This window comes from Tachysurus vachellii, chromosome 8 (assembly GCF_030014155.1).
Source record: "Tachysurus vachellii isolate PV-2020 chromosome 8, HZAU_Pvac_v1, whole genome shotgun sequence".
NCBI classification, from domain to species: domain Eukaryota; kingdom Metazoa; phylum Chordata; class Actinopteri; order Siluriformes; family Bagridae; genus Tachysurus; species Tachysurus vachellii.
In genome coordinates this window covers 10,052,117-10,124,205 of record NC_083467.1, presented here as the reverse complement: position 1 = coordinate 10,124,205, position 72,089 = coordinate 10,052,117, and the positions used below count along the sequence as shown (strand labels likewise).

The window sequence follows — 72,089 nt, the reverse complement described above, 5'->3', positions numbered from 1 at the left end:
GTTGAAAGCGAGTAAAAATGAAGCAACTGTCGAGTTTAATATTATTGGAACTCTGGTGAGTAAATCATGTTTCTGCTAAGTATTGTTAGCTTGATGTGCTAGCGTGGTATGTGGAACAGCACAGATCAGGATGGGGCTGATTTTGTGATGTTTGGCATGCTGTATAACAGTGTACAACGTGATCGTTTATCAGGGTGGAACATTGCAAATGTATCGATTTTGTGTTTAAACAGTACATTTTGCATAAATTAGTAATGATGTTTGAATTTATTTCTATATAAAACTGATTTCTTGAAAGGGTGAATTAGCATGTACTGTATATTACAGAATGTAAGAAGTCATTTACAGATTGCTGCTAAAATCCTTGATGCAAAAAAATCTCATGTTAGCACTATAGTGTCGGTGGTTGCTGATGTTAATAATGTAGCTAATGTATTTTGAGTGTATCCTTACATTTTCTTACAATTTCTTACATGCACTATGAATTAAAGAAAAAAGAAGTTATTGAGGTATCATGTAGAAAAGACAAAGAAAAGAATACTTATTCCTGTACCATTTTGTGCAGATTGTTTTTTCTGAAGTACTAGATCAAGTCTGGATGAACCAAAAATTAGCCTAGCCCAAGGAGACTGGTAGGCAGTTTTTGAGATGGAGTGGCCAGCGATGCTCTGTCACCAGGGGGACATTGATTTGCATCGAAAGCACCAGACTGCACACAATAGGTATAGTAATGGTACACCGAGTGCACACGAGGACAAGGAACTGAACTCTTGAAACACACATCCACAGAATTCAGTTCTTTGGACCAACATACTACTCACATAAAGGGCGATTTCTCTTTACTTTTCTTGGTTATTTTAAAGAGCTCTTTCTACTTATTTTGTTTTAAATATACATTGAAGTGCCTCTTATCTTGTACTGTTGTTAAAGGGCAATAAAACTGTTAAACATAACTGAAATTGAAATACCTCTCTCCAAACCTAGGTAGACGTTGGCATCTTTTCTCTGCTGCCACTGGTTCTACATTACAGTCACTAAAAATATAATGCTATTTTTCTTAACTCAGTAGGACATTTTTATTTGCTTTTGTTGTTGTAGTTTCTGATGTACACTACAGTTCAATATCTTTGGATCACTTGGAACATTCCTTGTTATCTAGTTGTGCACCGGGGCCTCCCGCTCCTTCTGCTGTTGGTTAGACTCAGTTTTCACTGTTCTATGAAGAAAGTAGTTCACAGCATTGTAAGATAAGTTCTTACCATAAAATGAAAGAAAGTTCTATCTCTCTATCTGGACATTTTGAGTCTTTAAACTAACCCACAACTCCTGATGTTCCAGCTACTAAACTAACCTAAAGAAGGCCAATTTTATTAATCTCTTAATCAGTACAACTGTTTTCAGCTGTGCTAGCACAAGTGTATTAGCCTTATAAAATGATTAACTTGGCTTAGCAAACATAACATGAGATTGAAACAGAGGACTGAGGGTTGCTGATAATGGGCCTCTGTGCAACAATGTCGATCTTTCTTTGTAAATCATTTGATTCATTTTATGTTTATTAAATGGATAATAATGTTTTTTTCTTAGTCTGGACAGCTCACAAAAGCTAACAAAACCTCTTCATGCTAGAGATGTTCAAACACTGATTCAGTGCTGTAAAATAATACAACAGGAATTGGCCTTCACTGGACCATCTAACAGTCCTGTCTGAATAAGACAAGATCATACATCTCTTCACATATACTACAGGGACAAGTTTGTGTTGAAATGATATATGGGGTGTTTTATCATGGTCCATACCAGCCCTATAGGAGGTAGCTTCATCTCCTGTGCAGAGGAGCACAGATTTATGGACATGAAATTGTACACTGTATACATTTTCTTAGCCAGGCATCTCAAATCTATCAAACTCAACATTTATTTTTATTTTTTTTATGAAAATAACAATGTTTTAAATATTGTTATTTATTTATTCAGTTATTCACTCTGTTTTCATTCTAATAGGATGCTGTCCAAAGTGCAGGTGTTCTTTAGTTCATATTGTATTTTACAATGACACTATTATGTATCTTGTAAAAAATATTGTAGGACCAATAACACTCAAGAGCTAACAGGATATGTAAGCTTTCAGAGGAAGCCTACTGGATCTCTGGGAATGTAACTGGCAGTATGGGATGGAAAAGTGGACAAAAGTACAAGATCATTAAAAATGACATTGATCTTCCAAGCACATCTCCCCCTGCACTGCATCTGCTTTGGAGTATATCCTTCCTCTCGCTCTTAGTTCCCTGTCTCTTTTCCCTCGCTCCCTCCTGTTGTTTGGTCGTAAACTAATGTAATATCTTTAGCATACCCCGGGGCCAGGTACTGCAGTTCCTCAAGGCTGCTGGTTGTTAACATGTTAGTGTAGAGAGGCCATATCCAGCAGCATCTGTAACCAGAAGCCTGGCTCTGAGTTTGTCTGCACCTAGTGTAAATACACAGCATACACTAAGTCCACGTAAACACACACAGGCACACACATATACATATCACTGAATGTAGTATATAATTCCACATGACATGAGAGCAATCAGAACGTTTTTCCAACTAGAGACAACCCTCTCCTGCTCTTTCTCACATTCTCCACCCCTTTTGCCACTCTTCACTCCCACATGAAGCATACTGTAGCAAATCCTTCACCATCCTGTAACGCTCCAATTGTCAAATCATTCTTGCACCAACACACAAAATGGATAGTGGCATTCAGTTTTGAAAATGAAATCCATGGATAACAGGGTCCATCTGTGCTTTCTGCATATTTGTGTGTGTGTGTGTGTGTGTGTGTGTGTGTGTGTGTGTGTGTGTGTGTGTGTCTGTGTGTGTGTGTGTGTGTGTGTGTGTGTGTGAAGGAGTGGGAGACGTACATGAGTCTTTATTTTTCAGCATTTAGAACATCTATTCAAGACTTTGTGTACTCATGAGCTAGTGTATATTCAGCATTTTGACCTGTTAACAACTCTGTGGGTGTACAGTGGTCTCCCTCCATCTATCACAGCCACATGAGAGTAAGATAAACAGGGAGCAGCTCCCAGAGCCTGGCAGAGATATACTACAGTCTGGCTGCAAGGCAGACCCTTTCTTTCTCTTATATATGGGCCAGGGAACTCAGAGCTTGCCTGATGCCATATCCAGGAGAAATGAACCCTAGCTGTGAGCAGGAATGTAGAGGCAGTAAAAATAGATGGGTAAACCCTAAACTAAAGTGGTCTCCCAGTTGTGTGGCTGCAGAAAGATGGGCACAAAAATATGTAAACCAGAGCAGATCTTTTTATCCTTTTAATAACATGACATCTATATTATATTACAGCACACTGCAGTTAGTTCCCTGTATATCATTCCTAGTACTGCAATTGTGATGTAATAAGAATTTATTCATACCTGAAACTAAATATAAAAGTTCAAATGCTTATATAGCTCTACATAAACCTGTATTTTTCAGCTGTATAACGTGATTGTTAGCTTTTCCCATTTATTTTGTCTTTGTACCAAAAAAAACACAGTAAAAGTTGTTTGGACTTTGGAGGTTATGATTTTGCTTTGTGTTTCATGTATCCATTGAATACTAAATCATTGTTAATTGGCTGGTTTATTTGGCATTTACTGTATTCTTTCACAAAAGCATCCTGGGAGATTCTTTGGGTGATCATGATTTTATCACACTGAAAAAGTTTAGAAATAAGCTTTGAAAAGTCTACAAATACCCAAAAAGAACTAGACGCCACTGGAGGAGATCTTTCTTTCAGAGGCTGTATAATTGATTGATACCTTTTTATATTTTGACCAGTGTTGAGCGCAATTGTTTAATCATAACCATACTGGAAGAGTCTTAACATACATTCATCTCAGTTGTGATGATGTTTGGTGCTGCCACAAAACTATTACTGCCAACTGTAGTTCTTCCTGTAGTTTATCACTCTGGAAGGTTCCACTACATGCAGAACAACTGGATACATTAACAGCTCTGTGGTTTGTTGCAACTCCAGGACTGCTGCCTGTTCTCTCTCTACCTGCTAGTTTAAGTGTCCTGTCTGGAAAATCCCTGAGCCTATCTGATTGTTTCCTCAACCGTCCCTTGTTAGGAAAAGGAAGTAAGAGCATACAGAGATCTCCATGGAAAACCTCACTTTTTATCTTTGATGAAGAGAATTGATGAGCTGGTGAATTTAATTAATTTAGACTCTCTTTTTCTTTTTCTGGTGCCAAATGAATGATCAAAGAAAGGATGAAAGACATACCTGTATTGATTATTGACATACTGTATGATGACATTGCATGGTGAACAAATGTCATGACTCCTGTGAGTTTTATTGAAAGAGCCAGGATTGGAGTGACCTGGATTTCTGGCTTCAAATTGCTAGTTACATGGGTTAATATACAGTAGATAATGCCTGGATAACCACTAAGGATTAAATATAGCCTATAGCTAACTCCTCCTTTATTACATACACATGCATGCTGATGTTTTCCACTCACTCTCACTCACTCATCTTCTACCGCTTATCCGAACTACCTCGGGTCACGGGGAGCCTGTACCTATCTCAGGCGTCATCGGGCATCAAGGCAGGATACACCCTGGACGGAGTGCCAACCCATCGCAGGGCACACACACTCATTCACTCACGCAATCACACACTAGGGACAATTTTCCAGAGATGCCAATCAACCTACCATGCATGTCTTTGGACCGGGGGAGGAAACCGGAGTACCCGGAGGAAACCCCCGAGGCACGGGGAGAACATGCAAACTCCACACACACAAGGTGGAGGCGGGAATCGAACCCCGACCCTGGAGGTGTGAGGCGAACGTGCTAACCACTAAGCCACCGTGTGATGTTTTCCAATAGGCATATAATGACTTAATTTAATATGTTCAATACCGCCAATCAGACAGCTATCTTAATAAACTTTATCACCAAGCTGATGCAGCTTCCACATCAAAAGGAAGTTCATTGTTCACAGAACCACAGTTAAATATGAAATGCATTCTGTTTCAAACATCCGACAACATGTCGATAATTACATGAGGAAAATGGCTTGCCTAAGGACTGCCCTGAAAGGTCAGCAGAGATGGCAATTTTAAGTTAGTAGAGTCAGTGCAAGTTTAAGTTAGTAGAGACAGTGCAAGATGATGCCTAGGTAGTAGGCTCACACGTTTAAACAAGGCTTGCAAAGAGACACTCCTCAGAGTGGTGTACCTCACCAATCAATGAATGTGTAGTCTGTCTAAACGCCAGGGTGATTATATGTCCCACCCAGTGGTCTGCCCTCTGTTTAGACAAGAATGAAAGTTGCAGAAGTTGCTGTGATAATTGAATGGTTGCTGCCTAAAAACACCATAGGGCATGTAACGAGCACAGCGAGAAATGATCAGCAGGCTCATGATTATTAAAGGCTGCTATGCCACCAAACTTTGTCAATTTACATTTACAAATCCTGGATTCAGTGATCAGGTTACACCAGAGTCAAAATGACAACTAATACATCACAAACTGATCGCTAGAGCGTGATCTCTAACTAGAAGACATTTTCAAAGGCATCTATTTCATTCCATAATCCTTTAGTGTAAACAGAGTCTTGACACTATTTTGGGGGCCCCACATGCCATTCAGGATCCTTGTAATTGGTCAGTGATCCAGGTTTATCGAATAAGGCGGACACCATTTACAGAATAAATTTAACTTAAAAGCATACAAGGCCAAAGTGCTATGTGTTCAAAAATAGTAGTAATCATCATAGTAATTTAGTTGGTGATTTGTCCTAAGGGGTCATACTGAGGGTGTCACATCTGCTCAGAGAGTTGCAATGGTTTTTCAACAACTACCTGAAAGCAACAAGGGTCTTGCTTACTGTCCTGTACAGCATAGAAAGAATTAGCAGTAAAGGAATGAAAGGTGTCAATATCTAGCATGGTCTCATGGTACATATGCCATACCATTGTACAGCCCTAAAGTTGAGTTGCTCTGAATGAGACCAGTCATGGATTGGCGCACATGAGATATTTGGCACATTTAAAGCAGTTAACAGTGGTGTAAATGTAACACAGGAAAATGCGTATTGCATTAAATTCCATCGCTTTTATAGTCACTATTTATAATAGATAAGTGTAACGAAGTAAAACACCTCACTATAATTGAGCATACAGTATTATTTCCTGTTACAGAACAGAAATAAAACAGAAATAAAACAGAAACACACGGCCAAACACCTTAGTAAATGGGGCCTTCTGTGTTTGCGCCATACTAGTCTCTTTGTCTTTCTTTTAAATACGTGTGTTAAGGGATGACTGTGTAACATTGCCTTCGGGGCATCTCTGTTAATAATTATCAATTATCCTTTACAAAGATGGTTTCATTTAAATGGTATGATATGCTAATGCTATGATAATGTAATATATCTACAATTTGTGCACAAGTCTAATCACCTTCAACACAAATACCAGGAGACAGCCTGAGCAAAATCACTTGCAGATACAGTTGTAGCAGGATACTGGTTTAGATTTGCAGTACAGTACACTGATTTATTAGATGCAAAATGTTTTACAGTGATGCCTGTTGCCGTCACACACACACACACACACACACACACACACACACACACACAAACACAAACACACACACACGGTTTTCTACTGTATTTCTTTTATATGTTATATTTGTCAACTGGAGACCAGCTGTATGAATTCGCTGACACTATGTCCCGCTTCTCCCCAGTATCACTGTGCCTCAAAAGGCAAACATTACACATAAACCAATAAACTCTTGTAACATAAACATATTCACATATAGAGTGTAGCTTTAGTATAGGGAGGAGAATACATTTATTCAGGTGTTACTATTACGTGTTATTATATAATATTATTAATTTTTTAAGCCGAAGATTGACTGGTATGTTAATGCCCCAGAGTGCTTACAGAAACCCAGTAAGGATCTCACACAAGAAACAAATATTTATGTTTCCAGTTTATTACATTTTCTGAACTTTTCTACAACGTTTCTCATTGCTGTACTAAGTTGTTGCTTCTCTTACGTTCAGTTGTTAGTTTCACCTCTGGCACTGTTTCTTGTATCTGTCTGTGAAAGGGATGTGATCACCTGCTTGTTCCCCATTCTTCCCCAGCTCCCATTCATTGGGCCCCAGGTTGAGTTACACCAGATGTGGACCCTTGCTGTGTAGACGACTAATTGATTTTCACCCTGCTACAATCTGGCTATTGTGAGTTTCAGTAATCCAATAAACGTCTGTATTATTATCTAAATATTCGTCCCTTACCAAAACAAGCTGAAAGGCTCTGCAGCAGTGTATGTGCAATAGGGAGGTCAAGGGATTCACTGACATGCTGAAGTACATGGAACATTATTTCTCAGACAACTTAAACCGTTTACAGCTCAGCAAGGTTAGCTGTGAGTGTTTGCTGCCAAAATGCAACAGAGAGAGAAAAAGCATATATTTGCTTCTGTGTTCAGGTATACAGCTCCCATTCCTGTACTGTATTTTATGTGTATGTTCTTCCGTGTCTGTGACCGGATCTAAACGTATGTGTGTAGTTATGTCATTTACCGACATCACATGTTTTTTTTTACACTGTGTGTGTCTGTACGGCAGTCTCTTAGGCCAGGCCATAACGGTGATGGATGGCCAGTGTGTGTGGAGGCCGTTATTATTTGTTATGTGAGCGGGTGTGTGTGACAGGCATTGCAGGCCATACACCTGCTGCGCAAGCGGAATGGCCGAGCCGGGAGAACAGCTGGACACATTGATTTAGCTGCTCACTCCACTGCCTGGAGGAACAAATCAAGCAACAGCTAATAAAACCTGCCTTTATGATCACAGCCCAACTGCCCTCAAAACAACTGCCTACATCATGTGTTTCTCTAACACCCGCTATAGCTCAAAATTAAATCCTGCACAAAGGTGTCATTTCTGGCTTCTAATGTCTAATGTCTGGGTTTAAGGGTGTTTGCTGTTGATATGTGTCTCGGAGTAAAGTTTTAGTCGCTGCTACAGAGTTTTCTTCCATATTTAAAATTTTCATATGTACGGATGTGTGTAAATGTATGTATATACAGGACACATACCAGACACCTAATGGACAGCTGGTATCACAGTACAAAACTGTCTAAATGGTCTTACTATTGTCCTTTGCACACAGAGCAATAATGGTGATTATGTCAACATGATTCTTTTAAGAAAATCTCAGAAAATCTGTTTACTTAAAAGCTCTTGATGAACCATGGCTTCAGCGGTCAGATGAAACCAGGGAGATGGGAAGAAAGTCCTACAAAAAACAGCTGACCTTTTTAATGATTTTTGATTCTGTTTATTTTTTTACATCACAAAAACCTCCCATTTTACCAGGAATGTTTATATGTATGTATTTTTTAACAGGTTTTCTGAGATAATCACACTCATGACTACAGAAGTGTGTTTGTGTGCTCTTTGTGCAAAATGCTGTCAGTCTTTGTAATAGAATGTCCAATTAGAAGATGCTGTGCTGTGATATGCAGCTGTACATTAGGTGTCTGGCATGTGGCAGTGTTATCGTGGAAATCCTGGGATAACAGAAGTCCCATTGTTAGCACTGAGAGGTATGGTTTGCAGACAGCCAAAGAGAATGGGAGACAAACTGAATTCCAGCAGATTGGACATGGCTCTTGTTTCAGTGGGGTCTATGTAGCACACACAAGTACACACACACATAATGAAGGCAAGGGTGATGTATGTTTTAGGTTTATCTGCTATATACACACACCAAATTATCTGAAATATAATGCATACTATAGAACGTTCATACGAATTACCGCAATATAAAAGCTGATTATAAATCAGAATGCACAGAATCCCAAATCCCAGCCTATCTATATTTAGCTATAGATAATGCACAAATATTTTGACCATTTGTTTCTCTATTCTTATGATATCTATGGACTGGAAACAACTGTCAGAGGAGCTGGGAGTGATCTTGCCACAGCAGGAGAATGAGAGGGAAAGGGCATTCGTGCACCTGTTAAACAGCCTGGGTGTTACACTGTTATAAGAATTACAGAATTAAAAGCCACTGGCTGCTATGCTGCCAGAAGAAGTGCTAGACTAAATTCTCTGGCCGCAGTTCTACCATAGCTACTGTGACATTTTACAACAAATGACACATTTTGGCACCCATAATGACCCTAATGTTTGGTGAGATGGTGTGAAGCCAAATGAAAGGCCACAAGATATTATCCAAGAATGTTGTAATGATAACAATTCCATGATAATAATAGTGTCCGGTACATAACATTATATTATATTATATTTTATTTATATGTATTTTATACACACACCCACATACACATATATATATATATATATATATATATATATATATATATATATATATATATATATATATATATATATATATGGGAAGTTTTTTTTTTTAGCTATTATTTTATGTTTGCATTATGCAGGAAAAATATTAAATCATTTACTCTTTTATCAAGCTTGTCAAGGTTGTCAAGCTACATCTGCCTTCACCAAGAAGTCCCAAATATTACATAATAAAACTCAGGTCCCTGAGAAAGGACAAGAACTATGAAGATATTCATATATACTGCCTGAAGCACTTGAGGTGGTTGTAATAAAATGTGTTTGAAGAATCTGAGTAAAATAAAAAGCTGAGTGATTGGCTCTGACAGCTCAGACTCACACACTCGGACTCCGTGATATCTATTTCAAGAGTCCCACAGGAAAGCGTGGACTAAACCTGGACCTGATATGCTAAAGCAATCATATTGTGTGTGTGTGTGTGTGTGTGTGTGTGTGAGAGAGAGAGAGAGAGAGAGAGAGATAGAGAGAGTTCTCTGTGGAAAATGTAAGCTGGATTTTAGTGAATTTGATTTGGATTTGCAGTATGAACACACACGTGTGCATTCCTACAAATACATCGCTTTTCTACAAAGTTTACATACGGTATGAGTTCAGAAATACAGCCAGGTGCTTGAAGCCTTGTAAGCCATATAAGATAAATCTAGAGTCAGATGCACAGAAACCACAGCAATCTTTTTTTAAACAATTTCTTATTTAATAGCTAAACATTTGGATTTATCTCAAATTAATTAAATTAAATTATTTTTACTTAAAAAAAAATAATCATTTAATGTTGAGGAAAATAATTCTGGAATCACTGTGTAATTAACCTGCAGTTAAAAGAAAGTGTTTACAGACCTTAAATGAACTGTTGGACTTAATGAGCTAATGGAAAGGATCCTACAAACCAGTTCAACTGAAACAATGAAACTGATTATAGCATTTGTTTACGAAGGAAATCCAACATGCTATGGCAAAAAAAATTGTTGGTTTATACCCAGTCAGCTGTGTGTAAAATTAGGTGTAAACATAAACAAAATGGAAAGATTCTAAAAGGAAAACATACAGCTAGACCAAGAAAGACGTTACAAAAGTGTAAGGATAAAATCTGACTCCATTCAGTGCTGTTATAATGAAAGGTATAATAAAGATCACTGTCTGAAGAAAATGAACCAATTTTCCCACTCATTTATGATATGGGGTTAGATGTCTCCTGATCGTTTAATAGGTCAGCCATCACCTCAGGTGAACACTGAACCTCTGGACATGTGTGTCATTTCATTAATTGAAAACTGTTTCAGTGATGATGAAGTCATTTTTCCAGATGATAAAGCATCTTGAGGACTTTTCTTCAGGAAAGGCTTATCAACTCAATGACATAACCAGCATACAGTCCAGATCTCAATCCAGTTGAAAATTTATGGTGGAAACAAAAAAAAATGTCTATAACAAGGCTTCACCCTACAAAGCTGATATGTTGACTGCTATTCAAAAAACAAACAAAAAAAAGCTGGAAACAGCTTGATTGAGAGTTATCATTTTCCACTATTATAACAACAGCAAAGTATAAAGTTGGGTAAACATCTTCTATATGTGGCGATTCCATCATTTTTGGAATTTGTATCAGAATAGCTGTGTCATGTTTAAATATATGTCTATAGATATTATGGAAACAACGATTTTTAAATAGCATCTTCTTCCACTCTACCATAAATATGAGAAAATCTGTAATCTTGTTATGTTCACATTTGTCTCTAATACTGACTAATTTTATAATCCACTAATTTAAGATTAGTGAGATTACAACTTCTGGAAAAAAATACTGACTCACCATACTTGCTCGAGGATGTTCACTCAGCTTTTTATTTTAAGTTCATAGCAAATGAACAAATCACAGATATTTTCATTAAAGGCTTATGATTTTCCAAATCAGGTTGAGGAAAAACTTATGAAATCATCAAGTAAGAAAATCTCAATTAGTACTTCGTTGCTCATCTTTGGCATCTTTTCTGACAGCCTGAATTATCTGAGGTCTGAACTTCACTAATAAAAAACAATATTGTCCCTCAAGTTGGTTCCAGCTTTTTTGAATAGCCTTTGACCGATCAGCTTTGCACCATAAATTTTCAATTGGATTGAGATCGGGACTGTTTGCTGGCAGAGTCGTTGAGTTGACATGGCTTTCCTGAAGAAAAGCTTCAATACTCTTTGCTCTATGGCAAGATGCTTTATCATCATGAAAAATGAGTTCATTATCACAAAACATTTTTCCATCAGTGACGTGAGAAACATGTGAGAAATGGCCGATTGAGAGCAACCACCATTGTTTGCCACACCGTGTTGGATTCCCTTCTTAAACAAATTTTATAATCTGTTCCTTTGTTTCAGTTGAGCTGAAAATTTCTTTCTCGACTGAGAAAATGTGGACCATATCTTTCATGACACGACAAGTTTCTTTGCATTTACAGAGTGACATTAAATCAGCATAGTTGCACACAGCATCATAAAAAAAACAAAGCAAAATTAATTATACTGTATATACATGTATTGGCTTATACAGGCATTTTCATATGTTAAATCTAAAAGACTGACAATACAGTTTACTGTTTCATACAAAGATATACATCATTCATCTGAGTTTTCTCTACCAATTCCTGTACTGATCTATTCCTATTCCATATCTCTGAATCTCTGAAGTGGGTGAAGTGCTGCTTGTTTAGCTTTTATTCTTTAATTTAGAGAATGTTCTGAAATAAAGAAAAAATCCAGGTAGATGCTATAATACAACACCACTCTAGACATTTCATCAATTAAAAGTCACTTTAGTTCTAAAATGCATGGATTTAAATGAAATTTAGTTTGAAATGAATGCACTTCTTTACTTCATTTTATTCAAAGTCAGTAGTTTACAGAAACTTGTTTGTACTGCTTTTCCCATTATTACACTGCTCTGTTGTCCTGTCTAGTTCTTTTGCACTGTTCTGTGTATTTATTGTCTGATCTACTTCGTGTATAATTTGCTCTCGTCTCTGCAGATGAAATGTATCTTCACTTTATGTGGTGCTGTACAGTATATTGTGCTACTGTATTGTTACATGTTGGGAAATGACATTTCTTTCCGATGTACAGTATATGAGCTACATACTGTAGAGGTGTGACTATAAAAACCCATGTAAAATGACTAAATGATAACATGCACCAGGCGGATGGTCATCATTTGTGCAGGTTGTGTGTACCTTCACAGTAATATAACTGTTCTGGGCCTGTGGCTGATTCATACATGTACCCACAGCTCCTGAGGAACAACCATTAAATTATGCAAAGGGGAAAGGGCTGCCAGACAGAAAATTAAGGAGGAAAAAACTTTTCAAGTTGAAATATTCAGCGGACACAACTGCTGGGCCCCAGACGTCCCTTTACAGCTCTCAAACCCCAGCTCTCAGAATGAGTTCTGCCTTCATTTTCCGTTAGGCAACTGTGTGGCACCCCACTGGCCCTCACCCCTACAACCCAGTTTGACTCTAACTCTCGGTACCTTTTTAGCTGACATGTCGAGGTGCTGTTGAGTTAGAAAGTACATAACAAGTCATGTTCACCAGCAGCCAATGGGCACTCTGTAATACAGAGGGGGCTCTTAAGCAAGTTACCATTTGTGAAAGTCATCATCCTGCTTTATGTCTGTGACCTTCACAGTGTCCACATGCTGTAAATATCCAAACAGGCTTTGTGAAGAGGCAGAGCTAGCCAGTGCACCTCATAGCATGCTCAGATATTTTTTATTAACCTAAAAAGCTTACAAAACTACAGAAATCTGTAGGAAGATTTCAATTAAAACCACACATCTGACTGTTTGACTCAATGACTGTAATGTGCTCCTGTGTGTAAGCGCATTATACAGGTGACAGGTGAAGTGAATAACATAGATTATCTTGGTACAGTGGCAAAGGGTTAGTGGCAAAATAGTCAAGCATAAGGATCAGAGTGACAAAATGTGAAGGCTAGACAACTAGGTCAGAGCAACTCCAGTCTGTAGTGGTTACCTACCGAAAGTGGTCCAATGAAGGACAACTGGTAAACTGGTGGGAGGATCATAGAGCCTAAATCTCATTGATGTGTGTGCGGATGAAGGATAGGCCATCTGGTGCAATCCCACAGAAGAGATACTGTATTGTTTAAAAAGCTAATGCTATGCATCAGATCTTGCTGCATAGATGGAAACTAGTCAGAATGCTTTGGCTGATCCTTGTCAATAGGCACATGAGCACCAGAATTGGACCATTCACTGTTCACTGAGACTGCAGTTTTATTCGCATCATTAATATACATCAGGATTCTTCATCCCCTCATTTCTACATCTACAGTACAAACACATTTGTAGTCAGTCTTATTTAGGTCGGTTCCTCATGACATTGTAGCATACATTATTAAGATGCATTTCAGTATACCTGGAGATTGGAGGGTTGAACAGAATGTTGATATTACAGTAGCACAATAGAAGTCTCTCTCTTTCTATTTCTATCTCACACATACAACCTTCTGAGACACCTGTGAAAAGTGCCAGGCCCAACACATCTGGTTTAGGATGCTGTTGAACTGAAATTACATGTATGTCTATCTATTTGTGTGTGAACCTGATGCTACATTATTTTGTTTTTCCAAATCACTGGTTCCTCCCTTTAACCATATATAGTAAACTATATAGTATAACCAGATATACTCTGCATCATATAAAAAATGTAAAAATTAAAGGAAGGCTCATGTTTTTCTTTTCTAAATGTACAAAGACCTCGAGACATAGAGGCAGGATTTATTGCTTTTTAACTTCTTGCGTGGTCCATATACACAATCCATTTGACTTCCTTTAAATCCACAGCAAAACTGATATACATACATCAAACACAGGTCAGGGGTCATTCTAAAGACAAGTCTGACTCATCTTTTTGTCAACACTAGGGTGCTCTTTGCAATGCTCGTTATCAAATGTCATTCTTGTGCTCAACCAATACAAGTGCTAGGTCAGACTGTCTTAGGAAATATAACACACAGTGTATGTTACACTCTAACATAGCATTAAACGAGGTTGAAGTTTGAAGTCCATTCTTTCTGTTTTACACACATATGTTTCAACATTAAACAAACTATGTTTCTAGAGAGAACACCAGCCAGGATTTTGCCAGGATCCATGTCACTCTGTAAGTTTTAATGCCATGCTTCTGACTATGGGTGAAGTCATCTGTCAACAGCACATCTGGCCAGCAGGAGAGACTTACCAGCCATTGTCCAGCCTGTGTTTTATCACACACACACACACACACACACACATCAATTAATAAATAAAATAATATTACATAAAATGCAAGATGAGAGACAGTTATGTAAGTCTCATTCATATATTTTCAGGAGTAAATAATAGTCCTAGAATGCATTTGTTAATAGTTTCCCTATGTTTGAAAGATTTAGCCAAAGCTCTTAAATGGGCTTATAGTAATACCGTAGTCTTACATACTCAGTAAAGATTTCTAGCTGACATATCATTTATGAGCATTTTTTAAATATAATTTATGTGTTTAATGCCAGTAGGTCTGAAAGAAAAGTTTTTTATCTGTCATAAGAAAATAAGGCTCCTCTTGTTTCAGCTTATAATGGGTTTAAACTTGTTTGACCTTTGCCCTCTTAAACATGGGCTGATGTCAGGCTGTGTTTAGATATGTAGACTGACAGAAAATAAACGCTCGTGGATGTAATGTAAATCATTTGGAGCTGATGAAAGCTCAGTGCTCCTGGCTGGGATGTTCTGAAATGCATTGGTTTGTTCTGAAATGTTTACACATAGTAGATCAACTCACAGTGGCATGACTGAGAATTCTGAGCGAAGGTAATGAATAAAAAAATATATCAAACTAAGTGAACAATATTGCCATTATTATATTGGAAAAGGGTTGTGTATGTTTTAGTACAAGCTGAATATATTTCTAACAGGAATGGCAGATAACTCAGTTATTTAAACTCTTACCAGTCCTTCTGCACACAATCATCTATTAATTCTTTATCTTGTCCATCTAAATGAGGTTATGTAGCATCCTGCCGTATCTAGATGTGAAACACTAACAACAAGGATAAAAATATCTATTGCCCTAAAATCTGAATCAATATGCAAAATATTCCTGTCTTAAACATTTGTGCATTTGGCTAATGTTTTAAAAGTGACTTAAAGACACTAGATTTTTAGACAAGATACAACTGAGCTAAGGTTAAATGGTTCACACAGTGCCATAACACTGGCATGGAGCAAGAACCACCTTCTGATGTTTAGTCCAAAGATTCAACCTCTGTGCTACTTATTAAATAATTACTAAATACATTCCTTCCATTGATTAACAATAAAAAGTCCATGCACAAAATCATTCATTAATTTTGTCAACATTATAGAACCAGTTAACTAAAGTTCATATATCTGATGCAGCTTGTCCTTTTTTTGGTCTGGAAACAAATGACCTGGTGCAGATAGATATGGTTTAATTTAGGTATAATCATTACCAGAATGGAAACAGTCACCAATTTGGCAACAGCCTACATAACAATCTCCTGTGCAATTGTTTCTGTGCTTTAGACCAATGTTAGCTTTATTACTGTGAATCCAGACTCACATCCTTCACAATATGTAAACATCTCAAATATAAAACTTTACATTCAACTGAGATTTTGTGTAATAAATAAATAAAAATTAATTAATTAATTAATTAATTAAAGGGGGCATGGTGGCTTAGTGGTTAGCACGTTCGCCTCACACCTCCAGGGTCGGGGTTCGATTCCCGCCTCCACCTTGTGTGTGTGGAGTTTGCATGTTCTCCCCATGCCTTGGGGGTTTCCTCCAGGTACTCCGGTTTCCTCCCCCGGTCCAAAGACATGCATGGTAGGTTGATTGGCATCTCTGGAAAATTGTCCGTAGTGTGTGATTGTGTGAGTGAATGAGAGTGTGTGTGTGCCCTGTGATGGGTTGGCACTCCGTCCAGGGTGTGTCCTGCCTTGATGCCCGATGATGCCTGAGATAGGCACAGGCTCCCCGTGACCCGAGGTAGTTCGGATAAGCGGTAGAAGATGAATGAATGAATGAATGATAATTAATTAATAAAAAATATTTAATTAAATATCCAAAAAGATCACACTGAATAAAAGCTCATTCAATTCCTTGATTAAAATTTGTACATCAGTTCTACATGATTGAATTGGGTCACATTAACACAATTAGCATGATTTAATTACATATTTCCATAATCCTAAAGAAAAAACACCAAACTCACACCTGTGCATCATGACTACAATGCTGGTATTTTGCAACAGACACATTACTACTGCAATATTCTACCATACATGTTTTAATTGCAGAAATTTAATACTTAGTGGCTTAGTGGTTAGCACGTTCACCTCACACCTCCAGGGTTGGGGGTTCGATTCCCTCCTCCGCCTTGTGTGTGTGGAGTTTGCATGTTCTCCCCGTGCCTCGGGGGTTTCCTCCAGGTACTCCAGTTTCCTCCCCCAGTCCAAAGACATGCATGGTACTGTAGGTTGATTGGCATCTCTGTAAAATTGTCCATAGTGTGTGATTGCGTGAGTGAATGAGAGCGTGTGTGTGCCCTGCGATGGGTTGGCATTCCATCCAGGGTGTATCCTGCCTTGATGCCCGATGACGCCTGAGATAGGCACAGGCTCCCCGTGACCCGAGGTAGTTTGGATAAGCGGTAGAAAATGAATGAATGAATGAATTTAATACACTAATTATAGTTTCCATCGTTGGTAACTTACACAGATTTCACAATGTAATTATATTGTGTTTATAAACCGTGTTATATCATTTATAGCTAGTAATTACAAACTTGTTTAAAGTAGGTTTAGTGTAAGCAATGAGATCACAATCTTAGTGAGAAACCTATGTGTTATATTTAAATCTGACCGACACTTTTTTCAGTGCAGGGCAGCTGATGTAGAATCAAAGTTCAGGGCTAGATAAGGTATGTAACAGTGCTGTGACAGTAATGATTAATTTTACCTAGTAGGGCCTCTACTAACTGGCTCCAGTCCAGAATATTCAAGACTCTGGTATAATCTGCAAAAAGCTATAGCTAGGCTTATAGTTATTTGCAGATTATACCAGTAGTTATATTCTGTCTACAGATAGATAGATAGATAGATAGATAGATAGATAGATAGATAGATAGATAGATAGATAGATAGATAGATAGATAGATAGATAGATATGTTTTTTATTATTCATGATATTATAGAAGATACAGAATTTCATAAATGGCAATCTAATTACAAAATATACCATGGTTTGTTATATTCTGTTTGAATAAATGTTCCTTTTTGTTCTCCCTTTTAACATTAAGCATTTGTCCCTCTAAGGGTTTCCACATGGCCCTGCCTAGTAATCCTTCTACTACAATAAGATTCCTTATCATTTAAACTGATATAGCTGTATGTGCAAATACATTTTTTGCTGAATAGACAAACCAATTATGCTTCGAGCAGATATGGTTAAAGAGGACACTTCAGTCCCCTCCAAATCTATGTCTGTGCCTCATTCTATACAAGGACTGCATATACGATGAGACAGACACATTTTTATTACACTTAGCAGGTGAATTCTACTCAGCAGAGTGTAGTGTGATGGGGCAGATGAAGGTTTTCACTAGGGGCATAATGAAAATTGAAGGAAGGAACACTGAGGGATGGAGCTAGAACAAGAACACTGTTTGATTCAGTACATAATGTTACATACTGTATCAAATGCTATGCTGACAGTTGTGTTTTTAGGCTTCCCTTTTTGGAATGGAATGATGATTCTTATATATGAAACAGAGATCTTCCTCAATTTGATACCCTTTGTTAAAAGCTGGGAGTAAAAATATTTCCAAGTGAGAAATAAGAGGCTCGATAGGACCCTATCGAGCCTGGTTGGCTCGGGGGACTCCGGAGGCAGCTGATAAGTACCGGAGGGCCAAGCGAGCTTTAGCCCAGGTGGTTGCGGAGGCAAAAACTCGGGTCTGGGAGGAGTTCGGTGAGGCCATGGAGAAGGACTATCGGTTGGCCTCGAAGAAATTCTGGCAAACCATCCGTCGCCTCAGGAGGGGGAAGCAGTGCCCTGCACACACTGTTTACAGTGGGAGTGGGAATCTGCTGACTTCGACTGGGGACATCCTCGGACGGTGGAAGGAGTACTTCGAGGTTCTCCTCAACCCCACCGACATGTCTTCCACTGACGTAAGCAGAGGCCGAGGGCTCAGTTGTGGACTCGTCGATCCCCCAAGCTGAGGTTACTGAGGTAGTTGAGAAGCTTCTCAGTGGCAAGGCACCTGGGGTGGATGAAATCCGCCCTGAGTACCTCAAGTCTCTGGATGTTGTGGGGCTGTCTTGGTTGACACGCCTCTGCAACATCGCGTGGCGGCTGGGGACAGTGCCTCTGGACTGGCAGACTGGGGTGGTGGTCCCTCTGTTTAAGAAGGGGGACCGGAGGGTGTGTTCCAACTACAGGGGGATCACACTCCTCAGCCTCCCCGGAAAAGTCTATGCCAGGGTACTGGAGAGGAGGATTCGGCCGATAGTCGAACCTCGGATTCAGGAGGAACAATGCGGGTTTCGTCCCGGTCATGGAACACTGGACCATCTCTATACCCTCACCAGGTTGCTGGAGGGTTCATGGGAGTTTGCCCAACCAGTCCACATGTGCTTTGTGGATCTGGAGAAGGCATTCGACTGTGTCCCTCGTGGTGACCTGTGGGGGGTGCTCTGGGAGTATGGGGTCCGGGGCCGGAGCAGGAGTTTGGTTCGCATTGCCGGCACTAAGTCAGACTTGTTCCCGGTGCATGTTGGACTCCGGCAGGGCTGCCCTTTGTCACCGGTCCTGTTCATTATCTATATGGACAGGATTTCTAGGCGCAGTCGGGGGCCTGAGGGAGTCTGGTTTGGGGACCACAGGATTTTGTCTCTGCTTTTTGCAGATGATGTTGTCCTGTTGGCTTCCTCAAATCAGGACCTTCAGCGTGCACTGGGACGGTTTGCAGTCGAGTGTGAAGCGGCATGGATGAGAATCAGCACCTCCAAGTCCGAGGTCATGGTTCTCAACCGGAAAAGGGTGGCTTGCTCCCTTCAGGTTGGTGGAGAGCTCCTGCCTCAAGTGGAGGAGTTTAAGTATCTTGGGGTCTTGTTCACGAGTGAGGGAAGGATGGAGCGGGAGATCGACAGGTGGATCGGTGTATCTTCTGCAGTGATGCGGTCGATATACCGGTCCGTTGTGGTGAAGAAGGAGCTGAGCCGCAAGGCGAAGCTCTCTATTTACCAGTCGATCTACGTTCCTACCCTCACCTATGGTCATGAGCTTTGGGTCATGACCGAAAGGACAAGATCCCGGATACAGGCGGCTGAAATTAGTTTCCTCCGCAGAGTGGCGGGGCGCTCTCTTAGAGATAGGGTGAGGAGCTCGGTCACTCGGGAGGAGCTCAGAGTAGAGCCACTGCTCCTCCACATCGAGAGGAGTCAGCTGAGGTGGCTCGGGCATCTGTTTCGGATGCCTCCTGGACGCCTCCCTGGGGAGGTGTTCCGGGCATGTCCAACCGGGAGGAGGCCCCGGGGAAGACCTAGGACACGCTGTAGGGACTATGTCTCTCGGCTGGCCTGGGAACACCTCGGTATTCCCCCGGAAGAGCTGGAGGAAGTGTCTGGGGAGAGGGAAGTCTGGGCGTCCCTGCTTAGACTGCTGCCCCCGCGACCCGGCCCCGGATAAGCGGTAGAAAATGGATGGATGGATGGAGAAATAAGAGTTAACCTAAGCATGAAGTGGCAGCACTGCATTTACCACAAGACATTTCTGAGTGTCAGCCAGTAGACTACACGTAAAGTGCAATCACACAATACAACAACAAAAGAACTGGTAAAGTCATGATAGGCTGGAATCCAGCTCAGTCATACTATTGTTATGTGTGAAGAATGGAAGAGGTTTATAACAGAAATGTTTTATTTGTATTTACAATCCACATATTTCATCCTCAAACAGAACCATGTCTGTCCAAGATAGCTGTGCCTGGTTCTCACCATAATGTACAAGTGAATTACTGATGTACAACTAAATCTGTAAGCAAAAAAAGGATTTTTGATTACTTGTTGCTGACCTTTATGAGAACTACAGTACTTTTCATTTTCCATGTTTCCATAGTTTTTACTTCTCTTAACAGTTTGAGACACATCTGAAGTATTGCTACAGTAAATACTCACCAATTTAAGAGTAAGGTTAAATATTTTTTTCTCTTATTTCAATGCAAATTTTATGATTTTTAATAATATAATAATTTTATACTACATACAGACCCATGACTGAACAGTAGGAGTATGCTGCCACAGTATTAAACAAGAAAAACATTGTGTGTTGATTTGTTAGATACTATACACAGAGAAAGAGGATACCTGGGAATGTTCTTGCCAAGCAGTGCCACCCTATCACTCCATCTGCCATCATCCCAGCCATACCTCATGTCCCCTATATTTAGTGTGCTCTCTCCTAGACTGTCCCAAGCCCAGTTCCCCAGTCCTCAGCACTCAGCTGACTTTCTGGATTCATCTGTCTTTGTCAAATTGGATGATCTGTCAGGCTGCTGTGCCTGTGAACATGCCTGGGTGTGAAATAAACTTTCTGATAAGCTGTGAACAATGTTGTTGTGCATTAATGATCCACCTAATAGAAAGATGATGGATGAGAGATGTCCACCCTCCTTCACCTTCTGTCCCTAATGACAGAACATCCCTACTCATTATCTATTAAAAGATCACCCTGTTTACTGCGGTCAAATATCTGTGTCTGCTGACAATCTGTTTGCACACTCTTAAATGTTATTTCTAATCATTTACCAAATTAGGATGGTTGCATTCCCCTCATTTATCTTAATTATAAAAAAGAAAAGCAGAGACACACAGAACAGAAACCAGGAAAGTAAAAGAGAGGTCTTAAAGGAAGCCTACAACATGAAACACATTAAATATGAATATATGGGAATATTTTTGGTGTGCTTTGCAGTTCTGGTCCTTATTTGCTGGTTGACAGGGTCACACTGTCCATGATGTATATTTTTCTGGTTTATATTTAAGTCTGGCAATGGTCATTTTTATAGTGTAATGAGGCTTATATTCACTGGCCAGTCTCTCAGTTATATGCAACTAGTATATTCAATCTTAGCAGCACAGTGTCTGGTCACTGTCATAAACAGAAATAAATTACTTTTGTGTCAAAGCCTTTCACAGCTGGTCTTTACTGTTCATGTGTGACCCCTCTGTTTGGATTATGTTGTAATACTATTGCTATGAAACCACTGAGGGCTGTTAATATCTTAGACAAAGGGTGGGTTGATGTGATGTTAAGGGCATATATGTTCCCCCTAATGTATAACTGTAAATATGGGCTGTTTAGTGTTGCTTTGAGCAAATTATAATATGCATACAGGCTGGAGTTGCAGAGGAATGTAAGTGTAAGTGTGAAGCATTTAAAGGGCTGGTGTTTGATGTATTTTTTTACTGACCATGCTTAATGACTGTGTGGGCCATGGCTGAGGTAGGAGCAGATAGCTGTGTGTGATCACATACAGAGGTCTTAGATGGCCGTGGCCAGTTGGTTTGTTTTTCCAGCTGTTTAGAGGGAAAGCCCAGTCCCATGTGACTTGTGTTTCTCCAGCTGTTCTCAGATCAGTGAGAGCCCCCAAGTGGCCTCTGCCAGCAGCAGAGCATCACTACAATAAAAGTTTTGTCTCATATCACTGTTTTTATTTCACTCATGGATAAATTTACATTCATCTCACCATGTGGCCTCCAAAGGCCACTCTAAAGCCAGAGTTCTTTTAAAAAAATTACTTTTTGAGTTATTATTTTTTACCAATACGCATACTATAGTGAAACAGTGAACACCAATTTGCACACCTTTTCTCCCAACACAAACATACACAAGGAATTTGTACTTTCTTAAACTGTGCAAGAATGTACAATGCTTTAACCCCACGAAGGGGGTTAGGTTTTTTAAGAATGGAATAAGTTCTTAATTTATGGTGTTGTCTTATACTCAAAATATAAGACTGAGCTTCAGTCTTCTATCTTTAAAGGGTTAACATGTCCTAGTGTCAGCAATCCCAGCTGGTCAGACATGTCTGTCAACGCAGCTATTACAATCCTCTCTGTTAGGAGAGGGGGAGCTTGGAGTGTGACCTTGGAGCCAGCACACTGAACATTATCCTCTGACTGCCCCCCAAATACATGTTACTTTTAGAATTTGCTGGGGCACATGTTCGACTATACGAAGTGTGTATGGGGGGTGCCATCTGTTAATGCAGTTTGATAGAACACCAGTTTATATTATTGTACCGTGTGCGGCTAACTAACAGTTTTTATACCAAAGTCGATCCCTGCTCAGCTTGGTGCAATGCACTAATGCACAAATGGGTGCTCATGATCACTGTGCGTAAGAAAGTAAGAGTGCGCTAATGTCATTGAGGCACTGAGGTGTCTGAAAAGGTGTTAATTCTGTCTGCTCAACAACAGAGTTTTGTGCTCTTCGGTAAATGAAGCCCTGTGTGGATCATTAGGGAGATCTATGTTATGTTTGAAAGCATACACTTTAGCATGGTGGTCTTCATGGTGCTGTTTATGAGAGGTCAGTAGGTTATTGCGTTCCTACTGAGGAGACTGCAGTGCAGACAGATCATTGTCTTTTCAATATCCATACCAATAACATTGCCATTGTTGTCTCCAGAAGTAGGTAGTAACACGCTACATTTAATTCGTTAAATTTACTTGAGTAAGTTTTTTGGAAAAAATCTACTTTTAAGAGTCATTTTAGCTGGCACGCTAAAAAGTGAGCATGATACAGACTGCTGCAGACTTGCAATCTCATTCTAAGTAACTTGATATAACGATTGCGAGTCTCGCGATACACTGCAGGAGTCTGAGATCGCTAGTCTCAAGATAGGCTTCAAGGGATAGCCACACACTTTCTAACATGCTCAGATATGAAAGATTATGACTGAGGAAGGACAAGAAGCAAACTTATCTACAGAATCAGAGCACCTATGGCCTCACATTCAATTTATTTTCTCACTCCAAGGAGTGAAAAAGAACAGTTATATAAACCAATGCTTGCTATGTGCACCGAATAAAACTTCGGGCTAATTTTGCCACTATGGGCACTTAGACCTTAATGTAATATAAAATCTCACACACTGGCTGCCTTTTCTTCTTTTCAAAGGTATTTTTATGTAATCGATCCTTACATTTTTTTTTCTGGTATATGTTCACGTGCCAGATATATGACAAATATGTCAAACCTAGAAACATCAATTTAAATGTTTATTCCAAACATCTGCACATTTTTATATCCATTTTCCTCTAAATTATGCAAACCGAGAAGCATTACGACATTTGTGTCACAAGGAGAATCCTGAACTGAAACGTGATTGTATGGTTATATGGTTTTACATACAATAAACAGAACAGGCTTTGGAGAAGAGGCATGGTTTACAGGTTTCAATTTAGATTCAGGGATGTTCCCTTCATTTGAATCAGATGAAAAGTAACTGGTTACTCCCTACTTGAGTAATCTCATTGTATTCTTTATTATTCTTACTCAAGTAATTTTGAACATTATTACTTTTACTGTAACTTAAGTAAATATTTTTATATTTATCAGTTGTACTTGTATAAACTTTTTGGCTACACTACGCACCTCTGGCTGTGCCACTTACAGCTTCTAAGCATCATACATACACCTATCTTTATCCCTGCATACATCCATACACTCTACATCCTCACACACATCTTTATTTCATAAATCTGACAAGTAACACACGAAGCGGCTTATCGGTTACACATATTGAGGAGTATGATTAGATGCAAAAAGACAAAAAAAAATAGAGCTTGCAGAATGATAGCAACTCAAGGGAAAGACAAGAGAGAAAAGAAGACACTATTAGCCAGGATTTTACTTTTGTAGTGCTTTAGTTATGGAGCCATGAGCTCAGACAGGAAGAGAAATCCAGAGTGATACTATCCGTTGTTAGGTTGTTTACACCCTAGAGACTGAATTGCATGATTTCAAATATAACATTAACATTCCTTTTCATTCAGAGCTCTATCTATGTGTAACTCCTTTAGTGCAGTCCAGTGCCACTTACTGCGTATGATCAATAACACAAACAAACAAACATGCAGCATTTTTTTATTTTAATAATAAAATTTACATATTCTAATGATTAGCATTTGATTCACTCTCAATTTACTTTTATTAAACTGTAAAGTATAATTTTATCCCTTGTACATGCAAGGAAAATTAATGATGCTTTGTTAATTGTATTCATTTAGGGTTACTTTATGATGAAATGTTATTGTGCCTTGTGGGTTAGGGTTAGGGTTAGGGTTAAGGTTAGTTTTTTCGGGTCTCAGTTATGTCTCTATGCATCATACCTCAGTAGTGGTCCAAGAATAAAATGGCCTCATTTAAACAAGTGCTTTAAATCTGGTATCATCCTAACCTGTGGATTCTCAGAGATAATGTAAAGTCAAGTTTCTTAGAGGCATCCCAGCTTCAGAATATGAGTAAGAGCAGTGGTGGCTACCGGGTCATTAAGCAGTTATAATCCAAAATGTGATGGACCACCAACTGGGTTGTAAGGTTTATACAAAATGTGACACGGTGATCATGACTATTCTTTGCCTTTATTGTTCATGAAGTTAAGCAGTCCCAGTGTAGATGACATTTAACAAGACATACATTTTTTGTCTACCAGCCTGACCACATGATCCAGCAAGAGTGAGTGATCTCTTTTTTAACTGAGCCTTTGTGCAGTAATGGAGCCTATGAAAGAGATTTATTTAGAAGGCCCAATGTGCTGAGTAGCTATGTGTAGGGTCATTCTAAACTCGTAAAAGAAGCTACTTTAAAGGGTACGTTATTTTTGAATGCAGATGAAAAACAATGGCATTTGTTTCACAAAATTTCACAAAATTAGACATTGTGAAGTTCATAGAACACTGGCTTTGAATAATTCTCAAAATGACCATAAACATAGTCAAAATAATTGAATAATCATTTAAATTCTGTTGAGTTTGCAAGTGCAGACCAAGCCTTAAATAAAGCCTTAAATTACCGGTGGTGGTTGGAGTAATGTTAGAACTGTAAAGAACTGCTTTAGGGTGTTTAAATGCTATTACTACTGAAGAGATATAGTGATTTTAATAATTACACAGCTCCTTTTTTTGTAAAGTTAAACCTACACATCTATTAGTGAATACTGTTATACTGTATATAGCTTAATATATAATTACTTAAAATAAATATAATCTATAATATATAAAACATAATCTTAATATGTTTATGTTAATGTTAACATAAAATATAAAATGTTAAGTTTCATAAACAAAGCCAAAAATCCACAGTGTTGAAAAAATATATTGATTTTTTATATAATTTATTGAATTTAACATGGGCGTATATTCCATTATATCCCCATTGAGACCCCATAGATATAGATACTATTTATAGATAAATAAGCTTCTTAGGAACTGTTACTGGCTGATATAACAGATTATCTACTGGAACATAATACATTGAGAAGTTATATTAATTTATTACCTTGTGAAGTACATAGTATAGTAGGATTTTTCAAAATGTAAATAATTGTGAGTTATAATTTAAAGTAACAATAGGTTATTTACTCATAGACAAAATAAATCATCTGTTAAATTGTATTTTGTCATTTCATTTCTTCATAAAATTCTTCTTTTTTTTTTTTTGATGAACTGGTGCTGCCACTTTATACCATCCTACCATCTCACTAACATTCTTAGAGGGCTGCCTGCTGTAACTTAAGTACCTGTCATATGATCATTATTCTTAGAAAATAAGTAATCTTTCTGTCTCTGGAGGGCGAATGAAAGGTGATGGGACCACCTGACATGGGATAACTCTAAAGGAATTCTGGGAATGGGGAGATGTCATCCCTGAATTGTGTTTATTTGTTGGCACCCTGTCATGAAAACCTTCCCATCAACTGCATATTAATCTTGTCAACAAACTTTCCAAGGGTCTTTTTCACTTTGCATTAAAGCCACTCCCAGCCCAGGCCTTCGATGAATTTACGACTCTCTCCTCACCTCTTTACTCCTCTCTATTCTACTTCTAATCTCCTCCGGCTCCATCTGCTTCCCATTGATGGCTCCTCTCCTTTCCTGTCTGTGCAGAAATACTGTGTATACTTACAAACCCTCAACAGGACACATACACACACATACACATATAGTCCTCTTCTTTGGTGATATGCAGCCATCGTAGTAAAGGCCACTAAAAAGCACTGGTGATGAAAAACCTCCCAGACCTGCTGAGAACCCATCTTGAGTTTCATGCCACTGGAAATTTATGGCTCTGTCACTAGTGGACTAGTCTGATTCCTCTCAGAGAAAGGGCAGCAAACTTATCCATTGTCTGCTTTGTACTGTAGGTGATTTCTTGTAACTTTAAACACTCCTGTGACCAAGATAAATTAAAATGAATGTCCAAGCTTAATGGCTTTTGCCTTTTCATTTATAAAAATTTTTCAATTTTGTAATTCTGCATTTTCAGTGCCAGAAGAAACTATGTGCCTATGAAAAAGTATGAAAGATATTAAAGGAATACTTCAGCCAATATTTTCCTTATCCCAAACGTAGTCAATCAGCCAAGACATTTTAGGCGTCTGAAGTTTTGTTCTTTAGTTTTGCACTGGAGCTATTTATTCTTGGCTAAACTATCACTTTAAGCAGCCAAGACTTTAAATCAAACCAGGATATGCCAGTATTTGTCAGGAGATCTCAGGTTTATATCAGTTCACCACTGTTAGTGTACAAGTGTGATGCATGGGATACAAAAGTAAACTCTGAACAAAATTTCAGTGTTTTTTTTTTTATGTTGGTTTGTTTATTTGTTTAATTTAATCTAGTAGACAGATTATGCTTCCCCAAAGCAACGCCAAATTAATAAATGCAATCTTGCAATCCTGCAATCTTTAACAACAGCTGTGGCATCATATAAGAATGTATGAAAATGAAACAGGGGCTGGATTTTAGGCATCTTATTCTACTCTGTCCTTTGTCTGTCACTCGTCATTAAAAGATTAAGTGTTTAACATATATGTTTTACATGACTAGGGGTTGAACAAATGTGTGTGGAATCAGGTTGCACAGGGCCTGGTGGAGACCCAGCAGCGTGTGGGCCACAGCACTGTACCTTAACCATGCCCACCTCCAGAGAGTGCTAAGGTCTCGGACAGCTCTGACATCCATATAACCATGTCATTATTCCTATTGAAAACTATAAATCTGTCAGAATATGGTTGTTGAGTTGATTTTTTACTCAGGTAAAACACATAAGAAAGAAAGAAAATTCATTCCCTAGAAAGAAAAGGGCTATAAATGAGGCACATGGAATCAATAGCACATTCTAAAGCCATAAAAGGAAGACTTGGTCAAGTTTAGATGCTGAAACCTCATTTCTCTTTGTTCGTATTTGTATACTTGTGTCCTAGTGCACTTAGTAGCCCTTAAATATCACACAGAGACCTCATTGACTGAAGAGTTCTACCCTACACCTGAGCTTGACACCTTAGATTTATTGAGATGCTGAAATATATGCAGGATCTGAGCATATTAGCACCATATCACTGTCGGTGTGAACGTGAGAGTGTAAGATGAGTTATTTAATGAAGGGTGTACAAGTTCAAATTGTAACAATACTAATGATTGCAGTAATAAATTAGCACACATTAAGCTGTCCTCACACTTCTCAAAGCACTTGGAGCGAATAAATTAATCCTGTACCTCCTGGTGATGTGATAAAAGAGCATCCAAGTAAGCTGACATCTTATTTTAATATTCCTTTATGTCTGCCTTTATTATTTTTGCCTTCACCTATTTTATGTTTCCTTATTCTATCTGTATTTACTGTTTTTTTTTTCTTCTAAACATCTTAACATGACTAATGCAACACTTTATCCTTTTTATTTCATCAGTGCCTTTTCTCTTGCTCTTTGTTTTATATTATATCTTTTTTTGTTTGTTTTTTAAGTACAGGCTGGATATGTTCATTTCCTGAGGTTAAGTCTCAGAGGTTATAAGATACTCTTATCCAACCATAGAAAAATGTCCCACAGATGGACTGACGGAGGAAAAAGCAGCAGTGGTGTTACACACACTTTATTTTTATAGTGTAGACACACGACTCTATCATCTGATACAGCCAAAAATGCGGCCCGCTGCAATTCGTTCCATTCAGGCAGTACATGAGTACACCTCTAGAATGCAGATCCCTGTTGCTCTGGGGCATTCTGCCAGGGAGGACCTCGACAGAGAGAACTGAGTGTGTTGTGTCCCCATGAGGTCAGGACACAAGAGAGGAACAGTCAGCTGCCTGAACATTACAGAACACAGCCAGGACGGGGGTTTCATGTCATCATACAAACACTGCGGTTTTCACTCATGTTGATACAAGATATCAAATGAGCATGTAGTGAAATATTAAGAGCCAAAATAAACACATTTAAAAGTCTGTAACTGCAGAGTGACAAATGATAGATTTAAATTGCTATTTGTTAAAAAATATTTTGCTCATATTAATATTGGTAGGCAGTAAAATGAAACGCATAGGCAGTGTGATTGAATCAGGTCATTTTACAGCTTAAAGAAATTTCTGAACATCAAACCAGTTAGTCGAATAAAAAATATTCCAAGTGGCTTGAATTATATAAATAAGTAGCCGTTTTTCATAGGCATACTACAGTTCGTGTTGGGAGACGGCAGTCGGCGGATAGCATGCTATTTCTCATTCTCCTTCATCCTCTGGGTTCAGGGTAGACCTCTTGAGAGAAGGTCTGGCTCTGTTTAGTCAGTGCTAAAAAGGTTATCTGTAATGTATGAAGGTGCTAAGCAGAGATCTGTCAGTGAGAGAATGCCTGAGGAAGTGTGTGTACTGTATGTGTGCTTTCATATGTGTGTATCTGCCTGAAAATGTGGAGGTGAGTGTGCATATATGTGTAGCCGTAGAGAGGGAATGAGTCAGTCTTAATGGTTTTATTGAATTAATCACACGAGTGAGAGATCAGAGATGGCTGGAGGCTGCAGCAGACCCTGCTTTCACAGTGATGGCACCTCATTGGAATTCCAGTTCGGAGCCATGAAAGAATAGATGACTTCAATTGCGTTTCTGCTCTGCGTAGAAATACAGAGCGTGCAGAGGCACTCTCTTTAACTTAATTAAACACTAATACGAAGCAGTCAGGGCTTCATATTCAGCCTTTGTTGTGGGGTATTAGGGGAGGTTCTGGGCCCCTCTGTGGGTGTTGGTGCTGTAGTGGAGGTGTTATTAGTGTTAGCAGGATTACACTGAGCCCTTGGGCTGTGTTGTTAGACTCCAGTGAGAGGAGATGTAGAGGGACAGGTCGTGATTAGGGTCTTTCTGAGGTCTGATAACTGGCAGAAGAGATTTGAGCAGATGAGAGCTTGTGGTCTTATGACCTGTGTGCTGACAGATGAAATGGACGTGTCCAATCATTCTGCATCCTCTGACTTCTGTGTGTGTGTGTGTGTGTGTGTGTGTGTGTGCAAGTTAGGGACTGATGATATGATTAAATATCATTTCATGATTTGTGAAGTCATCACAATATATGGTAATATATGTATGGTATAGCTTTTATTTATTTATAATGAGCAATACAGAATGCATAATTAAACTTGAAAAGTGTATTTGAAAAAAATTATCCAAAAATCTTTAAGTTCAAAATGGAATCACTACATTAGCTTCTCTTAGCTACTTGTAATTTTTTTTTAAGCATTAAAAATGTCCTTAAAAAATAATATCTCAGAAAATCATATGGTGTCATAATTTATCATATTACTGATATATTCATATTGGCCAGCTATACTGTCAGTTTTTCACATTGTGTTATAAGCCTTGATGTTTTAATGATAAATGTTTAAAGACAAATATAAAATCTATGGTAAATATGTTATGGTAAAAATCCATGTTTATGTTTGTTGCTTTACAGTTGAGTTTTATTAGTAGGTCCTACCTACAGTGTCCTAAATTAGGATGTGTATATATCTGGGATGATTGACATGCTGTCTTTGTGATATCTGGGTGGTCTGAGTAGCAAATAGATGGGGTTAGGTTTTCTAAACAGGATTCTGGCCTTCCAGATATTTTCATTTTCTGGCATGAGCAGTCCATGTCCATGTGCACTTGGACACAAGTGTCACTAAAATACTGTAAGTAATAAAAACTAGTGAAATTTTGAAATTTTATTACTTATTTCAGCTGCAACTTTACAGAACATTTCTAAACAGGCTGTGATTGAGACCCCTATTTTCTAAACTATCAACTCGTCCAAACACCAACTGTTCAATAGACTAAACACATAATGCTATGATCATAGTAATCTTTGGACACATGCTGGCTGCCTAACACTTCGATCCACTGCGGATGTTTAGGTAATCAGACCTTGGTGACATCTGTAAACATCTGTCTAATTGCCAAGTCTGGGTCTAGCAGAAGGAATATTGACTGCTTACAGATCTAACAACAACGGAATCACTTGCAGATCAGATCATTCGAAGCCTAAGCTAAGAAATGCTGAACCCATCTGTTTCCACACACCTGCTGACAAAGACTCTCAATTAAGACTTGACAGAGTTTTTAAATATTTATGCAGCCAAAATGGAAAAAAATAGGCAAGAAATAACAGACCAAACTTCTATATCAGTCCTTTCATACCTATTATCATAGCTATTATTTTCAGTGACTTGATCTCAGTCAGCTTATGAGATGTATGTGCCTCAATACATTTTGAGGTAATGAGTGAGTTGTTATGGGCTAGAGTGGTAAAATAATCCTGAGGAAAGAAGATATAAAAGTGGCATATAGTTCAGGTGGTGAGTAAACTGTTGTGCTATTACATTTTCAAAACCAGTTACATAAAATCATGTTTAAAGGTAATTAGCATACAACTGCCATCAATAAAGTTATTCTGATTAATCCCAGACATTTCAAAATCAACTGTTTCTGTAGGATTGTCTTGAAATCTTGATTGCTAAAGCCATGGTCTGCAAAGAGATCAGCATATGTAGGGTCCATCATTAAATTGATAAAATAGTGCACCACAGTAGCATCACCAACAAGGAAATGCCTCATGAGATGAGATGAGATGAGATGAGATAAGATGAGATGTAGAGTAGAGTAGATACTCTCTGCATATGACAACAATCTAGTATTCTTTGTATGCTTGGGTTATGGTATAGGGTGAACTTTCTCACAAGATTAATAAACAAAAAAATAAAATAACATCCAATCTCACCTACGTCCATGTGAATCCACCCTTATTATGTGAAAATGTGTTAGCTATTGAGACCAGGGTAGAACTTTTTGGGAATAATTCTAAAAGATATATATGGTGCAAAAAAAGCAAAAGCTAAAGAACATCAACCAAGGTGAAGCATGGGGATGGTAGCATCATACTGCTTCTCTTTAGCTGAGACTGAAGCTGAGGTTTGTGGAATTGTGGAATGTTCCAAAATATATTTTGCCACAAAACCTTCAGGCCTCTGTTAGGCAGCTGAAAATAAAGAAAAAATTGACAAAGACCCAAAGCACAAATCCAAGCCAACAAAGGAATGGACTCAGAAGAAGGAGATCAAGGTTTTGGAATGGCCCAGATGTAAATCCTGTGGAATGACTTGAAGAGGGCTGTGCACCTTGAAATTTGATAGATATGGAGCATTTTCTAAAGGAAGAGTGATATATAACATTGCTAAATCAAGATTACTGCTAGTTTGGTGTATCACAAGCAAAATGTGCTTTAATAAAGTCTTAGTTAAGATGTGTTGTGATTTTTCTAGAATCATTATTAACATGAATATTTTTATTCATCACAACTTTAATATTTAAATAGTCCAGTGTCATGCTAAAATGTATAGAGGGCAATTCTTGAATACAGTCCACATCAATCCAGTGATTGATTTTTGATTGATTTTCAAATAATTCAAAATCCGAAGTGAATGGAAGTTGTTCTGGGGAGAACATGAGCATTATTTTTGGTGGAGACTAAGTCAAGAATCAAAGAAGTCCTTTCAATAACAATCTGGTCAGGATAAACACTGTACTCACAGGGAAGGATTGAGTGTCTGTTTATGGGTAGTAATATGAAGTGCACATGTCTAGAATAGTTTCTTACGTCAGTAAAATTCTTAGTAACAGGCATCATACTGTTCAATCTCCATCATTTAGCTTCTCAACTTTTAATTGCTCCGTTACAGTAGAGTATTTTGTTACAAACTACTTGCTTTTTTGCTTTAGCATATTATTAAGTATTATTATTAAAAATGTGTTGTTTCATTTAAGTTGTGATAAAGTCGAATGTGAGGTAAGATGGGTCATTTGGGTGGACTTTACTGTGACAGTTTTTTCAGCATGTCTCTGGTTGCAAAAAGAACTTTAGAAAGTCAATGCTGCCACCCAGTGCTGAACTCAAATTGATATCTTTACTCAAAATTGGAAGTTTGCATTATTCACTTTTTTCTTCGGTTGGATTGTGTGTACACTTTGTAAAAAGGGTTCCTTTAACCTTTTATATAAAGAAACTTACTGTTGTTGTTTCCACAGAGCACTGTGCCTCTATAGCTTTAGCAAATAAGACAATTTAATTTAGAATATTTTATTTGTCTTGAATCACCCCAAAGACAGAGAGAAATTCTGTGAATTAGAGAATAAGTGTAGTTTCTCACAACAACTCTGTTTATGGCATAAACAGCTATAAGTCAGACAGCACCTCATACAAAACTGAATCTAAAAGGCCAAGAAACAAATCCATTGATTCTTGTACATAACGTGTTAGAAATGTACGAAATGTCAATTTCTTTGTTTCTGGAACAAAGTGCATTAGAGTGTAGATGTACATCTTTCTAGCTGCAAAAGACAATGGATCAATTACCATTTTAACAATAGAAAGTGTTTATAATAAAGTGCCTTTGGGTTTTACAAGACTGAAGTGTGGGGAAAGGGAGGAGATATCAACCTAATCTACACTTTCTGTGCTGACAATATTATAGCTTACCAATGTGATATAAAAAAAAAAAGGGTTAAAAACTATGTTTTATTTGTGCCTTGTTCACCTTATCAGCACTTGCCATAACTGCACTACATTGTTTGAAATAAAAACAGTTAAAACTAGTATTAGACCTGTTTTTAATGCATGCCACCACTTGTAGACCCTTCAGATCCCTTTTCAGTGTAATGCACATTTGATATTCAGCCACAAAGCTGAACTTAACATAAAAAAATGTTCTCAGTATAACAAGGCAGCGGTTTTGAATGTTCATTTGTGAATGTTTTTTGGACCTGTGATCATCAGCATTTTTACAGCCTTTACACACTTTACTATCATCTTTAAAACCGAAACCTAGGCTAACATAGTAATTTGAGCTTAGAAGCACTCTGGAAGTGTTCTCCTTGTAGTTCACTGTTGCATTGAACAGCAGATTGATGTAACAGAGAAACAGGGCTGATAAAACAAGACCAAAATATTACGTGCTCTGTGTTCCATATACTCATATGTTGTTTAGTAAAGTAGACCTGTAACCTGTCTTCATGTCCATCTCAGACCAGAAGCCAAACACAAGGAAACATAACCCTGCCTCACAGGAAGCACCAGAGACTGCATAGCCTTGGTTAAATTAGCAAGACAGCTTGTCTTTCACATATGATCCAAGCTGCTGCTATTACACAAGTGCATGGGCGCAATTGCATCCCGGGGGGGACGGAGGGGACATGTCCCAACCCCAAAGAACCCCCCACCCCCACCCCAATCCGAAGATTGTCCCCCCCAAAAAAATTATTAAAAAAATATCGCACTCTCTATTGTGAAAAATATATGTATTCATACCTAAATAATTGTGTAAGTAGAAATAAAACAAACGCAAAAAATGCATTTAGAAACAGTTGAGTTCCCCCTCCCCTTCCTCACAGTGGTTTGACCCACTGCCTGCTTTCCCAGTTCATCTCACATCTTCATTTTGTGTATCTGTCCTGTAATGTTTTGTCTCGCACTGTTTGCACTTGGTTGCACATTGTGGCTAGGACAAGTTACTTTAAGTCCTTAGCTCTGTCCTTAGCTTCTTGACTTGACTTTGGAACACTCTTCACTCCTGTCTTAGCTTCTGTTAGTGATATGCACATGTTAATAAAGCTCTCCTGATCATTTCACCACAGCCCTTTATCTGGAGTTAGAAGAATAAAGCAGAATCCCTTCTCTTCTTGGGTGATAGAAATATGGTGAAAAATCCCAGTGGTGGTCCTCTGCTCTGGTGACAGCTCTGACATGTTTCTACCCCCTGAACCCACCCCTGCACCCTCTCCACCAATCAGCACTGATGCAGGAAAAGCAGGGGGGGAAAAAGAACAAAACCTATATATCACCATTTGTCCAGTGCCCATTTCTTAACACTGTGGATAACATTAATAACTATAATCTTCACTGCACCTATGGGCTCCTCCAATGATTTAAGAGATATTGCAATAGATCATGTAAAAAAAATGAATCAGACAAAGGGCTTGTGACTGAAATCTTTTAGGAAAAAGTAGAATTTGACAAACAGAATTCAAATCCATGCTTATAAAAATTTTCTATATGGCCTGTTGTTTTCTGCGAATTGATTCATGTGATGGTCAGTATGGTTCGTTCCCTCTTTCTTCTCTTTCTCTTTTTCTCCTCAAAGCGATCTGTGGCATCAGCAAAGAACATCACATCTTCTTTGCTCTCAATCTCCCGCTGCAGGAACTGAAGGCCTGCGCTGTTAAAGCCCAGAACATCCTGAGGCAGAGGGACAGAATGAGTAAAGTAGTCAGTCTAACAGAGACAGCCTTGCTTGTTAGCGGTGAGACATACGTACCCTGATCTCCCGCACTTTAGAGATTGTATTTGTCCTCAGCTCATCAATGACCGACAGCAGCATTTGGTTACTGGTGATCTGCCCAAAGTGGATTCTTCAACAGAATACAAGCAATATGTTATATAGTTAAGACATAATAAGTCACATGTGCATTGCTTATTCCATTCAGCTTCAGTGAAGTGTCTTGCTGAATACAGCTGTGTACAGTTGTGTTGTGTTTAAATTGTCACTCATTTTGATGTTTACAGTTTATTCATTCATTCATGATTTAATGAATAAAAGCTAATGGACCTAAAACTGATTAGAACAAAATCATATTTTTTAATACACTGTATGGAAGCCTTTGATATCTATTAAACTCAGCAAGTGTGTATTTTTAAAGACCTGTCAACATAAAAAGGCTATAATATTCGACAGTTTGTGCTCCAACATACGCCTAGGTACAACTTTTTATATTATTCTCAAGAGTGCAGCAATCTATCTGCAAGGCTTTGTTAACAGACTAGGTTTTATGTGGAGAAAACATTTAGACTTAAATGTTTAGAAGTTTTCAAAAGCAGACCTTGCTTTTTTAAAAGCACAGCACAAAATTCTATACTAAATGAAATCTTGAGCCCAAAATATTTGGGAGTTTTTAAATACCTGAGCAGGAAGAAGAGGCAGCGGCAGACCAACTCTACCTCCAGACCCTGTTGAATGTAGGTGTTTAAGAGGGAGAGCAGATCAGGGATATAAGGAAACGGCAGCACCAGCAGCGACACCTCCAACTCACTGAAATTCAGAAGATTTATCACCACTTATAAAGTAACAAGCATTAATCTTATACATTTAGGTCAAGTCAAGTCAAGTCACTTTTATTGTCACATCACCACAGCACATATGCCTTGGTGAGTGAAATTCTTAGGAGCAAACTCCGAAAATTGCAGAAACAATTTAACATACAGATACGAATTGACAGGTGAGAATGTGCAATTTGCTCATACATACATTCAGTACAAAATGTGTGTACAATATGTACAATTAACAAATCTAATCTTATAATTTAAGATGTTAAATACAATATTTAATACGATGTTTAATATGTTTAATATACAGTTGAAACCAGATATTTACATACACTTCAGAAAAAAACACTTATTTCTTTACTCTCATACATTAAATCACAGTAAACTTGTTCTGTTTTAAATCAATAAATATTAACATATTTTTTGCATTTGTTAAATGTCAGATTCGAGCGAGGGAGAATTTTTATGTATTTTTATTATCACTTTTCATCAAAGTCAGAAGTATACATACACTTCCTTAGCATTGGTGGAATTGCCCCGAAACTGTTTCACTTGGGCCAAACGTTCTGGGTATCCTTTCACAAGCTTTCTACAATAGTTTGCTGGAATTTTGGCCCACTCCTCTTGACAGAACTGGTGTAACTGGGTCAGGTTTGTAGGCCTTCTTGCTCGCACTCGCCTTTTCAGTGCCGCCCACAAATTTTCTATGGGATTGAGATCAGGGCTTTGTGATGGCCACTCCAATACCTTGACTTTGTTGTCCTTAAGCCACTTTGTAACTAATCTGGAGGTATGCTTGGGGTCATTGTCTATTTGGAAGACCCATTTGCGCCCAAGCTTTAACTTCCTGGTTGATGTCTTCAGATGTTGCTTTAATATATCCACATAATTTTCTTTTCTCATGATGCCATCTATTTTGTAAAGTGCACCAGTCCCTTCTGCAGCAAAGCAGCCCCACAACATTATACTACCGCCCCCATACTTCACAGTTGGGATGGTGTTCTGAGGCTTCAATACTTCGCCCTGTTTCCTCCAAATATACCGTTTATCATTATGGCCAAACAGTTCAATTTTTGTTTCGTCAGACCACAGGACATGTCTCCAGAAATTAAGATTTTTCCCCCCCCATGTGCAGTTGCAAACTGTAGTCTGGCTTTTTTATGGTGGTTTTGAAGTAATGACTTTCTCCTCCCAGAGTAACCTTTCAGCTCATTGCGGTACAGTATTCGTTTTACTGTGGATAATGACACTGTCTTACCAGTTTCAGCCAGCATCTTCACATAATCTTTTGCTGTTGTCCTGGAGTTGATTCTCACATCTCGCACCAAAATACGTTCCTCTGGGACTCAGAATCCGTCTCCTTCCTGAGCGGTATGATGGTTGTACATTCCCATGTTTTTTATACTTGTGTATTATTGTCTGAACATGGGACCTCCTGGCATCTGGAAACTGCACCTAAGGATGAGCCACACTTGTGGAGGTCAACAATTCTTTTTCTGATGTCTTGGTGGATTTCTCTTGATTTTCCCATGATGTCAAAGAAAGAGGCTCTGTGTTTGAGGTGTGCCTTTATATGCATCCACACGTGTGCCACCAATTAACTCAAATGGAATCAATTAACCTATCAGAAGCTTCTTAAGCTCAGAATGGATTCATCTGGAGTTTTTTTTTTGTTTAAAGGCACGATAAACTTAGTGTATGTATACTTCTGACTCTGATGAAAGTGATAATAAAAATACTCCCTCACTCGATTCTGACATTTAACAAATGCAAAAAATGTTAATATAATTAAGATTAAGATTTAAAACTGAAAAGGTTTACTCTGTTTTAATGTATGACAGTAAAGAAATAAAAGTTTTTGTGTTTTTTTTAGTGTATGTAAATATCTGGTTTCAACTGTAAGATGTTAAATACACTCTTCATTATGATTCACACTTCTGTAGGTAAAGAACTGGAGCTTTAACTTTATCTTCACAATTCCTTCTTTGTAAGTTTCTTGAAGAATTAAAATATATATAACACAAGCTACATGGTTTATGGTTGGTTTTAGTAATTACCGTTAAGATGATTTTGTAACATTTACATTTTACCTTTAAGTTATTCACGCTGATGTAAATGGTGAGTACATACCGATGTATCAGTGCCTGAACAATATGAAATGCTTGCATTCTGCACAATGTGTTTGAGTGAGAAATGTTCCCTTACCTGGACCGAACCTTCTTAATGACATCCAGAACATATCGAGAAGGCTGTGGGGCATCCGAGAAGAGGCTCGTTAGTATACCATTAATCCAGGAATTTGCTGCTTTTATTACAACTCAAAATGCTTGTGTGCTGACTCTTTATTTTTATTTTACCAGAGATTGTCTGTATAACTGGTGCTTTTAGAATCAAGACCTAGTTCTTTGTTTGTGTTGCGGAAATCCAAACAAAAATGTCTGGATCATGTACTGTATGTAGTTCAAAAATTTTCTTACCGAGATACTTCCATAAGCCACAAGAATCGGGTTCATCGTCGGTGGAGGTAACTGCAAGAAAAAGTGGGTTAGTAATCAAAGGGTAAAGTGCAAAACCAGCATTAAAATCTAGAGATCAACACTGCAGCATGCAGACACTAGTTTAATATTCGGAGAGGAGTGTATATTGTGAGCATGTGCACAGCTCAGGAATAGAGGTCGTGTCATGTTGCACTTGGGACAGATGTGTTATAATGTCAGACCAGATGTCTTCCTCGCGATCTGCTCCTTACAAAGACTGGATGGAAACAAGCTAGATTAGCTGTGACAAATTAACACCTCATTTTGTAGGAGAACTCTAAATTTGAAGACCTAATCCTACACAAATAACTTGTGTCTTGTTTATTTCAAGTAACTAAAAAGGCAAGTAAAACCTTCAGTGTTTGTTTCATCTCAAAGACCTCTGAAATGCTGCTTTTATAGCCACACAAGAAAAAATATAAAAATTACATACATATTATACATATTATTTAACCTAACAGTAAGGTGGATCTTCACAGCATGACATCACATCATATTCCCAAGCCCTGTTTGTATGGAAGATGAGCCGTACCTCCTTCCCTGCCGCCTCACAGGCAACCTTGTGCTTCTCTAACTTCTTGCTCTCCTCTTTGTAGAGCTCCAGTGCCTCCATTATACGCTCCGCCTGGATGGATGTTTTTGAGAAATCATTCAGAACAAATAGGAAAAAAGAGATTCAAACTTAATAAATAGGCAAAGGTTCTGGCTAACTCACAGCTTTAACTGTCTCTATAGTCTTCTTCCCTGCAGGCTCGGCCTCGCCTTTGGCCTCGCCGGGGACCTGGATGAAACAGGAAGATTAAGGTTACACCTGTTTATATTTTTAAGAGAAACAGAAAAGCGATTTGTACAGACCGAGACTATTACATACCACAGGCTCATCTCCTTTGGCTAAAGATTCTTCAAATTCTGCTTCTCTTTCCTGGGAAAAGTCAGATATCCAGAATAAGTGAAATTTGTAATTGTCCAGAGTTGTCCAGTGACATCTTACACATGCTAAGAACTTATACTAATCATTATTTTTATGCTGTGTTCTGATTAGCATAAAGATTACAAAGGAGGGATGTATTGCATTTATTAGCAAGATGCTGTGGTTTTACCAGGATTCCATGATCACCATCAGTGCTACAGCCACTCACCATCTCTTTCTCCTCCTCTAGGATAATAGGCTCCCTGGTTCTCTCCCAAAGTCTGAGGGACTTATCATGAGAGGAAGAGACAATGTGGTCTCCACTGGGACTGATGGCCAGGCACCATACTTCACCATGGTGTCCCTAAAAAACAAGGCCCAGAAGTCGAATGTTAAGGAGACTAATAAAGCCTCTGTACAGGTGTGTTTCCTTCAGTTTCTGTATTGACTGAAGCTGAGAAGAAAATAACACAATTAACCATTGCTGCCTATTGACTGTGTTCTGTTCATCACACATTTAGCCCTAAAGTCAGTATCAACAGCCTGCATTTTCGCCATGTAACCCAAAGTATAACCATTCACCTCTAACACATGCATATGGAAAATAGCCTGTTCTGTTAGAAAATAATCACCTCCAGGGTCTGGATGTGTTCAAACTTATCAGCATCCCACTGTTTGATCTTTCTGTCCTTTCCGGCTGTGAAAAACAGATGGGTTTTGGGGACGAACTGAAGGAACATTACACTGGAAAGAGAGAAGAAGGCAAATATTGACCATCTGGGATGACATCATCATCATCATTAACATCTTGGGAATTTTCACTAATACAGGAGATGAACACACACAAGAAGAGATAACAACTAACTAAAAGCAGATTGAAGGAAGGAAATGACCACGCTTATAATCTGACAGTTATTATTCAAGAGTAACGACTTTAAAGATGTTGTAAGCCAGGGCTTTTGGGATCAATAGCTATTCTAACAGTAAACAGAGGGACATAATATTGTAAAAGCAGCAGAAACATCTAGAACCTGTCATCATGTGCAAACATCGAGCGATGGCAGTCACCAAAGTCCAAACCCCAGACCTTCACGTTTCTGTCTGCTGATCCAGTGGCTATCAGTGCACTATCCTAAAACACAAAGAATTATCTTAAATGAACTTTATGCACATGCTTCCTATAGATATTTACAATATCCTAGAACATTTAACATACACTACAGTTATTGTGGATACTTCATCAGTTTTATGTTGTAGGTATGGGAGTTCAGTCAAGGTTCCAACTCCTGTGTATTATTAATATCCATACTAATACACAACTGCAGGCAGATATTCTACTAACATTAACATTCTTCCTATATCAAATTTGCCAGAATGCTGATTGTGAGTAAATGTCCAATATCCATAATAAACCAGAAAAATAAAACTAATTAATCCAGAAATGTGTGTGTGTGTGTGTACTAGAGGGTGAATGGATTTTCAAACCTCTCCTGTCCCATCCCAATCCCGAAAAAAAAAAACTTGGGGAAAATCCCATCCCGTCCCAATCCCAGAAGAATGACTCCCATTCCCTCCCACTCCCATGTTTTTTTTTTCTTTCATTCATTTAACCAGCCATACCAAAGCAAACATTATATTTTTATTTATATCAAAAGTATATTTGTGTATTCCCGGTCCCGCCCACTCCCGGCTGACATTTTTCCTGTCCCTTTCCAGTCACGTGATTAATAGTGATTTTGTTTCCCATCCCACGGGATTCCCATGGGATTCCCATGACCCGCGGGAATCCCGAAAAAATGTCAGCCTCTAGTGTGTAGGTGAGAATGTGTATGTACAAGGAGGGACGGAGGCCTTGTGTGTGATAGGAAAATAATCTACGATGTCTGATTACTGAATTGATTATTTTTTCAATAGCAGCACTACCTGAAGTGTTTTATACCTTTTCCTAATTACAGAATGACACATACTCATTTTATCCATTTATAGTTACATTTAATGTTAATGAACATCAGTGAAGCCTTTTTTTGTTAATAATACAAAAAAAAAAGCGGGGCACATTACTGGAAAACCACAAGAGCTGACTTCGAGAGAGCCGTAGCTGTGATGACAATAATTTTTAATCCGTTTATGAGTAGTGTCTGTCACATAAATCCCTATGTGAGCTGTTGCTATAGTAACTAAAACGTTATGAGTACATTAATAAACATGTGATTTGTCTTATAGCCTCCACTATTGTCTGACCTGCCATTTTAGGAAGTTAGTCAACACCGTTTGACCAATCAGAATACAGGATTAACCAATGCTGAGGTATAAATATGATAATAAACCATGATAAAACATTTAAGCAATTAATATCATTATTGTATATGACAGTTAGATGAAAGACTTACATGTGAAATGTCCAAACACAGCACAGGCAGTTTATGTCCATATAGAGACAGGAAAAACTAGAGAAAGAAACAGATTTTCAGTGTGATCATGCTTTCCTGACACAGACGTTCATATGCCTCATGCTCTTCTAAATACCTTTAACGTGTCTGTGTAGAATATTTTCACAGTGCAGTCGAGGAGAGAGACTCCCAACAGTCTCTGATCAGGACTGTAGCGCACACACAGCACATCCTCATCCAACTGTAGTGTGCGAGTGTGTTTCACCGTCAGTCTCCTGCAGTAATATACAGGTAGCAGTCATACACAAAGCCTTCATAAACAAATCACGTGAAGAGATATGGTAAGCAGACAAAGCCTTCCTCACTTGTTGGCTCCGGATTCTTTGTCCTTTATGAGCTCAAAATCCCAGAATTTCACCATTTTGTCAGCTCCTCCGGTTACAATTCCTCTCTGAACACACACAGACACACACTTCAGCATTTTTGCAAAAATGATAAACCTCTACATTATCATTTCTTTAGATGGTCCTCATTTTTATTGATGATGTATAGAAGAGGGACAAAGGAAAAAAACAGTTGGGTGTAGGCATTTTGCCGGCAAGGTTCGGATGCACTGTTGTCATGCTGGCACAAGTTTGGGTCCCTTCATTCAAGTGAAGGCAAATACGTTAATGTTACAATATAAAATGGCATTTAAAAAAAACTAGTGGCAAAAGTCTGGTGGAAAATACACAAGGGTGTGAGCCCTAATAGGGTACATGGTGTAGAACTACTGATTTTGCTTACATCTAGATCCTTTCAGCAATTAAATATTCAAATTAAGTCATTAAAGCATTCTGACAGTTGCACGTGTTAAAAGTACTCAGTCTAGTACCTGATCAGGAGAGAGACAGATGGACCACAGAGCTCCATCATGAGCTTCTGTAGTCTCCAGCAGGCTGCCTGAGGCCAAATCAAAGATCTGAATCTTTCCACTCTGTGAATGAAAAGCAGACTATTAGAGGCTATAAAATAGGGGAATCTATAATCCTGCTTCACTCACTTCCTAATCAAATAAAAGAAAAGGTTGTTGTGATGTACCTTAGTTCCTATAATGATCTGTCTATCTCCAGGCACAAACAGTGAGCAGAGCGCGTAATCGCATGCCATGGTGCGGATCACCTGCAACGTGGCCCTGGGATAGAAAAGATTTACTGTTAAACACCCAAAAAATACTAAAAGAAAGGTTCAAAATCAATCTGAATATCCATATCATGATTTCCTCAACACAATCAGGTTTAGATGACAGTAAATGAAACAGTAGACTTAAGCCTTAGATGCACTGAGAATGACCTGTTCCAGACTTTGACAGTGTCTCCAGAGGCAGACAGGATTGCAATGTTGTCTGAGCTGAAAGACAGAGTCCTGGCATCTGTGCGGTGGCCACCCAGGGTAAGTCGAGACGTCTTGGAGCCTGTAGGGTTCTTCTCTGTTGTCTTTAGACTGTAGGTCTCAACTGTGTTATTCTGCAGCAGCAGAGCCACTTTCATCTCCCCATTAGGAAACAGCAGGCAGTCAGCCGACCTGAAATATATAATGAGAGTGCATATATAAGTGTAAAATATATAAGTCTAAATAAAATATCTAAGACTATATCATCCATCTAATGTCGAAGAGCACTGACCTGATCTTAGAGGACGCTTTTATACTGACCAGCTTTTGGATCTCATCCGTCAGCTTGCGCTCCACAACTATATCTTCTGCATCAGCACCACCATCCTGAGACCTGGCCCAGAAACACCAGATATCAATAAGTTAAAAGGACTGAAAGTCTAATTTTTTTAATGGATTCTCTAAAACCCTGGTTACATACTTGGCCTTCTTCTTGGCCTTTTTCAGCTTCCTTTCCATTTTCTTCTGAATGTCTTCCTCTGACAGCACAGCAAAGATCTCCAAAGTGTTGTCAAGACCCTACAGATATAATTGATTAGATGAATCCCAAACATATTGCAAATGTGTATTTAAAATATTTACCTGGAAATAACTTTCATATGTAAAACAAAAAAAATCAAAGAATATACATACATGACATGCCAAGACTTTAGCTTTGGGATCGGCTATTAAGGACACAACCCGGTCTCTGGCTTCTCTCAGAACAGAGCCAGCTTTCGTACAGCTGAGGATTCTCTGTAAAAAAAAAAAAAAAAAAAGCAAAGAGAAAGGAAAACTGCTGTGAAGACCACGTCATAAAAAAAGCAATCGTGTAGTGCCAAGAAACAGACAAATGCTTGAAGAGCAATGCTGCCCTTGCTATAAATTAAATGAGTTATTATGTCAATGAGGAGAAATTACATCTTCTGGCACTTCATTAGGTTCTTCCTCTTCGTCATCACCACCAACAGCAACGAGACATTTGCCTTTCTTCTTCTGTGGCTCCCCTATTTCTTTACCCTGAAGAGAGTTGATGTATTAATGTAATTATTCAGCATAAACTAAACACATTACTAATATTTCAGTATTACTGCTACATACAGTCAACTCCAGAATAATCACCACCACACCAATCACTGTATAAAATAAAACACTACATGACAATAATTCAGATTTTAGACTGCTTTATGCTTTTAATATTGTATGCTTGTGAATATCTGAGGACTTGAATTTGTTTTGCAGCTTGTTAATTAATTAGCTGTGTTGTCTTTTCCATAAAATTGACCAACCCAAGGATTAAGCCTAACCCTAAGCCCTTTGGAATTATTTAAGTGCTTACCTCCTCTAGGTAATCGATGTCCCAGGCTCGGAGTTCACTGTCTGCAGAGCCAGTGAGCAGCCTGGTCTCCTGGTTCAACAGAACCATTCCCCACACCTACAGAACACAGCAGCCTTCATTCGTAATACAGCACAAAATACCATCCCATAGAAGCAGCAAAAAACTTAAGTACTTTACACTACGATACAAGCTTTGTTTGAACCTAAAATGATCTCAAAATGGCCGTTTAAATATGTTTGAATTTCTGACATGTACTGTGGAGTAATTCTGCTCACCTCACTGCGGTGTCCCACCATGGTCTTAAAACAGTGCTGGGTGTCCAAATCCCACCATTTTACAAAGCTGTCCTTTGAGCTGTGGTAAAAGAGGGCAGTATGTTAATTTCCTTATGAAAATGCAAACACTTATGCAAGTCTTTTTTTTTTTTTTTTTAATTTTCCATTTTATTGATTAAAGTTAGCTATATTGTTATATTACCTTGCAATAACTGTTTATAACCCTTGACCTGACTCACCTTGTGACAAGCACATTTTTGTTCTTTAAGAGCAAAGCTTGTGTGATGGCATCTTTGTGTCCTTTGAGTCTGTACAAACCAGACTCGTTTATTATGTCCCACACAATCACATCTGTGTCCTACAGGAAAAAAATATAGGATAATTTTAGCAGATTTCTAAAAAGTTCTAGGCACTTCTTATTTGCTTTCAGTAGCTGTTTCAGAAGAGAATTAACAATTTTGCAAAGAATGAATCAGCCTTTTATCTCACCTTGGAGCCAGTAACAAGTCGTGCTCCCAACGTGTCATAATGCATGACTGTGATAGCAGACTTATGTCCGTTAAAAGAGACATTGCTTTCACCATTTAAAAGGCTGAAGATCCGCACACTACCATCCTCATAACCCACAGCTATGTGGATACCATCAGGAGAAGGGCAGAGATATGTTACCTCATGCTTTTTCCCCTCAAGAATTAGAATCTAGAAAAAAAAAACAGTGAAATTGAATGAGTGAACCAGCTGAGTGTTCCTGGCAAAACACAAAAAACAACAACACATCATCAATCATTGCATATTACTGCAAAAGATATACAATGTCTAGTGATTTCCCTTTAAAACTAGCAAGTAATTTTTATTGTCATTTCCACCATATATATCTGTTGCAGCTATATGTCAAACAGTTCACGTAGTAAAATGAAACAACATTCCTCCAGGAACATGGTGCTATATACAGACAAAAAGCTACATCAAATAATAGGGATCTAGGGACTAGTACACGTGTGCACACATGTGCAGACAGTGTGAAGACAAGAGACTGCAAAATAAACAGTACAATATAGTCAGACAGTACACTACAAAACAGTAGTGCACAAAGAGCAGCGCTCTTCAGTAATCAGTAAAGACTTGTAGATAAGTGATATGAAACCCAGGCACTTTATTTTGTAAAGCATTCACCATTCTGTAACAGGCAGCATACTGGTGTGTTGTGTAAATGTTTATACATGAAAAATGTTAAGAAATATGTGTATTGGTCAGTCAAGACCAGTAGCTGTTCCAGTGCACAGTGAAATGAGACATTTCTCCAGGACCAGGTGCTACATAAAACAAAGACAGCGCTATAAGGACTTAGTAAGGTGCATCTACATAAAGTACATCTGTGCAAACTGGTGCAAACAGTGTGAGACAAGACAAACAAGACCGTGCAGGACAAGACAACAGACAGACAGGCAGTGCAGGACAAGACAGAAAATCAGAAAGACAGTGCAGGGCAAAAGACACAAGACATCACACAAAAGACAATAAACAAAAACAGTGCCGACCGTGTGCAGAAATACTGGAATGAACACATTATTATAGCAGCAGTTACATGAAGTATTGTGCAAAACAGCAATAGACTAAAATGTGAACAGTTTCAGTAAACAGCATGTAAACAGTTTGATATGATGGTGCTGTAGTGATGCATGTAAATTGGAAGTGTGTGCATTTGGTGTGGGTCATTGCAGTCCATACAGTTGATTGTGCGTGTGTGTGTGTGTGTGTGTTGTGTCTTTCCAAGACTGAAAAACTTTTCATTTTGAATGTGTACCTTCTCAGCTTTGCGCACATCCCATATGAACACATGCTCGCAGGCTCCTAGAGCCACATAGCGGCCATGTTCTCCTCCTCTCAGCCGCACAAACACCACGTTGGCCTTCTGACTGCCGATCAGACCGAACACTGCACTGGGCACGTAGCGTAGGTACTGTTTCGTCAACCCCATGATCAAGGCTTTCCCCTAACCCTCGAACAGAGAAGAAACATCATTACAACCCTGAAAACATTATGAAATTATACTAACCGGAAGTCTTATTAGACAGATCTAAGCATCTAACATTAGCTAACAAGCTTTGGGTCTTATCAGATATCTGGACGTGTTTTCAAAGTAGGAACACAATTCAGATTGATATTCTGTATCCGACAGCCATTTTAATAACTTACTTAAACGTTGTTATTTCTAAACTTTCGTTAAACCCGTGTGATTATGCAGTAAAGCAGAATGTTATGGTGAAGCTCGACGCTAAGGATCCATGGCTCCATTTGCCCCACGTGTACCACGTGATAAAGTTATCCAGTGTGCTAGGTTCCGCAAATAAAGTATATAACTTGACTTGATTAGCAATCCACCTACCGTTACAGCTTTCTTTTTAATTTAATAAGTATTATGTTTTTTTTATGAAGGGTCTAAGGAGAACGTCCATCATCCACACAGGGCAGACATGTGCGTTATTCAATAAAGTCTGAAGCAATCGAATAAACACATCGATTAAAATGTTTGATTACACTTTATGGGTTAATATGAGTATGAATAACTAATATGATTATGATTAACTAATTCAAATCATCTACATTGATGCCGCTTCTATTGTATTGTTATATTGTGTTTTTTTTTTTTTTTAACATTTTTCGTAAATTCGATTACTTTGGTCTTTCAGTATCCTGGGCAGTTCTGATATATGTCCTAAATGTGAGTTTCCTTCAACTCTAAAATGTGTTTGAACATATACGTTTTATTTATTTTTTTATTTCATATAGGTTTGGTTGCATTGGAAGGATAATACAAACACCTGGGAGAAATCATTCAATCATAGCATTCGATCATTAATAGCAACCATTTCGTGTCTAGCAGACGTAGAGACTTTTGTGAGGATCCCTTACGCAGACAGTTCCGGAAGTTCACGTGTATTTTTACTGAGAATCAGCTGACCACACGCGCTACATAACGTAGAGCAAGTCACTAGTAATTGCACGTATAATGAAATGTCACTAAGTGTGAACTCGCTAAAGAACGTTTTTGCAATGCTGATCTTTTTGGAATATTATAAAAAGCACTCTCACCGTTAGACTTCGAGTTAGTTGTGTATTGTTTGTTGTGTGTTAGCTTTAGCTTAGCATAGAACAGTGGGCTTCACTTTGTTTACACTGCTCCATTAGGTATATAGAGGTAAGTATTCTTGTGTCGAATGTCTATTTTAACTCTTACCTTTTCAATACACAATTTTTGTTGGTCTTTTATTTATCAGTCGTCATAAATGATATTTCCTGATTTCCTGTTTCCTTAAGCATAATACTGTATTGAACTTGATATTGTTTACTTGCTTGCTTTCTGAAATGACACGTTTCTGTAGATTTATTCCACGTGATCTGAACAAGTAGGATAAAGAAGAGCCCCAAATGAAATTTCCACACAAAACTCAGTTGACGTTGAGACTATCGAGGTGTCTAGGTTTTGTAGATATTTCTTAATGAGCAAATAATCAAACTGGGTTGAACTCTGGCTTATTGGAGATGCTTAACCTAAAACAGTGTTTACACACGTCAGCTGATCTTAGTGTGAGGTTTCAGTGAAGGTTTTTCTTCTCCCCTGTATTTACCCAAATTATTTGGAATACAAAAACAACTGCAATAAACCTACAGGGTTATATGTTGGACTGAATGGAGATTGAACTGCTTTTGAGGCTGTATGATTGTTAGTTGTTGTCAGGACACAAAAACCTGTTGGTTCATTATCCCAAAGCAAACAGACACTCACTGCTGAGTATAACAAGGTAGTTTGGTGAATAGAAGAGTGTCTTGTCTAAACATTTCTCGTCAACCTTTTCTCCTTGTGTAATAAAATTTAGAAACTCAGATTTCTCAAGAAGATTGACTTTGTTCCATTTTTCAATCACAGGCTTTAGACTGTGTCAGACTGCAGAGAGATGTCATTGTGCAAATGTCAATAGTTTTCTAGGGCGCAACACTCAACTTCCTCACATTTCAGCAATACTCAAACAGCTCACAAGAAATACACATCCTGTGGCCTGTTTTGAGGTAATGAACCTGAATCAGGATATCTTGATGGTGGCAGCCATTTAATAATTTCAACCATAACATTCATTAGCAGAAAGTTCACCTCATAAACTGAAGAGGGCGCAAATTTACACATTTTTCAACATGATAAATGTCTCACTTTTGGCAAAAAAAACACCACACATCTTTCCACTAACCATAAAAATTTAGTGATGTGTAAACTAAGCGTGACATAGAAATAAGCTGTGATTATCTAATATCTTATATCATTTGTATTTTACATGTTCAGGGTCATATTGGAGCTCCTGTACTAGAAATAATTCCTCGTATGTGAAAACAATAAAGACCTTTCTGATTCTGATTCTGATATTCTATAACATAAGGCCAGCCTTATGTTTGCACATAATTACATGTCATAATACAATTTTTTGAGGTACAGCAATTATATTGTAAATTCTGATTGAATGCAGTTTATTGGATTAAAATGTGAACTGAATATGTAATCTGGTTAATTGTTAATTTACTTAGGTACTCAGTTACTTAGATTTCCTATTTTTTAAAAATTAACTGTTTATGGGAGTAAGCATTTTGTAGACACCTTCAAGTTTTAATGTATTTTTGTTCTATTGCACTGCCATAATAGAGAGTTGTTTACAGAAAGGATATTTTAAATGTTAAAATATGTTCTTCTATTTCCATCTTTTCCCGTTAGGGGTCACCACAGCGAATCATCTGTTTCCACCTAAGTCTATCCTCGGCATCCTGTACTCTCGCATCAGTTACCTTCTTGTCCTCTTTTAACACATCCATACATCTCCTCTTTGGCCTTCCTCTTGACCTCTTACCTGGCAGCTCCATCTCCAACATCCTTCTACCAATATAACCATCTCCCTCCTCTGTACATGTCCAAACCATCTCAATCTAGCCTCTCTGTCCTTGTCCCCAAAACAGCCAGCCTGAGCTGTCCCTCTGATGTGCTCGTTCCTAATCCTGTCCATCCTCGTCACTCCTAAAGAGACCCTCAACATCCTCATCTCTGCTACCTGAAGAGGTGCCTCCACCTCTTTTTCACACTCTCCGTTGCATTGGACGGTTTCCCCCAAATGCTTAAACTCCTGCACCTTCTTGACCTCAGCCCCCTGTAACCTCACTGTACTACATCCCTATCTCTCATTCATACACATGTATTCTTCTGTATTACCATGACAGACTTTCCTTCCTTTTTTTTCCAGAGCAGACCTCCACCTTTCCAGGTGTTCCTTCACCTTCTCCCTACTCTTACTAACAGATCACAATGTCAGCCACAAACATCATTGTCCACAGAGATTCCTGTCTGACTTCATCTGTCAACCTGCACATCACGATAGCAAACAAGAAGGGACTCAAAGCCAGTCCTTGATGTGCCACCTCCACCTTGAACTCCTCTGTCTGACCTCTCAGTGTCACCTCTCAGTGTTGTCATGCTCATCTCATACATATCCTTAACTACCCTGGTACTCTGACGTACTTCTCTGCCCTCCTGACATTCTCATACAGGACCATAGCTCCTCTCTCGGGCACCCTGTCATATGCCTTCACTAAATCCACAAAGACGCAGTGCAGCTTCTTCTGACCATCCCTGTACTTCATGAACATTCTCAAAGCAAAAATTGCATCAGTAGTACTCTTTCTGGGCATGAAGCCATGCTGCTGCTCACAAATATTCACTTCCTTTCTTAGCCTAGCTTCCCCTTCTCTTTCCCATAGCTTCATTGTGTGGCTCATCAATTTTATATCTCTGTAGTTGCTACAACTCTGCACATGACCCTTGTTCTTAAAGAATGGCGCTAGAACACTTCTCCATTACTCGGGCATCTTCTCAATCTGTAAATTCCTCTTGAACAATCTAGATAGAAACTCCACTGCTGTCTCTCTTAGACACTTCCACACCTCCACAGGTATGTCATCAGGACCAATAGCCTTTCACTCTTGATTCACCTCTCCTATTGGCACCTTTCCATCTCTAGCTTTAATCAGCTTTAAGCTGATTCTGATTCTGATCATCTGTTGCACATCCTTCCCATCTCTGGTCCTTCCCTGGTATCTAGCCTGTCATGCATCTCATCGTATGCTTCCTGTATGGCCCTTGCCACGTCCCTCTTTACTCTGCGCTGCGACTCCTTCTTTTAAGCTAGCCTCTTCCTCTGAATGCTGTCCTGTACTTCTTCGTTTCACCACCATGTTTCCTTATCTTCTTTTCTCCTTCCAGATGACACACCTAGCATCCTCCTATGTGTCACCCTGATCACCTCTGCTATAGTTTCCCAGTCATCTGAAAGCTCTTTATGACCACCCAAAGCCTGTCTCAGCTTCTGAAGTCTGAATTCTCACAATATTCTTCCTTTTTTAACTTCCACCACTTGGTCATCTTTTCTACCCTTTTCTTCCTGACCACCAGAGACATCCTACAAATCACCATCTGATGCTGTCTGGCTATACTCTCTCCTACTAGCACTTTGCAGTCACTGATCTCTTTCAGATTGCCTTGTCTACATAGAATGTAGTCTTCCTGCGTACTCCTACCTCCACTCTGTACTCTATATGTAACTCTGTGTTCCTCTCTCTTCTGGAAATAAGTGTTAACCACAGCCATTTCCATCCACTTAGCAAAGTTTATCACTCTGTCCTTCTAGGTTCCTTTCCTTAACACCAAACCTGCCCATCACCTCATCATCACCTCTGATCCCCTCACCAACATGCCTGTTGAAGTCTCCAATCACCACTTTCTTCCATCTGGGGTCTGCCAGCTCTGTACAATTCCCTGTCTTTGTACCAACATTGAGTCCATATTCTGAGACCTATACTCCTGCCTTTCCTCTTCTCTCTATGAACCCTTCCCTTCCTCTCCATCCTCGACCAAAAGAAGTCCAATTCCCGCCGACACCCTGTAGGTCAACAGCGCCGGTTCCGGTCGTTGTTAACCTAGACCTTTACCAATCCCGTACAGAAATTCCCACTGACGATTCGCATGTTTTATATTTGGCACATTTTGCGCTGGATGCCCTTACTGACACAACCCTCTCTGTTTATCCTGGCTTTTTTAAATAATAAAATGTACCTCTATTATTTGTTAGCTGCTCCAGCATTTCATCAAATGGTGATATTCTATATGTTTATCTTTGCCCCATGAATTTCAGAATATCTCCATGTTTGCTATGGGATGTATTGTGAGTGTGTTTGCTAACACAAAGTGTGTTATATCGTGTCCTCAGTTCACTGCTGCCCTGGGGATTAGCAGCATGGATCCATTGGGCGCTCGCTCACAGTTTGTGTGCGTGGACACACTTCCCACCTGGGATCAGCTCGAAGAGACTATCGATGGCAAGGAGGAAGGGGAGTCTTATCAGAGGGAAGAGGCTGAAGAGCTGACTGACGTAAACTCTCCTGTTTCTCCATTTCCATTCAGAGAGGATATCAACAGGAAGATTATTCTCTTGTGAGTCACATTACACCTTACAAAAGCATCAGTATCAATTCCATGATATTAAGCAGTAATATACTGTGTACAATAATATTCAGTCTTAAATAATTATGCAGTAGAGAAATGAACAATGAAAGGGAAGAAAGATGTATTTTTACATTTGACAGGTCCCAGCTTATATACTATATATTCAGCTATCCCACAACCCCCTGCCTCGTGATTCTTGTTAGTTCACATACACGTGATGACATGAGCTCAGCCTTAGCTTCTTCTGTACATTGCAGACTTTTTGCACAACTTTGGTTGCATAGCTTCCTTAAAGTTAAGCTGACTGCTGTTTTTATTGAATTTTGATTTTGTAAAGAATATGATTGATACAAAAGTTACTCTTTGGTATTATTCATTACATACAACTTAAACAATATAAGCAAGCACATATCTTTTCATTATGCTCGTGATTCACATGTGCAGCACAGAAGATGTTTCAGATCACATCTGTCCCGTTCATTAACGAGTGATCTGACCTCCAGAGAATTTTCTTACTAAACTGGAACAATTAAATATTTGAAAACTGGATGAATTGTTTTCTGGCAGTTATAATATTCTTGCCTGTTCTATTTCAGCTGTTTATGTGGTGCATTTTATAGTTGCCCTTGCAAATACCCTATTGTGTGTTTATCATTACAGCAACGGTGATGTGGCACTTTTAAACTGCACCGCTATTGTGAATACAAGCAACGAGACCCTTACAGACAAGAACCCAATCTCAGACAGCATTCACAGACACGCTGGCCCCGAGCTCAGGGAGGAACTTTTCAAACTAAAAGGTAGGGGGCACTACTGAGTGAGGATACAGACTCCAGGCAAGCACACAGCAAAACGAGTATTCCTGTTATTTCCTGTTTTTTCTCTTTCAACACTTCATTTTTAGAAGTATTTTGCACATTATGAAACTGATATCTTTTACATTCTGATGGGAGTGAGTGTGTTTTGTTTTATACAGGATGTCGGACGGGGGAGGCCAAAATGACAGAGGGCTTCAACTTGGCTGCACGATTTGTTTTACATACAGTTGGCCCCAAATATAAACAAAAGTATCGCACAGCTGCTGAGAGCTCCTTATACAGCTGCTATAGAAATGTCATGCAACTGGCCAAGTAAGTATCACGTATGTATCACATAGTGGGAAATTAGTACACAACCAGCACTTTCTCTCACAGGTCCTGAGAAACCAGAGTTGAATTTTTTTTTAATGAACAAATCTGAAAGCAGGGTACCATGGGTATAGAGTCTGTGAACTACTTTTGTAGTGAACATCTGAAGATATACCAATGTTGCAATGCTTTGTTTTATAATCCTACTCACCAGAGCTGTGTAGCTTGTTTGGGCACTATTGGGTGTGAACAGCAATAGCAGAAGCTTTTTGTTTAAATGGAACACTGTTTATAGTGTTATTCTCTGTTTATAACACTGTCTTGTACACTATGATAAGTAATTATAGATCATTTGCATACTGGTGTGGTGGAGACACAGAATGTAAATTGATGTCTGATTGTCTCTCTGTTGACGTTTCAATGCAGAGAGCATGGCATGTCTTCTGTGGGTCTTTGTGTGGTCAGTACAGGCAAGAGAGGATATCCCATCGCAGATGCTACTCATATAACCTTACGTAGGTCTCTTTCACAAGTACACGTTTTCACTTTCTCAAAAACACGAGTTGCTAATAATGTGTTTTGTCTATGTGTTTCATCAGGGACTGTGCGCAGGTTTCTGGAGTATCATGGAGAAAGCTTAGAGGCTGTGGTCTTTGCTGTGTCTGACAACGAGGAGGTCTGTTTTATGGTGCAAAAGGCACCAGTTTAGCTCATGACATGTGTGTTCATTATGTGCAAACTCCGATTGATCTGATTTTCTTTTTGATCTGTGAGCTAATTATATAAAAGTCACAAAAACACAAGCAAAATTCTGATCTGACATTCTGACGGTCATTTATAAGCTTGAAATCGCATTTGCTTCTGATTGATCCGATATACATTTAACTTTGATGTGTGTGTTTTGTTTATTTTGTTTTTTTCCCCCTTATTGGCGTTTTCTTTTCAGGCAGTGTACAGGAAGTTACTGCCACTTTATTATCCACGCTCAAAGGAGGAGGAGAGAGCCAGTCTGCCTTTACTGCCTGCCGACATCGGGAATGCTGAGGGGGAACCTGTGGTGCTTGAGAGGCAGATCCGCATTACTGAGAAGCCTGGCAGCCTGGAAGGTGAGACCCTGCTAACCTGGTATCTGGGTTTCAGTATGTGTCCAACATCATTAGTCAGCTCAAAGAAAGTAAATAAGCTTTACACACAACTGAAAAGCCTGGAACTTTTATGCAAATAGTTTAATATGACCGTGTTCTTTCTGTATCACTTGAGAAATCCTTCAAGACCAAACCCATTCTGCATTTAAAATGACTAAACTGCAGACTTGCGTGTTACTCTTTAAGGGTTTGAAGCATGACCTGCTAATACAGTATTCCAAAACCCTTCATTAATCATATTCATTGTTTCCAGCTTTCCATCATCAGATTTGCCAAAGAGTCTTTCTTTAAGGAAAGGGTGGATTTTCATGGGAAAATGTTTTGCTCACAGTGATGAAAGTTAAGTAATCTATATCGGAGTAGAACAGAAGGCTTTTAGTTTGTCCTGCTAATGCAGTAAGACCGGCTGCTGGTTACTGTGGTGTGGATTTAGGTGAGTCTAATTGTTAAATGAACCATTTCTTCCTCTCTAGTCATCCATCCCCTGCTCTGAGTGCTGAGTAGTGTTCTCAGGAGACCTTTTCAGCTGGCACACCACGATCAATCACTCAAAACCCACAGACTCTGAGCCCTTATTGGTCTGTGTGTGAGATGTTGTAGTGTCTGATGTGGGATTGTGTGATGAGTGGTTTGTTTGCTTGGTGTCAGTAAGTCTACATGGATGTGTTTATTTGTCAACGCAGGTTTGCCAGCCATTCTCTCAGTCCCAGATCCTGTAGCCTGTAGTCCAGCTGTGTCCCGGTGACCACCCCTCCTTCTGAGCTATCGATCCAGCTCAAACAAACTGCAATAGCTGCTCCCAGTAAAAATAAACACACACTCTCTCCCACATGTGGTTTATGATCTGGAATAACAGCTCAAATTCTCTGTGCGGAATTGTTTCTAAAGCTTTTACTCTTTAGAATGAATCAAGTGTTGATGCTTTTAAGTGGCTGAAAAGGATCATATAATGCCTTTATCAGAAAATACATCTGCACTTAATTTAGTCCTGATGTCACCTTGGTTATGTTTTCTTTACTTTCCAATAAAGAGGTCTGGTACAGTTTTCAACCATGACTTTTCTTGGAAACAAAAAAAACAAAAAAAAAAGGCTTGCTTACGGTAATCTTAGAACAGGAGAGATTTAAAAACATCTTGTGTACCACTGTGACTGAAGTGGTACTTTAAGAGCCAGGTATTATGTATCAGAAGTCATTGGGTTCCACATCTCATAGTCTCTGACTTATGAATTTTATGATGGTTTTTTTTTGGCCTCCATCTGACTTGGTGGATCATGTCTGTGACTTGAACATTTCCTGACAACAAGATTGTGTGTGTGTGCATGTGTGTATTTCAGATGGCTCTGAGCATGATTCTGAAGACTCTGACCTGGTACTTGTTGGCAATCATGCTTTTGCAAAAATGGAGGGAGATGTAGACAAGCAGCGAAAACTCATTCTTCAGGGTCAGCTCTCTGAAGCTTCCCAACAGAAACAGCACCAGAGGAAGTAAGAACTTTCCCTGTACTGTACACTTCCAAGAACTCTAAATGAAGTTACAGTCATGCTTTGAGATTTGGGGTTCTGATACCAGGTTGACATTTAATCCTAAAATAAGCCTTTTCCTAGTATCTGCAATGTTTATCACATTTTAGTTATGTTGATGACTGTAATGAAGTTTTCTTATGAGTCTGAATTGTCTTGTAGCTATAACCGCTGGCTGTGCAGAGCACGAGCAGAGGACCTCTCGGACATAGCAGCACTAAAGGCCTTATACCAAACAGGTCTGTTTTAGCTTTCCAGCCTTCTGTTCATCATATGAGACAAGCAAGCATGCGCTTGCACAAGAGACAGCAAGCGAGCGAGGGTGCAAGCACAAGCGCGAGAGAGAGAGAGCGCGAGCACAAGCGCGAGAGAGCGAGAGCACAAGCGCGAGAGCGAGCGAGAGCACAAGCGCGAGAGCGAGCGAGAGCACAAGCGCGAGAGCGAGCGAGAGCACAAGCGCGAGAGCGAGCGAGAGCACAAGCGCGAGAGCGAGCGAGAGCACAAGCGCGAGAGAGAGCGAGCGAGAGCACAAGCGCGAGAGAGAGCGAGCGAGAGCACAAGCGCGAGAGAGAGCGAGCGAGAGCACAAGCGCGAGAGAGAGCGAGCGAGAGCACAAGCGCGAGAGAGAGCGAGCGAGAGCACAAGCGCGAGAGAGAGCGAGCGAGAGCACAAGCGCGAGAGAGAGCGAGCGAGAGCACAAGCGCGAGAGAGAGCGAGCGAGAGCACAAGCGCGAGAGAGAGCGAGCGAGAGCACAAGCGCGAGAGAGAGCGAGCGAGAGCACAAGCGCGAGAGAGAGCGAGCGAGAGCACAAGCGCGAGAGAGAGCGAGCGAGAGCACAAGCGCGAGAGAGAGCGAGCGAGAGCACAAGCGCGAGAGAGAGCGAGCGAGAGCACAAGCGCGAGAGAGAGCGAGCGAGAGCACAAGCGCGAGAGAGAGCGAGCGAGAGCACAAGCGCGAGAGAGAGCGAGCGAGAGCACAAGCGCGAGAGAGAGCGAGCGAGAGCACAAGCGCGAGAGCGAGCGAGCGAGAGCACAAGCGCGAGAGCGAGCGAGCGAGAGCACAAGCGCGAGAGCGAGCGAGCGAGAGCACAAGCGCGAGAGCGAGCGAGCGAGAGCACAAGCGCGAGAGCGAGCGAGCGAGAGCACAAGCGCGAGAGCGAGCGAGCGAGAGCACAAGCGCGAGAGCGAGCGAGCGAGAGCACAAGCGCGAGAGCGAGCGAGCGAGAGCACAAGCGCGAGAGCGAGCGAGCGAGAGCACAAGCGCGAGAGCGAGCGAGCGAGAGCACAAGCGCGAGAGCGAGCGAGCGAGAGCACAAGCGCGAGAGCGAGCGAGCGAGAGCACAAGCGCGAGAGCGAGCGAGCGAGAGCACAAGCGCGAGAGCGAGCGAGCGAGAGCACAAGCGCGAGAGAGAGCGAGCGAGAGCACAAGCGCGAGAGAGAGCGAGCGAGAGCACAAGCGCGAGAGAGAGCGAGCGAGAGCACAAGCGCGAGAGAGAGCGAGCGAGAGCACAAGCGCGAGAGAGAGCGAGCGAGAGCACAAGCGCGAGAGAGAGCGAGCGAGAGCACAAGCGCGAGAGAGAGCGAGCGAGAGCACAAGCGCGAGAGAGAGCGAGCGAGAGCACAAGCGCGAGAGAGAGCGAGCGAGAGCACAAGCGCGAGAGAGAGCGAGCGAGAGCACAAGCGCGAGAGAGAGCGAGCGAGAGCACAAGCGCGAGAGAGAGCGAGCGAGAGCACAAGCGCGAGAGAGAGCGAGCGAGAGCACAAGCGCGAGAGAGAGCGAGCGAGAGCACAAGCGCGAGAGAGAGCGAGCGAGAGCACAAGCGCGAGAGAGAGCGAGCGAGAGCACAAGCGCGAGAGCGAGCGAGCGAGAGCACAAGCGCGAGAGCGAGCGAGCGAGAGCACAAGCGCGAGAGCGAGCGAGCGAGAGCACAAGCGCGAGAGCGAGCGAGCGAGAGCACAAGCGCGAGAGCGAGCGAGCGAGAGCACAAGCGCGAGAGCGAGCGAGCGAGAGCACAAGCGCGAGAGCGAGCGAGCGAGAGCACAAGCGCGAGAGCGAGCGAGCGAGAGCACAAGCGCGAGAGCGAGCGAGCGAGAGCACAAGCGCGAGAGCGAGCGAGCGAGAGCACAAGCGCGAGAGCGAGCGAGCGAGAGCACAAGCGCGAGAGCGAGCGAGCGAGAGCACAAGCGCGAGAGCGAGCGAGCGAGAGCACAAGCGCGAGAGCGAGCGAGCGAGAGCACAAGCGCGAGAGCGAGCGAGCGAGAGCACAAGCGCGAGAGCGAGCGAGCGAGAGCACAAGCGCGAGAGCGAGCGAGCGAGAGCACAAGCGCGAGAGAGAGCGAGCGCGAGCACAAGCGCGAGAGAGAGCGAGCGCGAGCACAAGCGCGAGAGAGAGCGAGCGCGAGCACAAGCGCGAGAGAGAGCGAGCGCGAGCACAAGCGCGAGAGAGAGCGAGCGAGAGCACAAGCGCGAGAGAGAGCGAGCGAGAGCACAAGCGCGAGAGAGAGCGAGCACAAGCGCGAGAGAGAGCGAGCACAAGCGCGAGAGAGAGCGAGCACAAGCGCGAGAGAGAGCGAGCACAAGCGCGAGAGAGAGCGAGCACAAGCGCGAGAGAGAGCGAGCACAAGCGCGAGCGAGAGCGAGCACAAGCGCGAGCGAGAGCGAGCACAAGCGCGAGAGCGAGCGAGAGCACAAGCGCGAGAGCGAGAGAGAGCACAAGCGCGAGAGCACAGGGAGAGCACAAGCGCGAGAGCACAGGGAGAGCACAAGCGCGAGAGCACAGGGAGAGCACAAGCGCGAGAGCACAGGGAGAGCACAAGCGCGAGAGCACAAGCGCGAGAGCACAGGGAGAGCACAAGCGCGAGAGCACAAGCACGCGCGAGAGAGAGAGAGAGAGCGCGATCGCCAGGGAGAGCACAAGCGCGCGCGAGAGAGAGAGAGAGAGAGAGCGCGAGCGCCAGGGAGAGCACAAGCGCGAGAGAGAGAGCGAGCGCCAGGGAGAGCACAAGCGCGAGAGAGAGAGCGAGCGCCAGGGAGAGCACAAGCGCGAGAGAGAGAGCGAGCGCCAGGGAGAGCACAAGCGCGAGAGAGAGAGCGAGCGCCAGGGAGAGCACAAGCGCGAGAGAGAGAGCGAGCGCCAGGGAGAGCACAAGCGCGAGAGAGAGAGCGAGCGCCAGGGAGAGCACAAGCGCGCGAGAGAGAGAGAGAGAGAGCGAGCGCCAGGGAGAGCACAAGCGCGCGCGAGAGAGAGAGAGCGCGAGCGCCAGGGAGAGCACAAGCGTGCGCGAGAGAGGGAGAGCACAAGCGCGCGCGCGAGAGAGAGAGAGAGAGCGAGCGCCAGGGAGAGCACAAGCGCACGAGAGAGAGGGAGAGCACAAGCGCGCGCGAGAGAGAGAGAGCGTGAGCGCCAGGGAGAGCACAAGCGCGCGAGAGAGAGAGAGAGCGCGAGCGCCAGGGAGAGCACAAGCGCACGAGAGAGAGAGAGAGCGTGAGCGCCAGGGAGAGCACAAGCGCGCGAGAGAGAGAGAGAGCGCGAGCGCCAGGGAGAGCACAAGCGCACGAGAGAGAGGGAGAGCACAAGCGCGCGCGAGAGAGAGAGAGCGAGCGCCAGGGAGAGCACAAGCGCGCGCGAGAGAGAGAGAGAGCGAGCGCCAGGGAGAGCACAAGCGCGCGCGAGAGAGAGAGAGCGAGCGCCAGGGAGAGCACAAGCGCGCGAGCGAGAGAGAGAGAGAGCGAGCGCCAGGGAGAGCACAAGCGCGCGAGAGAGAGAGAGAGAGAGAGAGCGAGCGCCAGGGAGAGCACAAGCGCGAGAGAGAGAGAGAGCGAGCGCCAGGGAGAGCACAAGCGCGCGAGCGAGCGAGCGAGAGAGAGAGAGAGAGCGAGCGCCAGGGAGAGCACAAGCGCGCGAGAGAGAGAGAGAGAGAGAGAGCGAGCGCCAGGGAGAGCACAAGCGCGAGAGCGAGCGCCAGGGAGAGCACAAGCGCGTGAGAGAGAGGGAGAGCACAAGCGCGCGCCAGGGAGAGCACAAGCGCGTGCGCGAGAGAGAGAGCGAGCGCCAGGGAGAGCACAAGCGCGCGCGAGAGAGAGAGAGCGAGAGCCAGGGAGAGCACAAGCGAGAGAGAGAGAGAGAGCTCCAGGAAGAGCACAAGCGAGAGAGAGAGAGAAAGAAAGAATGTATCATCACGTTCCAGAAATGTGGGATTAATGAGCACATCCATGTCTTGTTTATTAATCTCTTTCTCTCTGTCTCTCCTCACACACTAACTCATTCTCTTTCTTTTTTTTTTTCCTTTCTCATTGTGTGTCTCAGTGCACATGTGTGTGCTGGATCTTCTCACTGCATGTGTTTGCTAACTGGGCAGGAAGCCTTAGTTCCAGCTCATTGAGCAGACCAGCGGGGGATTCTGTAATCCGTTTCTCTCGCTTTGCAATTTCGGGATCAAAAATAGACCCAAAGAAATGGTTGCTGTGGTGATGTTTTCGATCATCTCTGAGTTGTCCTGGTTAGGTAATGTCATCTCTGTATGTGGTGAGCGACCCTACTGAGTATAAAACAGACAGCCGTGTCGCTGTGTAGGCATTATCTGTAACGGCGTAATCACTCATTACAGATGAAATTTAAACAAACTCCTTTCATTGAAAGATAATACGACAGTCATTTAGTCACTGCTGATTGGCGGGACCTCAGTAATTGACTCTGGCACTTGAGTAAAACGGGGCAAATTATAATTGTATTAATATCTAGATCTGACTAATAATAACTGACCTGGCTGAGTGGATTCCAAAATCTATAATCTTTAGTTAACGGTAAACGAGTTGTTGTAGCTGGAACTGGGTCTGGATCTAGTTTTATTAGTTAAAACAGAGCGTGTTCGAGGACGAGTGCAGCTTGGACGGTTTTTATCCAGAAGTTTTTCACATTTATTTACTTATGATGCTTTGTTTTTGGCTACAGGTGTTGACAGGTGTGGCAGAACCGTAATGGTGGTTGTAGGCAGAAATATTCCTGTAACTCTCATTGACGTGGAGAAGGTAAAATTTATTACATGTATTCATTTATCAACAACATACAGTATGTTCACCTTTTAGGATGATTTAGGATGTGTATTTCTCTCTCTCTGTCTCTGTCTCTCTCTGTCTCTCTTTGTCTCTCTCTTTAGGCTTTGTTATATTTTATCCACGTGATGGATCACATCGCAGTAAAGGAATACGTGATGGTGTATTTCCACACACTCACCGGTGAACATAATCACCTCGACACCGACTTCCTCAAGAGGCTCTATGACATTGTTGATGTGAAGTAAGAAGTCATTTATCGCATTACATCATTTATTGCAGAACTGTCTGCAGATTCCTCTTAGACAGCTTATAAGCCTTTGTGAGCTTTGGGAATTTTTGTTCTGGAAAATCCGCACCATTTCTTTAAGGCAGAGCAATCAACAAATGAACCAATGTTTGTTTCAAACTCCCAAAAATAAAACCTCGGCATTGTAAAGCCGGTTGGTTGCTGCACAAACTTATGGGGGATGGGGAGGCTTCATAATTTGTGCTTCCTAAGCCTGCTCTCCATTATCTAGATTTACAGTGAGGATCTTGACCTTGTTGCACTTGGATGAAGAGTGCAGCCAATTGGATGAAGAGTACTTGGATTCCAGCTTTCATACCTGCTCTTTTGTCACCCTGCCATACCATGTGCCAGATTGTTATTTGAATGCAGCCAAGAGGATGTAGTTTAGTCTCAGAAGAGAGAAATGAAATTTTGTTTGGGGAAATTGGCCGGGGTTTTTGGCTCCTGCGTATAAAGTTTAGGGACTGACTATATTCGCTTTGATACTCGATAAATCAGAGCCTGTGACACCTCTGATACGTCGTCTTTCTCCATATGAGAAACAGGTGTATGCAAGAGGTGGTGTCATGTTGTGGGTGCTGTACTGTAGAATTCCATTTTTTTTTTAATTTGATGTGACACGAAAGTACATGTGAAGATCCAGGCTAGGGGCTTTCCTGATCTGCTTTTGGGTTTCTGTTTTGGTGCTTTAGCATTAATAGGAAGTTATGACTGAGCATGAGATCATGATGCATACTTTGTGTTATCAGAATGCGCTTAATGCAGTAATGCCTCAAAAATAGAAAACGGAAGTGTTTATCAAAAAGACTGCGGTTTGGTAACATTCCCACTTTGTAGCAATGCTGAGTTTTTTGACCGTAATCAGACTTTTATCTTGCCTTTTGCTTCATCTGTGTTTAACTGTATCAGGAAATACGACGTGTAGGGAGATCTCTGACATAAGCCTTCTACCATGGCTCTGTTCTTCACTCTTGCAGAAATAGAGTTTTGAGTCTGGTGGCCTGAGCTCATTTTTCCATTGTCCTTTTAATATTGAAACAATCCAGCCATCTGAATTTTTAAAACTCCTGAAACCTATTAGTTAGTTTGTAGGTAAGTATGTATTGACATTTATCCATATCAGTATAAATATGAATGTGCCATGTTTTGAAGTATCTTCGGTGCTTTATGAACATAAAGAGTGCTGTTCTGTAAAGTATGGAGGGATTTTCCGACTGCCACAAGCTCATGTAGCCTAGTGACACTAAGAGGAAGCTGAAGAAACATATTGTTGTATATATTGAACCTCTTTTAGGTTCAAAGAGGATTTGAATAGGATGTTGTGCCTTTTGTGGAAAGGTCATCTCAAGAAGCTTTTATTGTCATTTCAACCATGTATAGGTGTTGCAGTATACAGTGAAATGAGAGGTGAATGGAAAGTGGGTGTCTTTGGATCACACTTTTCCAGATTTTGGTCTACAGTGTTGATGTTGTCCCTGTGTGTAGTCTATATAGCAATGTAGGCTTTTAACCAAAGATGCAGTAACACATTGAAATTGTAGCATTCTGCAACGAATTATTTCTCACTAGTTTCATCTGTTATGTATCATAAATGCATCTCCATGTCTTTTCCAGGTTTAAAAAAAATCTGAAGGCTTTCTACTTTGTTCATCCATCATTTCGTTCCAAGGTAATTTGTTAGAAAATGCTACAGCCTTGTTTCTGTTTTGAAATGTCAGGCTTGGTAAAGTATTTCTGTCTACACTTGCAGTGTTGCATCCGTAATGTGATTGACTTCTCTTTCTCTGATCCATATGAGCTGCATTCCCATGTGTTTAGCACATAATCATTTTGGGAAACTTCATGTCCATTTATTTTTCAATGTTGAACGGTCTACAGGTCACTGTAAAGGAATCCACATGTTTTTTAGTATTACCTTTGTGAATTTTGGTCTATATCCCTCTGCAGTCCAGCGTACAGTTCCTCTTAATACAGTGTAAGACGCTTAATGATTTTGTAAGATGAAAAATGACTGGTTTTATGATAGACTCAGTTGGTACACCAAAGTCTGTCCTCTTTAAGGGTTTTGCTGTAACATTGTTGTACAGTGACAATACAGTACATAACACAAACCACAGCCTCATGAGAATCGGTCTATTGTTGCATAGTGACACAATTTGAGGAACAAGGGATCGAAAAGACCTTAGTTTAATGTTCTGTTTAATGTCTTAAGAGAAACTGGAAATGGTACTGAGTCAAGCAGTTCTTACTCCAATGTTTCAGGTGTCCACATGGTTCTTCACTACCTTCAGTGTTCCTGGAGTGAAGGAGAAGGTCCATCACATAGAGACCCTGCAGCAGCTCTTCACTTGCATCTTACCTGAACAGATAGACATCCCTCCCTTTGTTCTGGAGTATGACACTAGGGTGAGTTCACACTCTCTCACAATCTCTCACACTCTCTCAGGCACTCTCACATTCTCTCAGGCACTCTCACATTCTCTCAGGCACTCTCACATTCTCTCAGGCACTCTCTCAGGCACTCTCTCGGGCACTTTCTCACTCTCACGCACTCTCTCTCTCACGCACACTCTTTCTCACGCACTCTCTCACTCTCTCTCTCACGCACTCTCTCACTCTCTCTCACACTCTCTCACACACTCTCTCATGCACTCTCTCACAGTCACTCACACACTCGCACACTCTCACTTACACTCTCACTCTCACACATTCACACAAAACCCCATAAAAACACTCCAAAATCTAGTGGAAAGCCTTAAGAGAGGAGTCGAACTTAAAGCTTGTTCATAAGTAGGCCAGGCAGTTAAAATAAACAAATCTGATTGGTTGGTGAGTTCATAGAAGAGTTTTCATTTGGTTCAGATTCTATGCAGGTTGATTTTTTTTCAATGAAAGAAAATGAGATTACATGCAGGATGAGGCAACATGCAGGATCAATTTTCTGTAATTTTCTACTAATACCTCCAATTCCTTTGCATTCATATTTCAGTTTCGTTAGTGGTTGGAGATTTATGTGTTTAGAAAGAGAGTTATGGGCATTAGAGTGTCATGATCTCTAAACTGTGCTGTGCTGAGAGAGTAGAACTGTGGGGAAATGGAACTTCCAGATTTTGTTTTGTTTTTGGAAGCTGTCATAAACATAAGCAGGACCAGACTAGTATCTACATGTAGGATGCAGGTCAGCAAAAGGTTTTTTCCTCCCTTGTATAACTGTTTTCATCGTTTGCATGAGTAATGTGTAATAAAACTAACGTATACAACCTGACATTACTGCAGGGGAAAATGTTCGGGTTTTCTTTGGTGACTTCCCTTTTTGGTGATTAAAAGAAACAAAAAATATGTAAGAGACTGCAGACACAAAACATGTGTTTACTCTGAGTTAAATTACTCAGTGATCATTTAAACTTTAGGCTTCATACTTCCAAGATATCACGCAAATCATAATTTATGATCCGAGTCTCTAGATGCGATAACTCTTAGAAAGTAGGATTGAGAAAATGGGTCTGAGCAACAGAGAGATGTGTGACACTGATATCACAGCTCCATCATTTCTGAATACAAGTCACGCTAGCAGAGTTGCCAGGGTTGTGGGGATTTTGTTTTTATGCCACATTGGACTAATTTGGAAAAACAAATCAGAAATATGTGCATGACATGGTGAATACTGGTTTGGGTTCATTTAAAGTCTTGTGTGTGGTTTGTGAGATGTAGTCTGGTGGAAATCTTTTTCTCTCAACACTGATCCCAGTGCACATTCACTTTAGCTCTTTTTTTATTATGTATTATGTAGAAATTAATTGAAAACAGAAATATGACATACATGTATAAAGAATGTTTAGTTTTGCTGTCCATCTTATCAAAACGCTAGCAAAAGAGCAAACTTGAATTTTGTGTATCACACCCAATGTAGTTCACTGATCTTCTAAGCATAGGATATAACATGGATCATGTTTGCCATTTGTTTTTTTCCCAATAAATTTGACCAATGATAACATCTCAAATATCTTGGAGCATAAATGGACATTCAGTATAAACTGACACATCTTCACAAAGCCATACAAAAGTAATTATTTAGCATATAGACAACTGACCATCATACACACGTGTGCTTTTTTCGGTTGGTGAGGTCTGGGGTGCAGTCAGAGTTCTAGTTCATCACAAAGGCGTTCAGTGGGTTTGAGGTCAGGGCTTTGTGCAGGACACTCCAGTTCTTCCACTCCAAACTTGGTAAACCGTGTCTTCATGGAGATCAGACTGTGTCCAAAGGCATTGTCTTGCTGGAACCGATCTGAGCCTCTTAGTTCCAGTGAAGGGAAATTGTAAAGCTACAGCATACAAAGACATACTGTACAATTGTGTGCTTCCTAATTTGTGCCAACAGTCTGGGGGAAGAACCACATATGGGTTTGATGGTCAGATGTCCACATATGTTTGGCCATATAGTGTGTTTCTGTTTATTTTCTGTTTCACCCACTGAACAGGATTATAACAAAAAACTAGTAACATGAATCCACCTTGATGTAAACTGTATTGTGGTTTAATGGCCACTGTTTTCTGAGGAATATTGTCACATATGCCTTATCATAGCTGGTGGGAAAGGCAACATTTTCCATATTTACTCTATCGTTTTTTTTCTCCCTGTGGCTCTAATCAAGTTTCCATAATATACTCTTTCAAGTGTTGGCAGTGCATTGATTAAATATTTACTTTATTACTCATGTTCTCTACTGTAAGGCAAATCGATCGGTTTGTACGCAACGGCCTGCAAGTTCTTTTGGTCGAAGCAGCTGGATTGGTGAATTTGCTGACAGATGATGCGTTCCTCTGCTTGTCTGCACTTGGTGTGAGGCTGAAACTTGAAATGGGTGCAGCTGCAGTTTCTAAGTGCTGTTAGACCAAATGGCATGTGTGTGGCGAGTGTGTGAGAGCAAGAGAGCATGCACACGTACAGTTCACTTCAGTTTGACTAAGATACAGACCTTAAAACGCAATTACTCTTAAATCCCTCTTGTTTTTTAAACAGATGCCAGTGATTAGATATAAACTGCACAAACGTGTGTGTGTGTGTGTGTGTGTGTGTGTGTGTGTGTGTGTGTGTGTGTGTGTGTGTGTGTGTGTGTGTGGTAAAAACCTTAGTTACTCTTGTCTTATGTGTCTTACTGTAACTTTGTTATGGGTGTTGAAACAACCATTTAACACTTGAGTGCTTAACATTTAAGACTTGAATTGGCCTTTTTTTTAATAGAAGAGAAATAGGCTGTGTTTCTGCAAATAAATGCATTAATGCATTCAAGTCAAAATGAGCTGTTAACTAAAGTTCATTAAACCTTACTAAAACCTTCAATTTTATGTGATGGGTTTTCTCTGCTGAGCTGAAAAAGCAAAATTTGACTTTTTGTTACCCCTTGTTATTCACATTTATATCACACACACAATTATGTATGTTTTAGTCACAGTGACTTAAGAATATTCATTCATTCATTCATTCATCTTCTACTGCTTATCCGATCTACTTTGGGTCACGGGGCGTCATCGGGCATCTCAGGCGTCATCGGGCATCAAGGCAGGTTACACCCTGGACGGAGTTAAGAATAAATTAAATTATAAAAGAGTGATTATATATCAGTTGGCCCAAACTGGTGGATTTACTCTGTTACATTACCACCATGTCAATTTTCACTCATACTTGAACACACACACACACACACACACACACACACACACACACACACACACTCACCTGTAGGAAGTGGCTCTGTGCATTTTCACTGTCACGAGAAACATGCCTGTAGGTTCAATATTCTTTGTCTTTCGTAGCTACCCAATATGACCATGATCAGTGCACCCATTGTTAAACAGTGAAAATAACTCCGGGGTTAAATGCCCTAGACAACAACTCAAAAATGTGAGAAATCTGCTCAAAAATACTTTTTGAAGTGCTTAAAATCAATTGGTCACAAACACAGCAGAATAATCTGCTTTACCTCCACTAAACCCTTGGGTGGTTGGACTGGCCACTGACATCACTGAACAACAGAGATGCAGAGATTCATACCATTTTATTATACCGATTATAGTAAAAGTTTTCATTCTATTAGATAAAAGCTGCTGTGATGAGAAACATGATGTTTCCCTATAAAACCTAGTCACCAGATAGCTTGACTATAAGCACAGAGATATGTTAGTGCTGTTCACTGCAAACGAAAAGTAGATCCACATTTATAATATAAGGTGTCAATAATAGTATATGTCTACATTATTAATATGGAAAGAGGTTTTTGTTCATAAGAAGATTATCCTAATCCTACTGCTGTATGACATCCACTTGAAATCCAAAACATATCGCATTTACTTCTTTAACTGCACAGAGCTGGAAAACAATCATTTACAGCACCCTACATGCTTCTCAATCGTTTTTAGACACAAGTATGATTTGCGTCAAGCCCAGCAGATACGTTTCAGTAAAGCCAGCTAAGTTCACACAGGCCAAATGAATGCATGTAATATGATGTATTGATGGGTGACGCATGCAGTGGGTGCGCTTTATTTTTTGCTCTTGTGCTTTTGTCCCCTTAGTGTTGATTTGCACTGACACTTCTTAGTTATTCCAACTGATAAACTTTCTCCTTAGGCTGAACTGTAGTCTGTTCCAGGATGATGCCCATATTCATGACGAACCAGAAATAACAATGTGTTTAGAATTAACTTATAATTTCTCTACTAATGACATCGGAGCACTAATCCTTATCATTCAGCAGTCTCTGTGTCCTCAGTAGACCTATACCAGATGTCTTGGCTGTGTTTGTGGATATGGTTATGCTAACACGTTTTTTTTTGGGTTTTTTTTCCATTTCTTTTCTTTTTTAGATGAACGGCTCATGGAGATGAAATTCCCGCTCACCACGCCTATAAAGCAAACCCTCTAGGTGGATTTAACTGGACTTTCTTTGAATGCCCAGCATTTGCTTGAGCTCACAGAGTATGGGTGTGTTGCCATAAAGAAGTCTGTCCCTCTCATCAATCTAGAAACGGAGACCAACTCAGTTGCCTTTCTTTGACGTTTGACATAGTTGCTGTGCTCAAACTATTTGCACTAGTAATATTTCACTGACTGACTGATGCATGTGATTGTGTAACAGAAAAGCAGAAAGGTAAATTGTTAAATGCCTTCAGATGTCCTGTTTCCCAGCAGCATACGAAACCTCTCTACGTTTGTGTTTGGTGTGCACAAATCCTTCACGACTAACACTTGCTTTCATTCTTATTTCACACTATCTGGTTACTGCTAGTGGTATCTGGTAAACTACCTTCATGAGCTGCTTTTGTTTTGTTTTTTTTTATTTTAAATGTGATTACATATAAATTGCCATGACTGGACCGTAGCCAAATGAACTTGAAATGATGTTAATTAAAGTGATTGTTCTTTAAATATTTCAATGAAATATTTTTATGTTCTCTTTCTTGCACACTAACAGACAGTCAGGCTTTTAGTATTGTCCCTTTCTACTTCAGGTTTTCTTTTTAAGCCAGCATTTTTTTTTTTTTATTGATTTGATCCTTTGTTTTGGATTATTATTAAATATTTTAGTCCTAATAGGTCTTACTGACTTGGGTACAAAAACACAAGTAAGCTCCCTTGCTCTAGTCTTTCTTATGCGAAAGAAAAACAAGAATTTCACTGACAGTGTTGACAGCAGTGTGAATTTGAGCACCTGTGCTGAGCGATAAAATTTGCTTTAACAAATTTAGGTCCTGAACATTTTGTAGTGCCGTCCTAAAGGAGTTGTATCGGTATCTGTATCAGTCACCTACGTCAGTATCTGAGTTAAATGTGTTGTTTTTTTTTCTTTATTTATTTCCTCACACAAACACAATGGTAAGTCATCCTCAGTCCTGTGCTTTTGGTATTTTTACAGAAATCTACAATGAAACGTTTTTAATGTGCAATATAACATGGAACCCATCTGTAGTCTCAAACCTTTATTTCTGTAATTATTCTCTACATTGTATACTCATTGCTGTTTGAATGTAAAAGTGATTCTTGCTGTATATAAAATCATTTAGAATATACATTTAGATGAATAGAAAGCGAACAAAATAAATAACCTTTCCACTTTTATTTTGACCTTCTAGTCGTTTATCATAATATAAATATTGAAATAACAAACAGAAATACATTATTAAACATATCTAACCAAGATAAGATAAATTGCTTATGAACAGTAGCTCAGTCTGTCAGTGGACTTAACACCACTATGCAAAAAATGTGTTTTTCAGAAGATCTGGTGAGAAACAGGTGTCTGCAAGATGCAACCCATCGAAAAGAAAAGAGACGAGCCTGTGACTGTGGAGTTCAGATTTCTGCACACTTTATCATTAGACAGAAAGGTGCATATACATTATTTGGTAAACTGTACAAGCCAAATAAGGTTAGGTGTATTAGCAGGTGTCTAGTGGCTCGTTCGGTCACTCGGGCAGAGTCACAGTTTCCATTACTGGTTCCAAAGAAACACGTTCCACTGTGCAGGAAGCCCACAGCTCTGACCTTTATTAAAACCAATATGGGCCTTGTTGATCTCCTCCTCTCAATATCACACTGTAATGCTGTATCAAAAATCATATCATTCATCCTCCTGATATTGTTTTAATCTTGGTTTATTTATTAATAAACAGTAGAGTAGAAAAGACTAATGTGTTATGACTGTATGGGCTGGTGAACTGAGATTCTGCTCCGTGTGTGTGCTGACTAAAATGAATCGATCCTTCACAGCCTTCAATGTGTTTGTGAGTGGGATTAGCAGCCATGAGAAGCTTTAGTGAACTCGGGGACACCTGGACAGAATTAATTCCTCTTTTTTGTGAATCGGAGCCGGCATCAAAATCCTGAACAAAACAAAATTAGCACGGAGTGGCGTGTTTCACATCATGTGGAAAACTTAGAACATGTGGCCTGTATGCTTTTACATCAGCACTGTCCTCCAGTAACCTCTCAAATGTGAAGTAAAGGACTGAGATTAAAGAGAGAAAACCTGGCAACTTCTGATCCTGCTGCAAATACAGATGAGACAGAAGAGTCAATCAACATACTGTGTTCTGTATCTTCTGGTGATTAGTAGCAGAGATGCAGAGATGATGGTTACTGAATCACCTGAATGTGTATTTAATGTGGAAAGTTTATTCTATGTATAATAATTCAAACATTATGATTAAAATCAGTTTTTGTGTGTGGCATCTCTTACTCTGGATGACGGCTCATGATTGACAGGAACAAAAAGTAATAGCATTTGCCAAAGCCATATAGTGAAGAAGAGGTAGATTAGGTTTCATTTCCAGTAACTATCATTCAGTTTTAAACTGTCAGCTTGTGAATGAATTAGATTTATTGTTCTCAGACTGGAGTAGAGGGGACATCAGTGCTCTGTGAAGTATAAGTTAGGACAAGTTGAATTTAACAGCAGTTTCAGTAAAATAGGTTAATAGGTGAAAAAAAAAAATACCTCTAGTTAGTCTGTACCTTTTTTCTAAAAAGGTCGAAAAGAGCCATTGCAATTAGCCAAAAGAACAAAAATGCACACGGATTTGATTGTGGGATGTTTTAGTGCCCCGTGTTAGAATATTTGCCCCAACTAGCTGCATAAATAATAACTGCATAATGAATATACTGTAGAGCTCAACTAAAATTCTGCATTTTCCAATATTGTACAATATTCTATGTACAAGTGGCCAGCAAACAATAATCTGATCCCAATTAAAAAAAGAATGGAATGTACAGTGGTGTGAAAAAGTGTTGGCCCGCTTCCTGATTTTTTAATTTTTTTTGCACGTTTGTCACACTTTAATGTTTCAGATCATCAAACACATTTAAATATTAGTCAAAGATAACAGAAAATCCAAACCTGCATGGCTATGTGTGAAAAAGTGCTTGCCCCCTAAACCTAATAACTGGTTGGGCCACCCTTAGCAACAAGAACTGCAATCAAGAAGGGGGGCAAACACTTTTTCACACAGGGCCATGAAGGTTTAGATTTTGTTTTTCCTTAATAATAAAAACCTTCATTTAAAAACTGCATGTTGTGTTTACTTGTGTTATCTTTGACTAATATTTAAATGTGTTTGTCGATCTGAAATATTAAAGTGTGACAAATGTGTAAAAAAAATAAAAACAGGAAGGGGGCCAACACTTTTTCACACCACTGTAACTATTTTGACCCAGTCTCATTAGAAACAGTGTTAGGATATTTGACTTAGTTAAAAGGTATGAAAATGTGTGTGGCATCTGTTTCTACAGAACAAGAGTAGTTTTAAGACTGAGGATAGGACAACATGTAAACTTAAGCCAAGTGAAAGATGAGGAATAAGCAGTACAGAAAATGAAATGAGAAATAAATGAG

At 40.1% G+C, this 72,089-nt stretch overlaps 2 protein-coding genes across 5 annotated transcripts; one reads left to right on the top strand and one right to left on the bottom strand.

Annotated features, from left to right (window-relative positions):
* Nucleotides 1-35,040: 35,040 nt before the first annotated feature.
* wdr3 (WD repeat domain 3) lies at nucleotides 35,041-47,529 on the bottom strand. Of its 3 annotated transcripts, none has more exons than XM_060876164.1 (27): nucleotides 47,411-47,529; nucleotides 46,829-47,017; nucleotides 45,514-45,723; nucleotides 45,264-45,382; nucleotides 45,025-45,103; nucleotides 44,750-44,845; nucleotides 44,332-44,430; nucleotides 44,065-44,166; nucleotides 43,853-43,950; nucleotides 43,664-43,765; nucleotides 43,333-43,563; nucleotides 43,081-43,174; nucleotides 42,875-42,976; nucleotides 42,366-42,451; nucleotides 42,137-42,275; nucleotides 42,001-42,057; nucleotides 40,642-40,742; nucleotides 40,243-40,354; nucleotides 39,840-39,974; nucleotides 39,572-39,622; nucleotides 39,416-39,481; nucleotides 39,233-39,325; nucleotides 38,641-38,691; nucleotides 38,369-38,412; nucleotides 36,021-36,149; nucleotides 35,379-35,472; nucleotides 35,041-35,299 (listed from the first exon to the last, which is right to left on the bottom strand). In XM_060876164.1, the coding sequence occupies exons 2-27, from the start codon at nucleotides 47,000-47,002 to the stop codon at nucleotides 35,144-35,146; spliced, it is 2,820 nt and encodes a 939-aa protein (XP_060732147.1). In that variant the 5' UTR covers nucleotides 47,003-47,017; nucleotides 47,411-47,529; the 3' UTR covers nucleotides 35,041-35,143. The 3 variants fall into 3 exon arrangements, with proteins under 3 accessions (XP_060732147.1, XP_060732146.1, XP_060732145.1); XM_060876163.1 differs by having other exon boundaries at nucleotides 46,829-47,023; nucleotides 47,411-47,525; XM_060876162.1 differs by lacking the exon at nucleotides 47,411-47,529 and adding an exon at nucleotides 47,221-47,370 and having other exon boundaries at nucleotides 46,829-47,023.
* Nucleotides 47,530-47,971: 442 nt separating this feature from the next.
* gdap2 (ganglioside induced differentiation associated protein 2) lies at nucleotides 47,972-70,929 on the top strand. Of its 2 annotated transcripts, XR_009648955.1 has the most exons (15): nucleotides 47,972-48,223; nucleotides 52,323-52,546; nucleotides 53,219-53,358; nucleotides 53,535-53,688; nucleotides 54,112-54,200; nucleotides 54,285-54,361; nucleotides 54,632-54,791; nucleotides 56,167-56,317; nucleotides 56,516-56,592; nucleotides 61,306-61,382; nucleotides 61,511-61,650; nucleotides 63,313-63,367; nucleotides 63,961-64,104; nucleotides 68,566-69,574; nucleotides 69,976-70,929. XR_009648955.1 is itself a non-coding variant. In XM_060876161.1 (14 exons), the coding sequence occupies exons 2-14, from the start codon at nucleotides 52,350-52,352 to the stop codon at nucleotides 68,584-68,586; spliced, it is 1,482 nt and encodes a 493-aa protein (XP_060732144.1). In that variant the 5' UTR covers nucleotides 47,972-48,223; nucleotides 52,323-52,349; the 3' UTR covers nucleotides 68,587-69,817. The 2 variants fall into 2 exon arrangements, 1 of the variants encoding a protein (XP_060732144.1); XM_060876161.1 differs by lacking the exon at nucleotides 69,976-70,929 and having other exon boundaries at nucleotides 68,566-69,817.
* Nucleotides 70,930-72,089: the final 1,160 nt, after the last annotated feature.

What these genes read in the sequence shown, in the direction of transcription:
- wdr3 (XM_060876164.1), bottom strand. Translation starts at nt 47,002, where the DNA reads ATGGGGTTGACGAAACAGTACCTACGCTACGTGCCCAGTGCAGTGTTC. An exon ending in TCTGTCTCTCTCCTGATCAG is followed by an intron (nt 42,452 to 42,874) that starts GTACTAGACTGA and finishes GTGTGTGTTCAG; the next exon opens with AGAGGAATTGTAACCGGAGG. An exon ending in TGTGTTTGGACATTTCACAT is followed by an intron (nt 40,743 to 42,000) that starts GTAAGTCTTTCA and finishes TTTGTGTTTTAG; the next exon opens with GATAGTGCACTGATAGCCAC.
- gdap2 (XM_060876161.1), top strand. Translation starts at nt 52,350, where the DNA reads ATGGATCCATTGGGCGCTCGCTCACAGTTTGTGTGCGTGGACACACTT. An exon ending in CAGAAACAGCACCAGAGGAA is followed by an intron (nt 56,318 to 56,515) that starts GTAAGAACTTTC and finishes ATTGTCTTGTAG; the next exon opens with CTATAACCGCTGGCTGTGCA. An exon ending in AAAGGCCTTATACCAAACAG is followed by an intron (nt 56,593 to 61,305) that starts GTCTGTTTTAGC and finishes TTTTGGCTACAG; the next exon opens with GTGTTGACAGGTGTGGCAGA.